Raw genomic sequence first — 72089 nt, forward strand, 5'->3', positions numbered from 1 at the left:
GAACTCTGGAACAAGATCAGGAGCACTAACATTCATATTGATAGGTGACTCAGAAGGAGAAGAGACAGACAAAGGGGCAGAGCATGTATCTGAAGAAATAAGAGCTGGAAACTTCCCTAATCTAAGGAAGAAAACAGACATCTAAGAACAGGAAGCACAGAAAGCATCACACAAGATAAACCGAAAGAGGCCCACACCAAGAAACAGTGTAATTAAAATGTCAAAAATTAAAGATGAAGAGTGAATCCTAAAACCCACAAGAGAAAGTCAATAAGTGACATACAAAGTAAATACCCTAAGGTTATCAGCTGACTTCTTAGCAGAAACCTTACAGGCTAGAAGGGAGTGACACAATATATTTGAATTGCTGAAAGGGAAAAAACACTACAGCCAAGAATACTCTACTTAGCAAGGTTATCATTGAGAATGGAAGGAGAGATAAAGAGCCTCCCAGACAAGCAAAAGTTAAAGGAGTTTATCACCTAGAAACCAGTTTTACAAGAAATGCTGAAGGGACTTATTTAAGTGGGAAAGAGAAGATCAGAAATACAAATAAGAAAATTATCAAAAAGAGGCAATAAAACCACCAGAAAAGGGAAATATACAGTACAGGTAGCAAATCAACCACATATGAAGATAATGTGAAGGTCAAAAGATAAAGTACTAAAATTACTTATTTCAAGTATAAGAGGGTAATGAATACACACACACAAAATAAGAGATCAGATATGATATCAAATACATAAAATGTGGTAGGAGAGGAATACATATTGATCAATAGCTACTTTAAATGTCAATGGACAAAATGCTCCAATCAAAAGACATAGGGTTTTTGTTTGGATAAAGAAAAAACAAGAGCCAAATATATGCTGCATACAAGAGACATGCTTCAGACCTAAAGACACCCAAAGCCTGAAAATAAAGGAATGGAAAAAGATACTCCATGCAAATGGCAAAGAAAAGAAAGCTGGAGTAGCAATCCTTATGTCAGACAAAATAGACTTTAAAACAAAAGCTGTAACAAGAGACAAAGAAGGGTATATATAATGATAAAGGGAACAATCCAACAGAAGAATATAATACATGTAACTATCAATGCATTCAACATAGGAGCACCTAAATATATAAAGTAAATGTTAACAGATACAAAAGGAGAAATGGTAACACAATCATAATAGGGGACTTTAACACTCCACTTATATCAATGCATAGATTATCCAAAGAGAAGATCAATAAGGAAACATTGGCTTTAAATGAGACATTAGACAAGATAGACTTAGTAGGTATACATAGAACTTTCCATCCAAAAACCGCAGACTACACATTCTTTTCAAATGCACATGGAATGTTCTCCAGGATTGATCACATATTAGGCCATAAAACAAGTCTCAATAAATTTAAGAAGATTGAAATAATACCAAGTATCTTTTCTGACCACAAAAGTATGAAACTAGAAATCAACTATAGGAAGAAAACCAGAAAAGACATAAAATGTGGAGATTAAACAAAATGCTACTGAACAACGATTGGGTCAATGAGGAAGTCAAAGGAGAAATAAAAAAAATACCTGGAGACAAATGAAAATGAAAATATGACATGCCAAAATTTATGGGATACAGCAAAAGCAGTTCTAAGAGGGAAGTTCACAGCAATACAGGCCTACCTCAACAAACAAGAAAAAATCTCAAATAAACCATCTAACAGCGTATGTAAAAGAAATGGAAAAAGAAAAATAAGAAAACCCCTATATCAATACAGGGAAGGGAATAATAAATATCAGAACAGAAATAAGTGAAATAGAGACTTAAAAGAACAGTAGGAAAAAAATCAATGAAACCAAGGGATGGTTCTCTGAAAAGATGAACAAAATTGACAAGCCTTTCTTAGACTCACCAAGAAAAAAAGAGACAAGGCTCAAATAAGTAAAATCAGAAATGAAAGAGGAGAAATTACAAGAGACACTTCAGGAATAAAAAAGATTATAAGAGAATACCACAAAAAGCTTTATGCTCACAAGCTGGATGATCTGGAAGAAATGGATAAATTCTTAGACTCATACAACTTTCCAAAACTGAATCGAGAACAAATAGAGAATTTGAATAGACCAATCACCAGTGAGAAGATTGAAAGAGTAATTAAAAACCTCCCAAAAAATAAAAGTCCAGGACCAGACAGCTTCCCTGGTGAATTCTACCAAACATTCAAAGAAGATTTAATACCTATACTACTCAACTCTTCCAAAAAATTGAACAAGAGGAGGGGAAGCTCCCTAACTCATTCTACAAAGCTGATATTATCCGGATACCAAAACCAGACAAAGACAACACAAAAAAATAAAATTAGAGGCCATATCACTGATGTATATCAACGCAAATAATCTCAAGAAAATACTATCAAATTGAATAAAACAATACATTAAAAATATCATAGACCATGATCAAGTGGGATTTATTACAGGGATGGACCAGCATGCACAAATTTATCAACGTGATAGACCATATCAAAAAATGAAGAATAAAAATCACATAATCACTTCAATTCATGCAGAGAAAACACTTGAGAAGATACAGCATCCATTTATGATAAAAATTGTGAACACAATGTGTATAGAAGGAAAATACTTGAACATAATAAAGGCCACATATGACTAACCCACAGCTAATATTATTCTCAATGGAGGAAAACTAAAAGCTCTCCCTCTAAGAACAGGAACCAGACAAGGATGTCCACTTTCACTACTCTTATTTAGCATCATATTTGAAGTCTTAACCAGAGCAATCTGGCAAGAAAAAGAAATAAAATGGATCCAAATTGGAAAATAAGAAGTGAAACTGTCACTAATTGCAGGTGATGTTATTTTATACATAGAAAATCCTAAAGAATCCACTAAAAATTTTTAGAAATAATAAATGAATACAGTCAAGTTGCAGGATTCAAAATCAACATACAAAAATCAGTTGCATTTCTATCCGCTAACAATGAAGTAGCAGAAAGGGAAATTAATACAGTCTCATTTATAATTGCAACAAAAAGAATAAAATATCTAGGAATAAACTTAACCAAAAAGGTGAAGGGTCTTTACATTGAAATCTATAAAACAGTGTTGAAAGAAATTTAAGAAGACACAAAGAAATGGAAAGATATTCTGTGCTCTTGGATTGGAAGAATTAACATGGTCAAAATGTCCATACTTCCTAAAGTAATCTATAGATTCAATGCAATTCCTATCAAAGTTACAACAACATTTTTCACAGAAATAGAACAAAGAACCATAAAATGTATATCGAACAAGGAAAGGCCCCGGATAGCCAAAGGAATCCTGACAAAAATGAACAAAACTGGAGATATCACACTCGCTGGTTTCAAAATTTACTACAAAGCTAGGGTAACCAAAACAGCATGGTATTGGCCCACAAACTGATATACAGCTAAATGGAACATAACTGAGAGCCCAGAAATAAACCCACACATCTATGGACAGCTAATTTTCGACAAGGGAGCCAAGAACATACAATGGAAAAAAGAAAGTCTCTTCAATAAATGGTGTTGGGAAAACTGGACAGCCACATGCAAAAGAATGAAAGTAGACCACTATCTCACACCATACATAAAAATTGACTCAAAATGGATTAAAGACTTGAATTTAAAACCAGGAACAATTAAACTTCTAGAAAGAAACATAGGTAGTTTCTCTTTGACATCAGTCTTAGCAGCATATTTTCAAGTACCATGTCTGACCAGGCAAGGGAAACAATAGAAAAAATAAACAAATGGGACTACATTGAACTAAAAACTTTCTGCACAGGAAAGCAAAATGGAACAAACTAACAATTGTTAGTTTGAAACAATGAAAAGACAAACTAACAATTGGGAAAAGATATTTGCAAACCAAATATCAAAGTACAGAAAGAGAAATCTTCTGATAAGTGGTTAATATCCAAAATACATGAGGAACTCATACATCTCAACAAGAAGAAAACTAACAACCCCATTAACAAATGGGCAAATGATTGGAACAGACATTTCTCCAAAGAAGATATACAGATGGCCAAGAGGCACATGAAAAGATGTTCAACATCATTAACTATCAGGGAAATGCAAATCAAAACTGCAATATCACCTCACTCCTGTCAGAATAGCTATAATTAACAATACAGGAAACAATAAGTGTTGGAGAGGATGTGGAGAGAAGGGAACCCTCATACACCACTGATGAGAGTGCAAACTGGTGCAGCCACTATGGAAAACAGCATGGAGATTCCTCAAAAAAGTAAAAATAGATCTACCATATGATCCAGCTATTCCACTGCTGGGTGTTTACACAAAGAACGTGAAAACAAGAATCCATAAAGATATACACACCTCTATGTTCACTGCAGTATTATTCACAATAGCCAAGACTTGGAAGCAACCTAGGTACCATCAAGGGAGAATGGATAAAGAAGATGTGGTGTATATACACAATAGAATACTTCTCAGCCATAAGAAACAATGAAATCCAGCCATTTGTGATGACATGCATGGACCTCAAGGTCCTTAAGCAAAGTGCAATAAATCAGAGGGAGAAAGTCAAATACCGTATGATCTCACTCATAAGTAGAAGATAAAAGCAACAACAAACAAACATATACAACAAGAAACTGGATTGATAGTTACCAGAGGGGAAGGGGGGAGGGAGGAGGGCAAAAGGGCTAATTAGGCACATGTGTGTGGTGATGGATTGTAATTAGTCTTTGGGAGGTGAACATGTAATCTACACAGAAATCGAAATATATAATGATGTACACCTGAAATATATATAATGTTATAAATCACTGTTACTGCAATAAGAAAGAATAAAAAATACATAAAAATGACAGACAACATTAACTACTGGTGAGGATGAGGAACAGCCAGAGGACTTACACACTATAGTGTGATGGCAGAAGTATGAATTGACATAGTGCTTTGCAAAACTGTATGATGATATTTACTAAATCTAAATTATATACACACATACCCACACACATGTTTCCAACTCCTGATTTTATGCAAAGGATAGGTGAATGCTTATCTCTACCAAAAGACATTATACAAGAATGTTCACATTATTGGTAATAGAAAAAGGGAAAACAGTTTCCTATCCACACAAAAGTAGATAAATGAATGATGATAGATTTGTACCAAAGAACAACGACAATGAACGTACTGAAACTGCATGCAACAACATGAATGGACTGCACAGCATGTTGTTGAATAAGACAGTGCATGCTATAGGCATCTACTTATGAATGGTTCAAAAAACTATGAAACTAATCTACCACGATAAAAATCAAGGAAGTAATTACTCATTGAGGGTAAGAAACTAGTGACTTAGGAGGCACCAAGCAGAAGGCTTCTGATAATGTTCTGTTTCTTGGTCTGGGTCCTGATTAAATGGGTATGTTTTTGAAAATTTATCTAGCTGTACACAGTCTATTCACCATTAGAGTGTAAGAAACTTCAGAATTTTATTATTATAATGTTTTATCTTTAGCAATTCCTTGTATACAGCAATATTCAGTATATTTTTGGTAAAATAAATGGTACAAATTTCATAGAATAGGTCAGTGAATAATTATCCCTTTTGTTAGTAAAACTTTCTGTATTTTTTATAAAGTAAAAATGTCTTGTTCAACCAATGAACACTTCTAATATTGTTTCCAGCAACAAGGAGATGTAATGAACCTGTTTTTCCTTGGTATCACTGTCATGCACTGAGCTAATTCATAATGGCCCATGACTCAGGGCCATACAACTGTTTTCTGAAGAATCAAGTTTATAAGCAGACAATTACCTACATTTTATTACAGTGGCACCAGGGAAGCCATTTAGATACAAATTTTTTTTCTCACTTACTTCTATCTGATGTCTTAAATTCCAACTAAGTCATTTTATTTCATAGTTTAAGAAAGCCATATTCAATTAAATATAAATCCCATTGAGAGGTTAGTTGGCCAATTTTTAATAATATTGTAGTTACTAAGGCTCAGGTTTTAGGGAAAAGATTGGAGGGAAGTTAGACTAAATACTCTGCAGGTGCAGTCAAGTTTAGGCAGTTAAATTTAGGTTCTGTCTAAACAGAGTGTAATCTGGAGAGACTTATAATCCTTGGAGGCAGAGAAGCACCTGATGAGAAAACGAGTTTGGAAAGGAATCAGAATAAAGTGATCAAGGTCGATTCCTACTTCTTCAAATAGGCTCCAAGAAGTGGATATGGTAGTAAAGACTTGGGTAACATAAATGCATCAGCATCTTCTGTTTAAGGGGTTGAAAATTATTGTAATTTCTTTATTTGAGCCTGACGTTAACAATACCTCCTAGAGAAGTAAATTTAGTCTATTTGTATCGGTATCATCCCACCAAAAATTAATAAAAATGAAAAAGCATTGAAATATATCGCTAAGGCGTATTTTCTTCAAACCAAAAATGCATTATTTATTTTAATAATTTTAACCTATGATGTGGTCTATATTTGTAAGATCTATGAGAAAAATGCTATATTCAAGTCTAGTTCCCAGAGAGAATTAAGAAAAAAAATCTGGAAAATTTGTGCTCATGCACTAGTTAATGCCTATCACTTCATACACTATATTTGTACACAAAATTTTTTCGTTGACTGGATTTATTTTAAAGTAATAAATTAACAACAATATGGCAGAAGGTACAGCAGGAAAACATAATTGTATGTTTCAATCAACCCTAGACTTTAATGAACACATAGAAATTTGTGCTTGTCTGTGTCCTGCAATGATTCACATATAAAATGTCACTCAAAACATGGTCAATGAAGAGAGTGTCCTTCAAGGTCCCCATGTTGCACAACTTCAGGGGCACCATATTACTTATTTTCAATGTGCTCCCTGGATTTTTGCAATACAGCAACCCATCAAACACCAAAGTTAATAATGATATGGTGTCAGCTAAGGAAAATAAAACATTATATTTCAACCTGGAAGCACTTTCTATTTTTCCCCTCTGCCTCCACCACTGGTAGAATCTTCCCTTGGTTTAGAAGTAGAGCTTGGATGACCTCTCAGTTCTCTTAGAACTCTAAGAATCTGTAGATCACTATTTTTGTAAATTTAGTATGAAAACACTATAACATTTCATGAGAGTAGGCAAGGGGTATTTTTTCCTAAAAGAGATTCTTTTTCATTACACTGTAGTCAGGAACCTATTAAGAGAAGGAGCTTTGGAGTCACACAAACATGTTGCTTATGAAACTCCAGAAGTTACTGATTACTTCAGTATCATACTTTTGGTATCTGTGTAATGAGGTTGTTAATGACAGCTGAGGAAACACAAGACAATATTTGAAATATACGACAATAAATATGCAGATGAGTTAAATTAAATAATACATGAAAAACACAAGGCATTTGTTAGGATTTCCACAATGAACTACATTAAATTGGTGTCTTTGCTCTCACCAATCCAGTGCTGAATGAAAAGGTGCTTAAAAAGTACATTTATAGAAGTGAGGGTAGAGACCTTTTTATGATCAGAAAATGGGAATGCAGGATTTATCTCTCTGTCCCAATGAATGAGTTCAATGAAGTCAAGGAACAACATGGTTGACCAAGATTCAGGGAGGGTGCAGCATTTCGTTGGTAGCTGTAGCAGAGGTATTTGTGTAGACACAAAATTCACACTTCCAGTAATTTCCAAATTACTACCAAGGATAGCACAAGTTATCTGTGGAAATAAACAGAACTTGGCTTTCTTTGGGAAAGCTACATCTCAACATGTTTTAAAAAATTCCTTGTACATATGAACTATATTAGTAAAATGATGCTCAAAGTTTGTTTATTTCTACTTTTTGTTGAACTCTCACCAGCCCTACAAAAGGGAAATATTTAACAACACACATGTACTGAATTATCACTCATGCAAACCCTTGTGCTAGGGATTGTGGGAATGTAGAAAGACACATAAATGAATAGATAAAAAACATATTAAATAAAGAGTTTACTAGGCATAGTGGATGTATCCAGTCATAAAATCATGGGGTGGTTGACGTGTCATTGGGGGAAAGGAATTAGACAATGACTAATGAAAAAAACAGTAAGGAAGATTACCATATTTCTAAATGGGAGGTGAAGAAGAATGTTTCAGAAATGGAAGAAACTGTATAAGCAATGAAAATGAGTTGAAAATCATTATGTAGAGGATCTATTTGAATGTCACTAAACATCAGGTTTCACCAGAGATACTAGCCATAAGCATAGCATTAAAATAAATTCTAGTAAATTTATGTCATTGGTCAATTTGGTGATGAGTGAAGAATTAAAAGTTCAGCCTTTGGTCAATTTGTTGAAACATTCACAGGGGAAAGTACAGAAACAGAAATCTATTTAATCACATTCAGATAACACAGAAGAGTGAAGGCAGAGGCTTTAGAGATTTACATCCTAGAAGTAGGTAGAAATAAAATGCAATATGCCTGTGGTTCATGACCAGAAATAAGGACACAAAGACTTTCTCATTTCACATAGTTTCTAAATGACTAAACTTAAAGAATATGAGGAGTAAAATTTAGTTATTTTGGAAAAACTTACCTTCCCTTGTGTATTCAGAATTTAATAGAGACTACAGAAATGGTTATACACTTTGTTATGTTGTGTTGAGGTATATAAAATTAAAACCTCAGTGCTGTTCCATGATTCACCTAAAGAGTAGCAAAAATGAATAAGATTCACAATATTAATATCAAGTACTTGTGTGAATGTGGATCAACTACAGATCTCACACCTTGTCAGTGGAAGTCAGATTGATGATCAAATTTGGAAAACTGTAAGGCAGTATCTATTGTAGCTGGCCCTAAAATTCCATTTCTACTTTTGCATTCAATAGCAATGAGTGAAGATGTACAGCCAAGTTTGTATAAAAATGACCACAGTCACATTACTTGGAATATGACAAATAATCTGTACTATGTTCATTAGGATACTACACAGCAATGAGAATGAACTATTGCCACAAGCAACTGCATGGAGGAATCTCACATACATAATATTGAGCAAAAGGGTCCAGATATAAAAGGATGAAAACTGAATTATTCCGCTACCATGTAGTTTTTAAAAAACATACAAAACTATCTATCATATTGAACATTGATTTTTGTTAGGGCCCATGGACAGTCTTAGAAATGTTCCTGAAATTCCATGTTTTGCTCTAGGTTCTGGGTGTAGGAATGTTTTCATTTCTGAAAATTCACTTGCTATTTTGTAATGATAAATAAATACATACACACACATAACTTAAAAGGATTTCAAAAACAAAGACTACTTACTGTCAGTTTGTACACAACTGCAGGATTTCATTAATTTTTAATCTCTGGTAGTTTATTAAACATAACATGTTTTGGGATATTCTTGTAAAATTAATAAATAATACAACTTTCATAGAATATTTCATAAATTATCTTTTATGTTACTAAAAATGTGCTGCTTGCTTATAGAATAAAGCAGCTGTTAGCAAACTACAGCCCGTGCTTTTTTTTTTTTTTTTGAGGAAGATTAGCCCTGAGCTAACATCTGCTGCCAATCCTCCTCTTTTTGCTGAGGGACACTGGCCCTGAGCTAACATTCATGCCTATCTTATTGTACTTTATATGTGGGACGCCTACTACAGCATGGCTTGCCAAGTGGTGCCATGTCCGCACCCAGGATCCAAACCAGCGAACCCCAGGCCGCCCATGCGGAACCTGCGCCCTCAACTCCTGCACCACCAGGTGGCCCAGCCCGTGCTTTTCTTTGTTGGGGAGGGAAAATTTCGCCCTACCTCTCTTGATTCTTTTGGCTGGTCTAATAATAAAATTGACACAGATTAACAGAAGAAAAAGAATTTAATTTTTTGTACAGACAAGAGCCCCAAGATATGAGACCCAAAGAAGTGACTGAAACAGGCAATTTTTACACCCTCTAGACAAAGAAAAAATAAATTTGTGAAGAATTGACAAGACAAAAACACTTAGGCTTGGGTGCTATTAGTGAAGAAACTAAACAGAGTTTGTTTACACAGTCTTCTTGGGCCTGAATTCCCTTCTCCGATGATAAGGATGCTGTCTATCTCCTGGTGTGGGGACAACCTTTCACAAGGGCAATTCTTTCCTGCTTTCAGGGAGACAAAGGAGGGTCAGAGTGGACTTCTTGCACCGGCTGTTTCTTAAATAACATTAATTCAAAATAATCAGTATGATAAAATGGCATATTTTGGCATAGAATGTCTTGAACACCATCATCTTGTTTCCTGCAACAGTGAGACTGAATAAACCTAATTTTTCTTGGTGGCGTAATCAAAATGTTCAATTTGATATAGGCCCATGCCTTAGGGGCAGACAAGAATTTTCCGAACAAATGAATTTATACATAGACAGTTGCCTGCATGGCATTATATTAAGGGATCAGTGATACCAGGAAAGCCACATGGATAGAGATATTTTTTCTCACTTAAGTGTCTCTCATGCCTTAAATTTTACCGTAAGTCTTTTGCCCCATGATTAAAAAGGCCATTCCCTATTAACACACAATTTCCTTTGGGAAGTAATTTAGATCATCCAATTTTCAGCAATATATTGCCACCCATTTAATGGGGATTTAATGTGGAGTGGGAGTTAGATTATATGGTCTGTAGGAGAAGCAATGTTTATGAGGATAAAGTTTGGATCATGACTAAACAGTGTAGCCTGAGGAATTTGACATCCAAGGAGATAGGGAATACCTTAGGGCAAATGAGTAAGGAAAAGAATCAGGGGAAGATCACCAAGGATGACTCCTTTTGTGCCTCCAAATATGCACGAGAAAAGCAGAGAGTGGTAGTAAAGCTCTTAGGTACCACAAATATATCATTTTATTCAGTTTACCTGGTGGAAAATTGTTAGCAATTACTTACGTGGTTTGAGATTTGCACCAATAAGATCTCCCACAGGAGACCATTTGTTATTTTAGCATTGGGATTATCACACAAATAGCAGACACATATTTTGAAAAAGGCATTAAAATTGGTCATCAAAACTACTTTTACAAAAATTAAAAATATATTAATTTCATTGAATATTGCCTGAAAAGTGTTCCTGCATAATAGAAAGCAGCAACAAACTCTACAAGAAAAGTAAGATAAACAAGTAAACAAAAAATGCAGATAAACTAAATTTCTTTTTACTGCATTTAGAGTGCAGAAGAAACATGAAACTACCTGAGGTATTGCAATGCATAAGCTGGAACATGCCTTGCACATCTTGCTTTTGATGTTGCTGTTTACACAAATTGTACATTTACAAATTTTCTGACAAATTAACTGCATTGAGACTCAAGATGTACAGCTACTGTACATGATTATTGTACGTTTTCTTGGAACACTAATCAATTGTAGGCATTTAAAGAACACATAACAACCTATACATGTAAGTGGACAGCAATGGCTCACATAGATGATAAAATATTAGTCAAAAAATGCACAATACAGAGATTATCCCCCAAAGCTTCAAGGTTGCACAACTTCAAACAACATCAATTTCTTTATTTTCTATTTACTTCCCAGAATTGTACGATGTAACTGCCATCCACATGACTTTCTCTTCACACCAATATTAATTATGTTGAAGTGCACAGCTGATAGAAATAAAACAGATTACCTCCCAGTGTGCTATTTGCTCCCTTTTTTTCCTCAATACTCTTCAGATCCTGCCTTGGTTTCCACGTGGAAATTGAATGATCTCTCAGTTGTTTCAGAAATCCAGGAGTCCATTGGTCACTAATTTTGTGAATTTCCAATGTCACTTTAACATAAACACACCATACCATTTTAAGAGTATTTAAGAGAGTTGTCTTTCAAGGTATATTTTTTTTATTGCACTGTATTTAGGACTCTATGGTGAGCAATTTCTATGAATTCAATGAAACAATGCCTATGAGACTCTAGAAGTTTACTTGTCACTACTTTGTTTCAGTTTGTATATCATGTAATGAGATTGTTAGAGACAATTCGGGACATTTGACAATATATAAATATATGATAATATATATTGATAATTAGATAATTTGGAACATCTATGTTTAAAAAGAGCCAAAATTGCCTTTATTTAAAGTAATATCTCTTTGCTCTTCAATTTCAGGTTTTTTATAATCTATTTTAAAGAAACACCTGGCTGTTATAAATTATGTATGTATAATTTTACTCACATCAGAGTATTCACAGATATGAAGAATTGTACATAAACCAAGTGGCAGTTAGCAGAGAGAGATTGAATAAACAATGCAGAAACAAATGCATTGCTTCTATTCGTAATACTTATTTACTTATAAAACATATGTTTATTCTGATATCATTTTTGTTTAAAAATTAAAAATCCAATCATATAGAAAACAAAATATAATTATTCCTACGTAGTATGATTGTGGTCAGTTTTTTTGCTGGTTTTGCAAAAATCTTTACTTTGTGAATATCTTTAATGGGAAAGTGTTTGTGTATGTGTTTCTATGTTACTATGTGAACATGAATGGGTGAGTTCTTATTTTGTAATAATGATATTAAAATGAAATGCCTGCATAGGAATTTTGGAAATGGAAATAAGAAATTCTTATTAACTGGATAAGCATAATATTTGATAAGTAAGTATCATATTGGCAAGTAATGTAGAGAGAAGCAAAAGATATTTTAATAATGTCCAGGGGCCGGCCTGGTGGTGCAGTGGTTAAGTTCGATGTGCTCCACTTCTGCAGCCCAGGGTTTGCCAGTTCAGATTACGGGTGCAGACATACACTACTCATCAATCCATGCTGTGGGGGCGACCCATATTCAAAACAGAGGAAGATTGGCACAGATGTTAGCTCAGGTCTAGTTTTCCTCAAGCAAAAAGAGGAGGATTGGCAACAGATGTTAACTAAGGGCCAATCTTCTTCACCAAAATAATGTCCATGTCTCTTTCAAAATGACCCTACCTGTATGAAATATCAGATGATAAACCATATTATTACATCGATCACTTATTCCTGAGAAACTATTCAATACCAAGGGGCCAGACACAGAGATGGCTATATAATCCAGGTCAGTCAGGAGACAATGCTGAACCCTCCTGCAGACAGAAATGCCTGCAAGAAAGGAGTCAGTAGTTCTGAGTTAGGCACTAATATTTTTTGCTGTTTTTCTGATTTATATTTTATATCTCTTTAGTGCTTTTATCCTTTTTCCACTGAAAGTATGTTATAAACTAAAGAAGTAAGTACAATATTCTACACAATTTTATTTTGATTAATTTTATCAATTTATTTAAAATACATAAGTACATAGTAGGGAATACAGTCAAATGCAAGTGTGGATTATGGAGGTGGTTGCACGTTTTTTATTGTTTTAAATCTCTTCCCTGTACTTTTGTATATTTTAAAAAATATGTTCATTTTTAAAGGAAAGGATTTTTTTTTAATGATATATCTACAGGAACAGAAATTTAAATAAATTCAGACCAACAGTTTGGAGACCTGCACACTGATCACTAGGAAATTATACATATATTATTTTTCTGTCCTTTGTCTACTTTCAAATCCACTTTTCTTAAATTCTCACAGAACAGAGGGGATTATATATGACACTGCATGTAATATAATTGGTTTGGGTAAAATATAACCGTGAGACATAGAATACAAATGGCCTCCCAAATATCACCAACCTTTTTCAACCAAAGAAATGGAGACTTCAGAGACACTCAAGAGAAACTGGGATCAAAGAAAACAATAAGCGATATTAAAATTTGTAGAGATCAATGATGATGCACAGTTCTCTCTTGGACATCAAGGGACAGTGTACGAATGTGGAATTTTATCATGTGTCTAAAACATCTGCTCTTCTGGTAGACAGATCATGTCAATTCTACTCAATTAGGGCAGAGGAACTCACACTGTAAACAATACTGCCTTTCTTGCCTCTCTGTTATTTGTGCTACCAACATCCCTACAATTACATCCCAAATGTTCTTTATAATCTCCCCTGCTGCACAGCAGCTGTCAGAGGGACCTTGTTAGCACTGGCATACTCCTGTCTGCGCACCCTAGTGATCACTCTTGGAGATCCTTCCACCCTCTTCTCCAGCAACCACCACGCTCCCTGCTCCAGAGGGTTCTGGATCACATCTATCTCTATCCTTTGCTTATGGAGGCTGGATGGGACCTGACAGATTAATGGAAAAGAGGGTAATGTTACATCCAGGAACTTGTCATAGATCTGTCAGCTCCACAATTGTGAATGGTGACAAAGAAATGTACTCATTACCCGTACCAGTCACTTAACTATGCTTCTCTATTACAGAATATAACATTTCTGCAAAATTGAAAAAAAAAAAGCCTGTCAGAATATTTGGATTCTCTGGACAAATTAACTGTAAGAAGTATTGTCTCAACTCTGAGACAGTCAATTTTTTAATGTATAAGATACAAGTAGCAAAAATCATCATAAATACTACATGGCTGGTGTGGAAATAGAATGATTTAATTTGAATGAAAATGTCTTGAAAAATCAGTACAGTACACTACAAATGTAGGCAATATTATTATCATTATAATTTTATTGATTTATATTAAATTGCGTGTTTTTCCAAGAGAGTCAGTTTACCTAAAGCTGTCCTAGTGGTGTTTGTCTGTTTTTCTAATTAGTAAAGATTAGAAAGGACCAGTAGTTTAAGTGTTAAGAAAATAAGATGATGTTACCCTCCATTTACATTTTCTTCTTTTACAAGCAAGGATTTCCATACCTGAGTGATGGCTACTGAGAACTGCACTACGTCTACTGACTTCTTTGTGCTCTTTCTGCTGGTCTATGGCATAACTGTGATTGCCAGTCTAGGCATGATCCTGCTGATCAAGATAGACTCCAGACTCCACACACCCATGTATTATTTCCTGAGCAATCTATCATTCTATGATGTCTGCTATTCCTCCACTGTCACTCCCAAGATGCTGGCTGATATTTTATCTGAACAAAGAGGATTCTATATAATTTATGTGCCACTTAGATGTATTTTTTAGGGCTTTTGGTAGTTTTGGAATGTCTTATGTTGGCTGTCATGGCATATGACCATTATGTAGCCATTTGCAATCCACTTGTTTCTACAATTGCCATATCCAGGAGGGTCTGTACCCACCTAGTATCCGTTGTCTACATTGTCAGCTTGGTAGATTCAGCAATCCACACCTGTTTCACATTTCAATTGTCATTCTGCAATTCCAATATCATCATCAATCACTTTTTCTGTAAGATCCCACCCTTTCTAGCCCTTTCCACATCAGATACAACCATCAGTGAAATAGTGTTGTTCACTTTCAGTATCTATGTCGTGGATGCAGCATCATCACTGTTGTCTCCTACAACTACATCATATCTACCATCCTTAGAATGAACCCAGGTGTTGGAGAAGCAAAACCCTCTCTACATATGCCTCCTACTTAACCACTGTGCCTATATTTCATGACACACTTCTGTTCATTTTTTTCTGACCCAAATCAAGTTACTCCATGGACATAGACAAAATGGTCTCTGTTTTCTACCCAGTTGTCATCCCTATATTAAACTGACTGATCTACAGCTTAAGGAATAAGGATGTGAAAGCTGCCTTGAAAAAAGTAATTGACACTAAATTATGTTCCAGGTGATGCTACATTTTCACCCAAAAGTATTTATTTAAAGATTCTGAGAACTGAAGTTCAGGTACTTTGACATAGATGCCTGTGGTCTCACCAATACACTTTCTAGATATTTTCTATCATTTATCTTTTTGTCTAAATTAAGTGTAGGGGGTAATCATTACTGATCTGAATCTTCTCTTCAAACTAAGGAAGAGTAGTAACAGGTTAACTCGCAAAGAAGATAATTTTATACCTCCCTTATCTGTTCATGGTTGTACCCCAGTGAGATAGCATTGGCAGAGAAACCCCTCTGTCCATGTTAATTCAAAACTCCCGAGGCTCCTATTATTTTTTTAAAAAATGAATTTATAAACTTGCTCAGGTGGAAGGGAGTGTCAGTGGATTAAATTAGGTTTGTTTGTATCCTACCTATGTACTAGTATTACCCTATAAATGTTCCATCATAATATTTAGAATTAAATAAGTAGTAAATGAATAAATATGAATAAATTAAAAATTCCTGCGCTAAATCAAAATTCCATAAATGCAAGATCCTTTTTTGTCTTGTTCACTAATGTTTCTACTATGCTATTTATGGCTCCAGGATGCCATTCAAAATATTGAATAAATGAATGAGTGTCCCTTACAAAATTGACGCAAAAAAACCCTTTGTGAATTTACCAAAAACAAATACCTTTATTTTACTTTGTTTTAGTCTAGCATGTTGATCTTACATGATGTCCATCTTTTCTTCTTGTCTTTTGGCCAGGTTGAATAAATATCAGTAACAGCGATCATTTAATGTAGAGAACTTCTCGGATCCTCTACTCCTTACCATTCCACCCCACTTATATCAGCAGACATCCCCAGGAACAGCCACTCTAGGTTTATATTGCATCTCATGGACTTCCCATGAGGTTGTGGATTTCCTTCTTGCTCTCACCACAGAGAACAGATATGGTGCAATTCACAACTGTACAGAAACTTCATGAATGGAAGTTAGAGGTAACGTATCTGGACTTTCTTTCTCAAAGGGCACTGGAGAAGAGGACTCCATCTCCCTTGGAGTGTTCATAGCATTATACTGGTTAAAATTTAAAAAGCAACTGTAATTCCCAATTGATACAATTTAAGTTGAAAGGAAGAGTTATTAACTTAAATTTGCATGTAATAAAAAACCACAAAGAACAAATTTACTTTAGTACTCTATCTGTAATGATTTATATTGTGTCTCTGTGTACCTGTGAAATTAACTGTAACCATGTTCAAAACATGATTTTAATAGTGGCCATTGCTGAGTAGCTGGATGTTACATTATCTTAATAATGTTCCAATAACTTAATTGCTTATGTTTTTCTCACTGTAATCAATTAATAATTAACGCATCTATGAAAAACATAACTTTTGTTTCAGATTGTCAAAATTAAACATTTTATTTTAGGTTATTGTCAAGAAAGGAACATGGAGACACTCTTTTTGGTTCCTGGAAGGAAAGAGTAATGGGTTGTACAGGTTTTTCATTTAGATCATCTTCTGTAATTTTATATATCCTTCTAGTGTATAAAATGGACTGTGTTATGTGCATCAAATATCTTGAGAATGAAACAACACAGTAATAACCTGCAGTTTTTAGTAATTTACTTGTATTCAATTACTAATTGAACAGAATTTTAGGACAAAAACATTACTCTTAGATATCTTCTTTTATAATCTCAAATGATTTATTTGTTGTTCATGGAATATTCCATATATTAGGACCTCTATATCATTGTCCAAATCCCGCCCAACTTAATCTAATTTATTAAGACATATTGAATATATTCATATGTATAAAATTAAACCTATTCATGTGATGTAACATTGGATCACTGGCCATATTTCCCATATATGTTTAAGGAAAAAGGATATCTCATTGTTTTTTCTTCACCTTTTCCTTTATTTATTTTTATTTTTATTTTTTGAGGAAGATTAGCCCTGAGCTAACATCTGCTGTCAGCCCTTCTCTTTTTGCTGAGGAAGACTGGCCCTGAGCTAACATCTTTTCCCATCTTCCTCTACTTTATATGTTGAATGCCTGCCACAGCATGGCTCGACAAGTGGTGCATAGATCCACACCCAGGATCCAAACTGACAAACCTCAGCCACCAAAGCAGAACATCAGACCTAACCACTCTGCCACCAGGCTGGCTCCTACCTTTTCCTTTAAAGACACTGATTTAATAGCCTTTAACATGGTCAGAAAAGCAGCATTTTGGTACTTATTTCTGTTTTATCTTCATTTAAGAAAATGAGCAAAAAGGGAGAGATTTAAAATAATAAATGGAGGGGCCCGCCCTGTGACCAAGTGGTTAACTTCACATGCTTTGCTTTAGTGGTCCAGAGTTTCACTGATTTGGATACTGAGTTGGGACATGACGCCACTCATCAAGCCATGCTGAGGTGGCATCCCACATAACACAACCAGAAGGACCTACAACTAGAATATACAACTATACATACTGGAGAGCTCTGGGGAGAAGGAGAAGAAAAAAAAGAAGGAGAAGGAGAAAAGATTGGCAACAGATGTTAGTTAGCTCAGGTGCCAATCTTAAAAAGTAAATAAATAAAATAAAATAATAAATGCAGTTTGAAATGAGACAAACGAATTCAAATCTGTATACACGTTAACCCTGCAATCTGAAGTAGAGCATTCCTATGAAACTTTCACAAGATGACATGGCACAAATAGAAGTGATTATCTGTAATTTATATGGGAAAAGTTTTGAGCATTCCTAGACCCGAAGAATAACCAAAATAAATCTGGAAAAAGCCCAGATGCTCAGACATATTTCAAAGCTATGGTGGCTTGATGCTAACATACTGAGTGCAGTTCCTGGGGGAGGAACTTGGTGGCACCACCCTCACTGCTGCCTGCATAAGGGAACCCTGCAAAAGAAACTCTGAAAGCTTTTTTCATTAAAACAAAAATCCTCTTTAAGTTTCTTTCAGTTAGCCTAAGCAGGTACTAATGTGGGTCTTCCATAAACGAAAAGTAGCCTAAAGTGAACTTTCAGATAGAAGGGCGAACCTGTACTATGATTTACTTGTTAGCTGTGTGGCCTTAGTTTAATTAATCTTCTTAAGCCTCACTTTCCTCATCTCTTTAACATGGGTTTAATATATATATATATATGTGTGTGTGTGTGTGTGTGTGTGTGTAGATATATGTATTGTTTATATATGTACATCAGATATATATATCTGAGATTGACCAAGAAATTTTTTAAGGTCATACAAAGCCTACTAATTCCCCATCAGGGACAAAACCCCTGGTGTTGAAAGAAAAGATGGTATTTTTCGTGGCATCATGTCACGAAAAGGAGTTTCCAGGATGTGTCTTTATTCACTTTAGAGCCTGCTCACCGAGTCTGTCACATTCCAGTTGTGGCTCCCAGCCTCAGGTCATGTTTGAGTTCTGTACCCAGGGACGTTATGTCTTATTTTTCCTGACTCTGCCTTCGCTTTTGGTTAGAGTTGAGTAGAGGTTTCTTCTCTGCTACCCCTGCTGTCCACACGATTTTCATGTCCAAACCAGATGCTTGAAACTGCTCTACTGATCTAAGTCCCAGACCACACATTGTGAAGAAATGAGTTTCGATAATTCATCCAGATTACCGCATTTTATGTTATTCTGTGTGGCTCTATCCTAGGGCCATGGCTGAAATTGCACACTTAGTTGCAAATCAGCCAATATCTATGTGTTGTGATGAACTCATGCACTTTGGAGTACATTTCCTGTTCAGTATTTGGGAAGAGGCATCTGGTTCTTATCACCCTCAGACTACCATTCCATTCTTCCCTGTTGTAAGCCCACATTGGCCATAGCACTACCTCACTACTGATCTGTATGGACAAAATTCTACTTTTAAAAAGATAGTTTTCATTGCAGTAAATGGAACAGTGATTTTTATTTATAACCCAGCATACAGTTTCACTTTCAGAAGACTTTCCTCACCAGTTTATTCTGTTTCACTACTCAACCTCACCTTTGGATTTAGCACTTTCTGTAGACTTTACAGCCATACTTTCTCTATATATCAAGCCAGACACTGACCAAACTATCATTACAAAATTTTTAGGCTCTCATATCCCATCTCTGGCTCCAAGATCATAGCCTCTTTCAGTAATTTGTGTAATAAGTCAGTGTTATAGGTCAATTTCTTTATTGTACTTCCTTATATCTTCCTGCATTGGTATCCCTAAAGATAAACACAACCAGTGATGACAATTAGGGTCTATGCATAATGATACAAGCAATTAGCTCCACGGTGGTGAAAAACTGGTTAGCAAAATTTTTTAAATAAAACAGTAATAATTCTCACTATTTCAGTGTGTGTGGCTCTTTCTAATGAAGCAGCAAGTTTAACCTAGCTTGAAATCTTCTGTAGAAACATGCTATGAACTGGAGAAGCAATGACAACAAAATTGGATGTGAAGCATTACCCTCAACTCTCTATAACTGTGACCTTCAACAAATCACTTTTCCTTTTTGGTCCTCACTTTCCACTCTGTCAAAAGAGGGGCTTAAAATGAATATTCTTTATTAAACATCCAGCCATCACATTCTATATCTATATTAATATAAATCTATCAGTGAATATACTCATTTCTATTTGGGGTGATTAAGAAATAGCAGATGAGTTGGAATATATTCATGACAATGGAGAATATTATATCTCTGAGCCATTTGACCCTAAATGGAGGTGGCAATGATGACAGGTAGATTGATAGCATGAGTTGCAGGACCCTCAAAACCATCAATCTGAACTCATTTCACTGGCTTTCTATTCTGCATTTTGATATTGAGACACCTCATAAAAGCGGATATCCAACTTTGTTAGTCATCAGAGAAATAAAATACTCTACATAATGGCTAAAATTAAAATGAAAGACACCATTACATATTGGTGAGGATGTTTAAAAGCCCAAAGCTCACACACTGAAAGTGTGACAGTGGAAGTGTGGATTGGCATACATCATAGAAAACTGTATGAAAATATTTATTAAATCTAAATTTTGTATATATTCACACTCACAAATAATTTCAACCCCTGATTTTATATGCACAATAAGTGAGTGTCTATCTCTATAAAAGATGTGTATAAGAATGTTCACATTAATATTATTGGTAATAGAAAATAGTAAAAACAACTGCCTATCAACATGAAAGTAGGTAAATAAATGATGATATATTTGTACAAAAGAATACTATACAACAATGAGATTGAATGTGTTGCAATTGCATCCATCCAACATGGATGCATTGCACAAGTTTGTTTTGGAATGAAACAATGCATACCCTAAGCATCCACTTCTGTGTGGTTAAAAAACAGAAACCTATCATGATAAAAGTCAAGAAGTTACTTACTCCTTCAGGGTAAGAGATTAGAGACAAGAGAGATCATGTAGAAGGCTTTTTTGATTCTGGCAATGTTCTGTTTCTTGGTCTAGGTCCTGGTTATAGGGGTATTTCTTCTTTTGGAAAATTTATCTAGCTGTATACTTATTTAAGTATTCTCTATATGTGCATTGCTGCTGAGACCAGCTGGGCAGCCAGCTGAAGGGGTGGACAGAAATTGACAGAACACAATCTATGTTATTCAATGGGACAGGGGGCCATCACCTTCAAGGACTGAGGTGAGGTCCCTTGGATCGCCACATATTTATTTGTGGGTAAAGAATATCAAGCAAGTACAGTAGCTGGAACTCTTGCCTGCAGGAAAATGCAAGCCAAAGTCCAAAGGTTCTATTCTTCATCCCCCGGAAGCACACCAGCCCATCCCAGGTCATTCTCTTGGGGAGTATCTTAAGGACAATCAGCAAGGTATGCAGATGGCATTCCATCCGTGCAAGGGCCAGGCATTCTTGGAATTTATTTTTCCTAGGCTTAAAGCCTAGCAAGAATGCTGCTATGATCTTGACAAATTGAAATGGCAAGCAACAGGATATACTGGAGTATATGAGGAAGCCATTTGGTATAAACCTAATTCCACCTGACTTTGTTTTTTCCAAAAGGGCCTGACTGTGGCTGTTGAGCACGCATTGCATATCTGCTTTAAAACATTTCCTATGGCAAGAACAAATGGCCTTAAGATAAAGGTGCAACTTCCCCCACATTGGCATTTCCTTAAGGATAAGCATCTTTCCTTAGGCTAGGAACTGATTGCTGTGCTCACCTTTGACCACCCAGCTCACCTGTGACCACTCAGCTCCAGACAGCAGACCTGCCACCCTGCTATTTTCACTGAGACAGCAGACCAACCTGCTGTGTTCATCAATCACTGTGCCAACAGAGCACTCTCGTGACTATTGTAAAAGGGACATTTCAATCCTATGTGAAACATCCTGTTTGGGGGTATATAAGCACTCTGTGAACCCGACTTCTTTGGTGCCCTTTCTTCCTTCGGGAAGAAAGGCCCCGGGCCATGGTCCCCAGATTTCAGCTCAGAATAAACTCTCCCAAATTTTCATTTATAGATTGGCTAAGGATTATTTTTGTCAACAATCTCCTGCAGCAGTGCATTATATATGAAAAAGTTTTTCCAAAAGCAATATTTATATAATATTAGTGTATAAGAAACTTCAGATCTTTATTATAAATTTTTATCTCTAGAAATGCCTCATATTAAAGTTCAGTATATTTTTGTAAAATAAATGGTACAACTTTCATTTAAAGATCAATCAACCAGAAGGCAATGTTTTCCAGACAATTATCACTATTATGAAATTATTTCTTAATTCTCTTTTTCGTGTTTCTCAGCCTCGGCACTACTGACATTTTGTGCTGGATTACTTTTTTGTTATGGGGAGTTGCCCTCTGCATTGTGCCATGTATAGCAGGATCTTTGGCTTCTATCCACTAGGTGGCAGTATAACCCTCATCCATAGTCCTTCCATTGTGACAATCAAAATTGTCTCCAGATATTGTCAAATGTCCCCTTAGGGGGAGAGGGAGATAAATAATCATCTGTTGTTGAGAGCTGTTGCCTTATTTCTCTTATTCTGGTAAAGTTTCACATTTCTTCTGTTTGAATTCAACTTAAAACTAATGTGCAAATTAAATACCCTGGTTCCTTATCTCCCAAGTAATGTTATTGTATGGATTAAACAATTTATATTATCTTTAAATCTGGGAAGTGTGGTTTTTTAAAACTTCTTCCTTATTATTTCTTCCTTTATTTTTTTCTTTTTCCCTTGTGAACCAGTATATTCTTTTTCAAAGCTCTAAAACCTTATTTAGAGTAGGTCTTGTTTGTTATGTTTTTCCAGAAGGTTCACTTTGGTCTTTTTAATTCCATTTTATTTAAATACCTGCCTATTCTCTCTTGCACAACTCTTCCCCAAAAAATCACAGAAACTCACAGATATAGACCTGAAAAGTTTCAAGGCCTTTCTATTCCCCTAGTCCCAGGAAACAGTTGTTCCAGATACTGCTATGGAAGAGATTGGCTAAGCCAGGCCCTCTATACAAAGCTCTGTAGAAAGAGGGTATTTTCTGTTCCAGATACTTAATGTTTGCAGTGGCTCAAGTTTCCCCAAATGATTTTTCCCATGAAGAACTAACTGAATCTAAGGCAATTTCTACATACCTTATATGAACAGTAATATCCATATTTTCTCTGAGCTACAAACCAACCTGGTAGTGGAAAAGGCAGCCCCCATCCCCACCTCTGGAGAGCTAGTCTTGGGGAGATGATAAGACACTTATATCTACTTCCACTCCCTGTGCCAGCAGGACCCTAGAGAAAATTGCTTGCCTTCTTCTCCAGAGGACTTAAAATAAGCAATTAAAATTAATGATTGATTTTTGATGTAATTCTATTTTCTTGGAAAACCTGAGGGAAAACAACAGCAGGTTTTGAAACATTCTATGTAAAAGTTAACTGAAAGTTTAAATTTCTTCTCCTCATGCTTCATAATCATTCTTATAGTCTCCCCCAATCTTTGTACAAGTCATAGCAGAAGTTATCTTTATTATTTACTCAACAAACATTTTTCTCTTTATTAGTACATTGTTTTATTCTTTTTAAATTTTTTCCTAAATTTATGGAGGTATAATTGAGAAATAAAAATCATATGTATTTAAGGAGTACAACCTGATGTTCTGACATACATATACATTATGAAATAATCACCACAATCAAGCTAATTAACATATTCATCACCTTGAATTACTATTTTCTTCCTTTTTTTGATGAGAATACCTAAATTCTACCCTCTTAGCAAGTTTCAAGTATACAATACAGTATTGTTAACTATAGTCACATTGCTGTACATTAGATCTTCAGAATTTATTCAGGCTGCATAACTGAAACTTTGTACCCCTTGACCAGGATCTCTCCTTTTCCCCTCCTCAGCCCCTGACAATAACCATTCTACTTTCTGCTTCTATGAGTTTGACTAGTTTAGATTGCACATATAGATGAGATTATGCATTATTCATCTTTTATGAAATATTTCTTATGTATGTACCATGTCTCTGTTCCCTGTAGGGTATAACTGCCCTCTGGTTACACTAACCATACTGAGAGAGTGAGAAGATCCTGCTCAGGTCCCTCAGGTACCCCCGTTATTATGACCCTGTTAATGGTATTAGGTATAGAGCAAATCTCTTATGAATACATTCAATAAGCATAAACTAAATTAAAACAAATAAGTGAAAGCTATAACGAGCAAATCATTCCCAAGACTGTAACTCTGAGTGACTCATAATCACTTACAGATGCATATGCAAGTTCCTGTTTGCCAGAGTTTTAATCAGTCTTGAAAACAAAACTATTAAGGAGAGTGAGACTATAAAAAAGCTTGGTTAGCTACCCTTACCAAAAGTGGAATATGAAGCAAAATATCTCTTTCAGAATTTCTCTATGTATTTTTTTATGCAAGATTCGCTAAATGTCTAAAATTTTAAAATATGATAACCATTTAAAATCTTTCTTTAAGTAAAACCAATACAATCATTGTTTTCTTTTTAGTTCCCAAGTGTAATTTTTAATATTTATAAATAAGAATATGAAATCAAGAGATTTCTGGTTACTTTAGTTTATTTTTTTAAATCTTTCTTTATATCCTTTTTTTTTTCTTTTGGTTAGGAAGATTGGCTCTGAGCTAACATCTGTTGCCAATCTTCCTCTTTTTTTTCCCCCCAAAGTCCCAGTACATAGTTGTACATCCTAGATGTAAGTCCTTCTAATTCTTTTATGTGGGATGCTGTCCCAGAATGGCCTGATGAGCAGTGTGTAGGTCCACGCCCAGGATCCAAACTGGTGAACCCCAGGCTGCTGAACTAGAACATGTGAACTTAACTAGGCCAGCCTTATGATAATTTTAAATCAAATCCTTCTGTCAACACTTTCAGCTTGCCTTGAACATTATAAGTTCATGAAATATAAGCCTATCATAATACAATTACTGATTACGTCAGCCCTATAATCAGTAACAAAAGTGAGAAATTTCTAAACAAATTGATTTTTGCATTGTGTATTCACTCTGTGACATTAAGAATGAACACCCCTAACACCTTACATTTGTGCTTTTATTGTTAATTCCATACAGCACTTATTCTTTGTTTTTCAGTCTGACCTAGTAAATTTGTTACCAAAATTAGTCTTGATTAATTCTTTTCAGAGCAGATGCTCCTCAGCTCAGGGAGTCTTAAATGTCAATCCTTCCTCATTGCTTGAAGAAGAATAAAGTTGGAACAGGTGGTAATCTAGTCCATGTCTTTATTCTATAGGTGAGAAAACAGAAGATGGAGAACCTTGGTTTTCCCAATGACATGCAAATAACAACCAATCTACACATCTGTGACTAGATCTCTGATCCCCAGACTCCTAGCCCTGGACCCATTTTATTACACCAGACTCTGACCCATGTTCTAGTCTAGGTACTAAATATTTCCTTGGTAAATCATCATACTTTTAATTGACAAACTAGAGACTCTAAAACTATGGGAAAGAGTCCAATAACAGTGCATATGCCCCCGAGTTATACTAGAAAGCAGCATCAACATGAGATGAGAATGGGATTTAGGGACATTTTCTCTCCCAGGAATAATTAACTATACTAAAGACTCTGACTTAAAAAATTCCCTTTCCTAGGTCTTTCTCTCTCTCTTTCTCTTTCTACTCTCCCCTCAAGATGTATAGGATACTCATTCTGTCCTATAGTACCTGTGAGGGAGAGAGATTGTAAATTGGAGGTAGTACTGCCCTATGAAGACATTTCATGAGAAAATAGTAATACAAAAGAATTGGATTTCGTTAAGTGTTTGCCAACACTTCTAACATCCTACCATTCCAGAAAAGTATCATTTCTGGTAAGATTATCTCTGGTCCCATAGAAATGGATTTAAGATGGCTCAGCAATAAAGATGTCACATCATATGCAAAACTGAGACATCAAGGGCCATATCTGTTCCTATGCCCATAAGTTTGAGTATTAAACACAACCTTGCAAGTATTAAAGACAATCCATCGCAAAACCAGATATTCAAATTATCAAAGTTTTTTCTTAATACAACATTTAATTTAGCTAAGGCATTTAAGAATTCATTTTAAACTTATGTTATATTTAATATAGTGGCTCTTGTGTCCCAAATGCTATATAGAAAATAGAACAGCTAAAATCTTCTTTCCTATAATTCTTTTCCTCATTTTGTTGTACTTTTTGCTGTTAGGGAACACATGTTTCCTGCTTTATAATCTTAAGTAATGCTGGTTCCTTTTACTTTTTTTTTTTACTGGAAAGTCTATTCAATTTCTGATTGTTTCATTTTATTTAAATATTTGTCTATTCTACCTTGACTCCCCTTCTAAAAATTTGTAGAATCAAGACAATGCACATTCCCTCAAATTCTTGGAGCTCTTCTCTCACCCATTCCAATACATGTTGTTCATGGGCTGTTAGTGAGGAACTCAGCTGAGCCAGGCTCTCTCCTAGAACACTCTGTAGAATAAGTGCTCATCCTCTTCCTTCCATGTTCAGATGCATAACTTCTGCAGTGGCAAAATATTTTTCGAGAACTATCTAGATCCAAAGGGTAAGTTCCCCTCCTCACATTGTTGTCTACACACCCCTCATTGAGATTAATATCAGTACATCTTTAGAATCTTAAAACATACCTGCTGATGGCAGACAGAGGACCTCTCCGGGTTGGGAGGGATGCATGTGTTCTTACAGCTATAGTCACTACCTTTCAGACACGAACCCTAGAGACCACCTATTGTCCCATTCTCTTGAGGTCATTAAATAAACAATTAAAATTAATCATCTTTCTCTGGTATAATTCTTTTTTATTTTAAAGATTGGCACCTGAACTAACATCTGTTGCCAATCCTCCTTTCTTCTTCTTCTTCTTCTGCTTCTGCTTCTTCTTCTTCTTCTTCTTCTTCTTCTTCTTCTTCTTCCTTCTTCTTCTCCTCTACAAAGCCCCCCAGTACATAGTTGTATATTCTAGTTCTAGGTCCTTCTGGTTGTGCTATGTGGGATGCCACCTCAGAATGGCTTGATGAGTGGCGCTAGGCCCATGCCCAGGGTCTGAACCAGTGAAAACCTGGGCTGCCAAGGCAGAGCACATGAACTCAACCACTCGGCCACAGGTCTAGCCCCTGGTGTAATTCTTGTGTACTAGAAAACCTGGAGCAGCATGAGGGGTGTTTCATATGAAAATTTATAAAGTCATTTCCCCCAGCCCCTGGTCACTGCAATACCTTCCTCAAATTATAAAAATAATGTAATTAGAAAAGTCATCATAATAAAATATTGAGTGACTACAATATGCTGAGCATAACCCTCTTCCCCCATACTATCTACTTTCATCATATTGGAGAAGTATGAATATCCATGTTTTAGGTCATCGTGATCCACTAAGAGTTAAATCAGAAATATTCACAAAGTTAAATATTAAGTTGGGAAAATTATCCAGTCCCTTTTAAGTCTCTGTACTGTTCTATTACTCTTTTTCCCCTCTGCTTTCTCCAGGTAGTCTGACTTGCTTTCCCTTCTTGCTTTTTATTTCTCAAAAAATGTTGCACACTCCTCCCTTAAGGTCTTATCTACTACTTTTTTCTCTACTCTGGAATGCTTTCTCTTAAGGTTTTGCTCAAATGTACTTTTCCAGTGAAAGCGTCCATGAACATACTATTATACTGCAGGGGCTAATCCACTACCCAACTTAGTGTTTAAAGTACTTAACATGGTTCAAATATATTTTAATAATTATTTATTGCATTCCTTCATATTGTTTGTTGTCCTCTGCTAGAATAAAAGTTTCAGGAAAGCAGAGAATATATTCACTGATATATTCTAAGCAAATACATCAGTGATGAGCATAAAGCAAGTATACCATGAATCTTTATTTAATGATAGATATGACCTTCCAAGGAACTTGAAATAGAGCCAACTTACTAGAACTATGAGGAATTTAAGTTCTGAGAGGAGATGATTGATAAAGAACATTAAGGATGTTTTAGAAGTGATTATTGAAACTAGGCAGTCAAAAGAAAGCAAAGCAAAAGCAGACCAAAACCAATGTCCACTCAACTGAATTCTCTCTCTCTAGTCAGAAAACAGGAAAAGAAGCCTGAGGACATAATGAGGATACATAATTACTCATTCTTTCATTTATTCAATACATATTTATTACAGGTTTACCCTGAGCTACGTACTGTCTTAGGTATCAGGGAAAAAGACAAAGAATGTCCCCTTGCCAACAAGTTTATATTTAATGGGGGATACAAAACAAACAAATAAATATGTAGTCATTTTCTAGTAATTATAAACACAAAAAACGTATACTTGAAGATGTCACTTTAAATAGGGAGGTCAGACAAGACCATAATGAGGTGGTACTTGAGCATGGACCATTAAGAAGTCGGAAAGCAAATTATGCAAATAACTGCAGGCAGAGTGTTGAGTTTGAGTTTGAGGCAAAGGAAACATCAAATACAACTGATTTTCAAATAGACAGCTTTTTTTTTGCATCTCAATAATTCTGCAGTTTGTGGTGATGTTCTATATTTTATAAACACCTTTTGCAAAAATATAACTTGGATATTTCCTGATGACTTTATTTATGGCAGAAAGAGAAAGAAGTCTGGGTCTACCTATGGGTGGTCCTTTAAAGCTGTATTTATGCCACTATGTTGGTATTTTTTAGAACAATAATGAAATATAAGATGCAATTATTTGAATACTTTTGCAGTATATTTTCATTAAGAAATTAAATAATTTCAGTTCTGCAGAAATAATCTGGGATGATAAAACTAAAAAAGGTTTATCAATGTAATTTTAAAACTTTAAGTTTTTTGAAGATATTCAAGGAAACAAAAAGTACTTCAGCCAGTGCTACAAGCATCAAAAAAAATAAACTACAAGAACTACTTGCTACACAGATTTTCCTCTGCCCCAAATGTGTTTTTCGGCAAAAGTCTCGTGTGCAGGCTGGAAAATAAGACTATGCGTGGTGTTCTTTGTCCTGAAGGGTCAACACGTTTTAGGGACAGTGAGTCCCTGACTTCCAATCCTTTAAATTTTAGTCATTTAAGATATAATTATATTCATAGGATATTATATTTCTTTATAAATCATTAATAAGAGTTAAAAAATGTAACTGTCAATAAACATTTGAATAAACACATACCAAAATTGCACGTAACAAAAATAATAACATATTCTTATACAATTAAATACCAAACCCATGTTTAAATTTCCCCAGTTGTCTCAAAGATATCTGTTTTTTTTCTTTGAGGAAGATTAGCCCTGAGCTAACATCTGCCACCAATCCTCCTCTTTTTGCTGAGGAAGACTGGCCCTAAGCTAAAATCCATGCCCATCTTCCTCTACTTTATATGTGGGCTGCCTGCCACAGCATGGCTTTTGGCAGGTGGTGCCATGTCTGCACCCAGGATCCAAATGGGCCAACCCCAGGCTGCCGAGATGCGGAACGGGTGAACTTAATTGCCGCGCCACTGGGCCGGCCCCAAAAATAAATTTTTAAAGTTAGTTTGAATCAAGAATCAAACAAATTTGGTTTTTATAACAAATTGTTTTTATTATGTAAAAGTTCCATGTGTTATGTAACATTACGTTCTGTATAGTATGTAATAGTCTCGTGTGTGTGTGTCTATGTAAATGTATGCGTATTCAGATAATTCTTTGCAACAAATGGACCATTTGTAGAATGCTATGTGTTCTGTGTTTGGCTTATTGCTTTATTTGTCATGACTTGTTCCTGCACCAGTCCTTTCACACTAATACTCACATCAAGAAGCTGTATTGGTTCAGCTTCACTCTTGTAGTTTCTTTTAGGCAAGAAGTCTTCGCAGGTGCTTCTGACTACCACCAGTTGCCTCAAATTGTGATGTACATGTTAACTAGTTGCCCAACTTTTAGTGCTGCTTAGCCTGATCTGTGGATTCAGGCGGTGTCAGTTTGATTACTTCCTTTAAATGTTCCCCACCAACTTTTCACATAATGACTTTAATAGCTACTGAAATCATCACTTTGATCTAATTTTTTACTAGGAGTTTTAAAATCATGATTTTCTGATTCTATCCTTTTTTCTGCTTTTATTTATTCTGAATTTCCCCTCATAAACTATTAGGTAACCCTGAAATTCACTTCTTAAAGGAAAGGTAGAATAAACATTTATCTCCTTTATTTACCAATTTTCAGAGTAATGACTTGATACTCCCAGCAACCATTAATAGTAACCAATGATTAATTATTTTTCTTTTTTGTATCTAGGTTTAAATATATTTGATGCTTTTAAATGAATTGCAGTCAATATTCATTTGTATGTTAACTATAAGTCAGAGCGAGCCATTTCAAATTACTTCCTATGTCTCTTTGAAATGATCCACCTAGCTGTTAATAGCATTTTAGCCTTCTGGGAATTAAGTTGCTCAAGGCTCATTACATTTTCTACCTCCAACTTCAAAACAGCTATTTCTCCAGAAAGCTCTGGTCTGCTTAGAGAGCAAAGATTTCCTTTCAGAGGAAATTTTGAGAATAGGAATGTTCATTGCTGCTGGGTTGTCATTATGAGTGGTACAATTTTTAAGAGAAAAAAATTCTTGAAAATCAATTTCTATTTCAAATTAAGATGAAAAGATTTTTACTTACCTTCTCTTACTGTAGAGCTGTAACTCTTATGCTTCCCATTTTAGTTTAAATGACATTTCAATAATTATTTATTTACTTTATACTAAGATAAGCATTGCATAATGAGGATGTACACTCAAAATGCTGTGTTTAAAGTCCTTCATAGAAAATGTTTTACTCTGTATGACCATGTGTCCACCATTATAGATAAATTCATTGTTTTTATTTTCAAATTTTAGAGATTTTCTGTTTACTTTATGACATAAATATGTCTTTTAAACTATGCAAAATATTATATTTCCCCTAAATCAGAGCTATATTAGAATGTACATTCCAAAAATTTCTTTCATCTCTTCTTTATTAGATTTTTTTTTACCTTTCCCTCTTCTCTCACACAATTTATCAAACTATAAAAAATTTCGGCATCTTGTATTTATTCACTTAAGAAAATCTCCTGTAGGGAACTCCATTGCAATATATAGAAACCATCCTCTCTCCATTTTCACAGCTGTATACTTCTTTATTGTGACCCATAGTTTAATCAACCACCTTCATACTCTATTTTATCCAGTCTGTTCTTATTATGAATAATGCTTGGGAATATGTTATTTATATGCATTTTTGCTACTCTATCTTTGGGATAGATTCCTAGAGCTTTGAATGCTCTGAAGGAGGATAAATACATATGCAATTTTTCTAGTACTTCGAATCACATGTAACATGTTACCTTCCTGCCTTCAATGTATCAAAATATCTGGCAAAATACCAGATTCACTTTCAAGGTATATCATTAAACTTTTGGAGTTCTGCCACCCTGAAAGGTGAGAAATTATAGCTTATGGCAGTTTTCATTTGTATTTCTATTATTATGCGTTAGATTGAACTCTTCGTATGTGTAAAGGCTATTTTTATTCTTTTATATAGACTGTGTAATTATATCTTGTGTCTTTTTATATAGGATATTCATTTTCTCTTTTACTATATGTAACATAAGTGGTGACTCTTTCTCAGCTTTTCATTTGTCAGTTTAATTTCTTATCTGTTATTTTTCCAGGAAGCTTTGAATATTCACGTAATCTAAGTTTTAAACTTGGTTTTAAAATTCTCTTTTGGTGTGTGAAATGAAGAAGAGGTCTAATTTTATCTTCTTTCTCATATAGATATCTTTTTATTCCAAAGACACTGTTTTAACAAAAAGGAGTTTAAATTTATTTTAAATTACATAGGGTTAGCCTTCCTACTATAATTTGATTTCATTTTTAAGGTGTTTGTTACCAAATATTTGTGCTTGTTTAGGCATTCATATAAACATTAGAACAGAAATGTTGTGATATGATTCCTCAATATTCCCAGATAAAATGTACGTTACATTCATCCTGGTCCTAATACATATGAACCAGACTACCTAAGCCTGTAGAGATTTCCAGACCTGGTAATACTGGAAATGCAGCCTTTTGAGTAATAATATCCAAACATAATCTAGGACTATTGAAGTGACTCCAGAGATTGTCCTTTCCAAAGGACAAAACTAATTCCTGTGACCTTTCACACTAATAGCCTCAGAGGTACAATAAAGAAAAAGCACTAGATTTAGAGTCAACAGAGTTGAGTTCCTGTATTAAATTAACCATCTTAGTCAATTCTAGGCTAGTTTCTTGAACCTCTGTGCCATCATCTACACAATAGATGTAACTATCCTTGTTCAATGTACTTCGCAGCATAAGCTGACTGTTAGAAAGCACAAGATAGTGCTTTCATAGAATTCACAGAACTCAAGGAATGAAAGTGTCAGAGAAGTATCTTCCCCCTTTTATGACACAGCATACCCATCTGTATCTCCCAACAAAGACATAATGCTCCAGTGACATCCAACACAAATAACTTCAAGGGATTTCAGTTTACCAATTCACAATATATTAACATCACAGTCACTGATGAAAACCTCATGCAAATGCAAATATATGCTATAGGTTTTAGAAGGCTCTGTTCTCATTGTTCTTAAGGTTAGAAACATCTTTTGAGATTGGTTCAGTAACATAGGGCTTTTGTGTCTGTTAATTTCTGGAAGGCATCCTTCACATCTTTATTCCTCAGGCTATAGATCAGAGGATTCAACAAGGGGTTGACCATTGTGTAAAACACAGAGGCCACTTTGACAGTTTGCCGAGAGTTTTTGGAGTTGGGCACACAGTAGAGGGAAAGGATGGTCGCGTGGAAGATGGTGATGGTGGTCAGGTGGGAGGCACAGGTGGAGAAGGCTTTGCGACGCCCACTGGCAGAATGAATGTTTAATACAGTCACAGAAATAAATACGTATGAAGCAAGAATGATGAGTAGTGTACTCACCTCATTGAAGGTGGCAAAACCAAGGAGCAGTAGGTGGGGAATGTATATATCAGAGCTCGAGACAGCAATGAGAGCAGTGTATTCACAGAAAAAGTGGTTGATTATGTTATGTCCAGAAAAGTTTAACTGAAAAGCATAACAAAGGAGTACCAAGGGGCCAACCATACCCCAGAGATATGACCCAGCCACCAGCAGGGCACAGAGCCTTTGTGACATGACCACTGTATAAAGCAGAGGATTACAGATGGCCACAAAGCGGTCATATGCCATCACTGCCAACATGAATGTTTCTGCCACTGCGAATATGCAAGTCAAGAAGAATTGCATGATGCATCCTATGAAAGAAATGGTTCTGTCTTCCACAACCAAGTTCTCCAAGAGTTTGGGTGTAACTGTAGTGGAATAACAGAAATCAACAAAGGACAAATGGCTGAGAAAAAAATACATGGGGATTTGGAGTTTAGGACTGATCCTGATGATCATGATCATGCTGAGGTTCCCCACCACGGTGACTGTATAGGTGGTCAAGAATGCCAGGAACAGGGGCACCTGAAGGTCTGGATATTCTGAGAAGCCCAAGAGGGTGAATATGGCTTCAGCACTCTGATTTCTCCCAGCTAGCAGCATGATTGTTGTTGAAGAAAATCTGAAATAATGATAATGAAAAGTATAATGATGATAGTAAATTCATATAACACTTACTATGTAACAGGAATCATGATAAAACATTAAAATATACTAATTTAGACCTTCAAATACCACTATGAATTGTAAAACAGGTAGCCCCATATTTTACATAAGTAAACTGAGGCACATGTAAGTTGAGGAACTCCTTAGAGTTTACACAGCTTGTTAATGATGAGTTGGGTTTTGAAGTTGACCTGAGTGCCAGAATTTGAATTAAGTTTAGGGTTAGACAGAAAAGTATTATACATTGCTGTAGAAAAACATCTGTCTTTCATACTTCCATCATTCTGAAGATCTGTGTCTTTTAAATAGCACTAATATAACAATGAATATAAATTAAGCACTAACATTTATAAAGGAAGGATCAGAAGAACTAAAGCATTAGAAGTGATGTTTACATCACTAGAAATTTGGAGGGTGATTATGTAACCATTGGTGTTTATTACGACATTATATAGCAAGAATATAGAAAATACATATTAGAGAATGTAGAAGGCTGTAGAAAATATAGAAGGCTTGAACAAAACACATTATAAGTTAGTCTCCAATTCAGACATCCTATGAGTATTTAATGTTATAATATGCCTAGAAAATACTTCTAGAGTTATGGTATTCAAATCGAGGATCATAGGAAAAGCAGCATTTATGAATCACAAAAAGAATTTTCAAGTTTTGAAAAAATATATGGACGCTGAAGGAAATATAGCCCTGTGTATCTTCAGGCTTTCCATTGATTTATGCTGATGCTACAGTAATTGCCCTAATGTTCTAAAAACACTGTAGCCACCTGGTGAAATGAGGAATCTGCATTTATGACAGGCTGTTCCCTCACTTCTGTGTTTTCTTTCCTACTAAAGTGTTTTCTCACTTAGTGTCACTGATGCTCTCAACATACTCATCTAGATTGCTTGATCGTTATCTTCTAATTTTCTATTATTACATTTTAATCTGTCAACTTTTCTAGGCATATTATAACATTAAATACTCATAGGATGTCTGAATTGGAGACTAACTTATAATGTGTTTTGTTCAAGCCTTCTATATTTTCTACAGCCTTCTACATTCTCTAATATGTATTTTCTATATTCTTGCTATATAATGTCGTAATAAACACCAATGGTTACATAATCACCCTCCAAATTTCTAGTGATGTAAACATCAGTTTTGACTGAAACTGCATATGTGATTATCTTGTTTTGATTCATGCAATCTTTATTATAATTGTATATGTTATTTTGAGAAAAAAAAGTATGTATAGTCTCAAGCAATTCATAACTACAGAAGTGTCTTTAATCATTTAACAATGTTGTTAAAAATAAGTTTGTAATAATAATATATGTCAATAACAAGCACCTGTCTGAAATGTTCCATTTAATAAAATACTATTAGAATCACTCTCATAGATGAAGACACCATTTTAGTTTTGTCTGACCAGCTCAAGGTAGAGAGAAATTGCTATTTCCTTCACAGCTAAATGCTATTTATGACACTCAAAAAAAATGTATTTCCTACATGTAGAAAAGACAATGAGCAGGAAAGTGCCAAAGGCTAATGACAGACCAGCATAATGAAAGAATCGTGGGCTTGGACACATAGATTTAAATTCAATTAGTGTGTTATATTTGCTGAATTAATTGAATTCTCTGAGCCTCAACTTTTTTATCAGTAATAATGACATGATAATACACATTTCACAGGTGTGTAAGTTTTGAAATAGGAAATTATGTTAATATACCTAGCACAGAGTCTGACAATTGTGGAGTCTGGGAGATGTAAGTTTCTCCACCCTCATCCTTTTTAATTCTTAGTGCTATGACTACTTGGCATTGTTTTTAAACCCTTGCATTATTTTTTTGTATTTTATTTTTATTTTTATTTATTTATTTATTTTGAGAAAGATTAGCCCTGAGCTAACATCTGCAGCCAATCCCCCTCTTTTTGCTGAGGAAGACTGGCCCTGAGCTGACATCCGTGCCCATCTTCCTTTACTTCCTATGTGGGACTCCTACCACAGCATGGCTTGCCAAGAGGTGCCATGTCCACACCCGGAATATGAACCAGTGAACCCTGGGCCGCTGAAGTGGAACGTGCACACTTAACTGCTGTGCCACCCAGCCAGTCCCACCCTTGTATTATTCTAAAAATCTAAGAAACAGATCATGGGTCAAAGTGGGCATTAATGAACAAGCGGGTACAACTTGGGAAGTTAAAGGGTATCTCAGCTCTTTCTTGGATCTCCTATTGGCCCTGTTTGTCTTAATTCACCACTTACCACCCTTCAATACATTGTCTGTTTTCCCCTTTGCTTTCTCATTACTATCTGACTCTCTTGTCCTCTCTTTCTAATCTCAGGTTGGTGCCTGTGGGAGACTTAGCAAGCTGCAATCATTATTCCAGTGGATTATGGTAGCTGAGGTACAAACAACTTCCCTGTAGTGCTGCTAGATTGCACTGTGAGGACATCAGCTTCTCTTTCCTTGATTACTATGTTTATTATGACAGTTTTTGGCTCTGAAAACTTTGATTTCTCCCTATTAACTAATTCTAAATGTTTCCACTCAGTTTTACCTAAAGCCTTAAGCTAGTTAGTCCCTAGCGTTCAACTTTCTTCAATCATGCCAACATTCTCAGCTTACAGTGAACAACACTTTCTCATTTATTACTTGGTGTATTTGATTTTTCTCTTCTTTTGTCTGGAGCATCCTTTTTTTCCTAGTGTACTGATACAGCACTTACAATATCTAAAGCTTTAAATGAAAATAGCTATCACAAACAACTTTCCCTTTCACTCCAGCAATATTTTCCACATTCATGGTATACCTACAGACGTTACTCAGGAAATCAACATTTCATTATATAATGTGCTCCTTATTACTTTACACATATCATTATTATCTCGTTTCTACAAGATTTTGAGTTATTGAGGACATTCTCGGATTTTATAATGTTCCTTTAAAAATTTTTGTTGTGACTACTATGCTAGGCAGACGGTGAATATCCTCAAAGCAAAAATCAGGATTGATACCACAGGGAAGGTGGAAGAGACCAAAGCTCAGAAATGTGAGACTTTGGGAAGGGGCACTCAGGAGACATCGTGGCATTTAGACTAAGAAAGAGTGTTCCCTGCCTCAAAGGTACAGGACTTCAGTGTCCCCCATGTAAGTGAAAGATAACACAATATAGACCAACCAACCTGAAATCAACTCACCTGAAGATCCTATTCCTAGTATTAATAGTCACCAAGGAGGTTCTCACTCAAAATTCAAACATTACTGAAAATACGAAGTTTGTAAATATAGCAGGAGTCCACAAGAAATTTTAATTAATGTAATGAGAATATACTGCTTAATATCCAGAAAATCTCAGAAAGAGACAGAAAGCAATGGAGAGAGAACGAGAGAGATTTGGAAGCTGAATCTGATTCCTAGGGCTTATGTATGACTCCATGACATCAGAGATTTAGACCCTAGAGAATCTTTGCTGAACTATTTCTTTTCGTATCGCGAACTCAGAAATTAGATTGAATGCTCTCCTGAGTTGGATTTTACAAGAATGTAATTTCTTCTAAATTATTGTAGACAACGCTTCATCAAGCCTACCACATGAATTTCTTTTCAAATATTAATTATAGACAATATAGAAATTGACTTAGAACATGTGATGAATACAACAAATGGCAAAGGGAAAGATAAATCAGTTAAAATGCAACCAGAGATAACTGCTGTTAATAATTGCTCTATTATTTTTCTATGCATACTATGTGTGTCTTGAAATGCATAAACGACGTAACTTGGATTCTGTCTTTTACATTTAACATAAAATACTCATTATTTTCCCTGGAAACATTGATTCACTTTATTGGAACTAATTTGCATTTCTTTTAAATATGAGCAATCTACTCTTCTATTAGCTTCTACTACTTCTAGCTAGCTTCTACTAGCTTCTATTAATACAATTAATCTATACCTTCTTAAAAGTGACAAATGAATTTTAGAAGCACGTTTCACTCTCTAAAACCACTGGGAATTAACCAATCTATTGGTTCCACCACACCCAAATATCACCCAATTACATCCACTTATGCTTTCTCTGGACCCCTGACAATTTGACTAACCCTTGCCAGACTCTACCAGAAACCCCTAACACAACAGTGGCTACTTATCACAAAGCATAAAATTGTTTATTATAGATGACATGGCTTTGCTTCAGGACCCGAGGGATCTGCATTGTTATTTTCCCATTGGGATTGGCACGAGTTCCACACTGCACCTGCTTCCAACCACTGACCTCTGCACCCTGGACCAAGCTTCAGGCCAACTTCTGTCCCAGAGTCAAAGCTAGTAGCCTTCTTTGCCATCTGTTATGTGAATTTTCTATGCTGCATAATAAATTATCACTTACCCAGTGGCTTAAACTAGTATACATTTTTATATCACAGTTTCTACAGGGGAGCAGTCCAGGCATCACTTAGCTGGGTTTTTTGGGCTCTTCAGTATGTCATCAGGCTGCAATTCAGGTATCACTCAGAGCTGTGGTTGGATAAGAGGCTCAACAAGGGAAAAATCCCCTTCCAAGCTCCTCAAGCTTTTGGCAGACTTAATCTCCCTGCAGATATTGGGCTAAGGTACCCATTTTCTTGCGCCATTGATCAGCAGCTATTCTCAGATCCTGAGAGCCACCTACAGTTCCTTGTTACGTGGTATTCTCTGTAGGCCCTCTCAGAACATGGTATCTCACATCTTCAAAGCCAGTAATGAAAGGAGTTTTTCTAACTTCAGGGAGGGCCTAGTAGTTCTTTAAATGGTTTTCACTAATTAAACCAAGGCCACCTAGGATAAACTCCCATTTAATTAAAAAGAAACAGATTTTGGACTTTAATTACACAGGCAGAATTCTTCATCTTGCTATACAAGATAACTTAACCAAGAGGATGACATCCCATTACCTTTGCCATATTGTATTGGTTAGAAGTAAGTCACAGGTCTCACCTGCACACAACGGGAGGAGATTATACAAAGTTATAAACACCAGGAAGTGGTATCAATTACCTTACGGGTTATCATACCTGGTAAAAGAGTCAGTCCTAGGTATGGAATGTGTTGCCTCTAAGATCTTAAAAGAGGTCTTCTAAGAGCTGTGCTTTCTCACTTCTGGTAGGGGACAGAAGATGCAATAATTTGTCTTTTATTTTGGGGAGGATATGCTGGAATATTTCAAATCACTTCACCCCTAACCAAATCATTGAAAATGCAGTTCTCTGAATCTCTTTTTCCCTTGTGTCTTAATAAGGCCTTCAGCACACCAGCTGCCTCTTGTTTATCTTGTTGGTTAGTATGATGTTCTCAATGTAATGGACAGGTGTGCTGTTGTGTGGCATGTTCAGGTGGCAGAGATTTCTTCAAATTATATCATGACAGAGAGCTGGAGAATTAACACAGCCCTAAGCAAAACTTTAAGGAAATACTTTTATCCATCCCATGGGAATGTGAATTGTTTTTGATTTTCTTTTAAAATTAAAAAGGAAAATAAATGCATTTGCCGAATCAATGATTGAATACTATATTCCATAAGCTACATTCATCTGCTCAAGTGCTACTATTTGGTTGAGTTTTCCATAGTCTACAGTCATTCTCCAAGATCCGTCTGGTTTCCTTCTGCTTGAAGAACTCTTTTTATGATTCCTTTTACTGTAGACCCACTGAAGGCATTCCTTTAGCTTTTTTGATCTGAGAAGACTTTATTCTATCTGTATTTTTAAAGAATGCTTCTTAGGCATAGGGTGATAGTTCTACAGTTATTTTCTTCACCAATTTAACAATGTCCTTCATTGTCTTCTACCTTTCATTGTTCATTGGATAGTCGGTCATGGTCTTCTAATTCAGGTAGGATAGAGAAGATGATTGCAAATCAACATTTCCCTTGAAATAACATTTTTTTAAAAAGCAAACTGCAGAAATTACTTTTAAAAATAAAAATAAAAGTCATTAGGACAAGATAATTAAAATTTCATAGAGGAAAGAGACCCTTCTTGGTGAGCTGGCAGTCATCAGCTCTTTCCTTCACTGCCCACATTTTCTGATTCTGAGAAAAGGCTGAATTTCAGGTTTGGCACTTGCAAAGGGTCACTACTGAGAAAACAGAGAATCCAGCAATGCTTTGTGGACACAGAAGAATTTACTGATAAATTGAAAGCTAAGGAAACCCCAAAAGTCACGACCAATTTTTCCCCAAAGGGCATGTGCTATATTCTAGGATGCACTGGGGGCTGGGATCTGAATCAGAAAGGCAGAGTAAAACGTCCTATGGAAATGTCATGGTGCCTAGAAGAAAGATATCTGACTAGAGAATTGAGAGTCTCCACAAAAGCTTGACCATCTCCCCCTCACAATATTTATGAGGCTATTAAGCTGCACTGGGTAGCGGGAGAAAGTGCTGAACTCAAATTTCAGAAGGTAGAACTCAACCATTATTAGCCTTTCAGATCTGAGAGAGCTACACATCTGTCAGGTCTCAGTCAAAACCCCAGCCAACTCAAAGAGCAGGGATGACCATAGGATGGCTGAGTCTTGAGAAAATGTTTTTTTCTCTCCAGTCTGCTGATTTTAATGGCTTCTTTACTTATCTCTGGAAGACCTCTCTTCCCTTTTCATTCCAGTGATCATTCTAGTACGTTTAAGACAAATCACTCTTCTAATTTCCCTCTCTTTAAAAACCAAGAATAGCTGCTTTATATCCTGACCAGACACTGACTCTTATAAGGAGAGTCTGCTTTTCCTGAGAATTAATAGCAATTTGAAAACCACTGCTTTATATACAAACTAAACTCTCAAGAATCTCAAAAGGACAATTACATGAGAGGACAATTATATCTCATCAGTACAATTCTCAAAGTCTTGGTAGCATAGATATTATTAGAAGGTCATCAATGTCACAATGCAGGAGGAAATTTACATACATTAACAAGTATATGTAGATTGTACCATAATATATTTAGGTATATATAAATTTATATAAATGTGTGTGCATATACATATATATATATATATAAATGTTTCTCTATGTTAAGAGGCAAGATCTTTCCATATCTATTCTGCCATTTCCTGTTGACTCTTGATAGGTATATGGAAACAGCTCTTCATGGACAAAAATCCACCTTTTCTAGGAAAATCATTTTTTAAAAGAACAAAGTCAAAAACCATTCATAAGAGAACAAAAATATCCACTAACATCACTCTCCTTACTCTTGTCCCTTCCCTGTATTATTGCATATACCATAGAGAACAATTTTATCCTAAGTTAAAATACTGGATTTCATTTCTTGTGGGTGAATACCCAGGAAAGGAATTGTTGAGTTGTGTGGGAAGTGTTTGCACAATTTCTTAAGATATTATAAACTGTTTTCAAAGTCATTTTACCTTTTACTCTCATCTGAAATGTATGAGCTTTCTACTTGCTCCACATTTTCATTTCAGTCTTTTTCATTTTAGCCATTCTAACTACTATGCAGTGGTGTCTCATTGAAGATTTAATTAGAATTTCTTTGATGACTAATGATGTTTAGTATCTTTTCATACATTTATATATGATTTGTATATCTTGTTTTGTCAAGTGCTAAAATATTTCACCCTTCTTTAAGTAGATTGCTTGTCTTCTCGTTTTGAGTATAAAGACTTCACTATATGTTCCACATACAAATCCTTTGTCAAACGTATATATTGCAAGTATTCACTCATAGTCTGAGGCATACATTTTCATTTTCTCAATGGTGTCTTTTGCCTATAGGAAACTTTTACCACAAGTTTTTAATGGTGATGAAGTTTCTTTTATCAAATATTTGATGATCCATCCTTTCTGCATTTTATCTAAAAAAAATTCACTCAGTCTACTGCTTTTCTGACATTTCCATAATACAAATAGCCAAATAGTCTAAAGATGATAAAAGACAAGTGGAGCGATCCATGCTCACAGAACTGTGGTGTGGAGCAAGGCACTCCTGGTCTCACAGCCTAGAGTAGAGCCACCTCATACGACCTCCTTTAAAATAAGTAATTGTACTTTTAAGCTGTTGATTGTTTGATGGGTTTTTTCAAGAGTTACTGTGGCAACGGCTGACAATTATACTGATAAACACACATATGGACGCTTCATTTATGACAAGATTTGTATTAAAGATCAACAAGGAGAGAATGGATTTTTTTTTCCAGTAAACAGCATGTGATGATATATATTCACCTAGTTAAAAATGAAGTAGTTCCATGAATGTTGGTGACTGAATACAGCTCTGCTCTGCTGTGTTTGGTTAAGTTTGGCTCAGTTCCCTTGTTTTCTCATTCCAGGACCAGGCTGAAGAACCTTACTCACCATTTGTGGTATGTGCGTCTCCAAGTTGAATACGTAAGCTCAAGGAAGAAAATCACTATGGATGATATGAGATTCATGCCCTATATAAAGTTAACAAATATGGAAGTATATTAATTTGGTACTAACTGCTAAAAACCACTCACTGACAGTGATGACTCAGAAAGAAGAGCCATGAAGGTATAGTGCCATTTTGGAGACAGAAACAAAATAACTGGCTGACAGATATTTGACAGAGGCTACAGAATAATAAATCAAAATAAATAATGCCTTCTCTTTTACTTGTTTAAGCAACTGATTAGCTGTGGAGGGCATTTACTAATATAAGGAAACTTGGTAGGTGGGAAAAATTTATTGTTGAGAATGGACGATCGAAATATTACATTGATATTCAAAACATGAGTGATGTCTATAGAGAGTGGTTAGTATTTTCAGCATCTGCTCACCCAATGTCAGATACTATTTCTCATAATGCAAACTCCCAGGTCGTCAGTTTACTTGGAATGAAGTAAAGTTTTAAGGGGAATAAAAAGTTCTGTTTTATAGAACTTCTGAGACAAAAGAATTGGTCATGAGAACCTCAGGGCAGATCCAGTAATGGCAGTTATCATCTGTGTTTTTGCAGCACTTTCATAAAGCAGAACTTAAACTATGACATATGTAATGAGTCTCTAAATATATATCCCTTCTTTGTCATTCTGACTTTGATAATGTCTAACTGGGAGATTTTGAAATATATTTCTTTCCTGAAACCAGCTAAGATGAATTGCATCAGAATGGATTACTTCTGTATTCATTCAGAGTGTCCTGAGCATCAAAAAACATGGAAAGTTCAATATTTAGTTGATTTAAAACATAATCATATATTTACTTAAAATAAAGGTAAACTGGCATCAGCAATATATATGAAAAATTATTGTATGTAAGTACAAGAAAAATACATATATTTATTTGAATTATATTGGTTGAGAAAGCAGTTTGGAGTTGATTACACTCCTGACAGCCTCTTTCACATCTTTGTTCCTAAGGCTGTAGATAATGGGGTTCAGCATGGGGATCACAACTGTAAAAAACGCAGTGGCCACTTTGATCAGGAGCCAGGAGCTTTTGGAGTTGGGCACACAGTAGAGAAGAAGGATGATCCCATGGAAAAAGGTGATGGCAATCAGGTGGGAAGCACAGGTGGAGAAGGCTTTTCGGAGTCCACCAGTAGAAGGCATCTGGATGATTGTGACAACTATGACAACGTAGGAGGAGAGCATAATCAGGAGGCTACAAGTCTCACTGAATATAGAAATAACTAAATATGTCATCTGACTGAAGTAGCGGTCAGAACAGGATAAAGAGAGGATGGCAGAATACTCACAGCCAAAGTGATTGATGATGTTAGAACCACAGAAGGATAGTTCCAAAAGAGAATATGTGATTGTCAAGGAACATATTCCACCACATGTGTAGGTTCCAGCAACCAGGAGGATACAGAGTTTATGGGACATAGCAACTGTGTAGAGAAGAGGATTAGTAACAGCCACAAACCGGTCATAGGCCATGACTGCTAACATGAACATTTCTGTAATCACAAATGCACAGCCAAAAAAGAACTGAACCATGCACCCTTTGAAGGAGATAGTTCTGTCTTCCACAACTAATATTTCTAGCAGTTTGGGTGTAAATACACTGGAACAACAAATATCCAAAAAGGACAAATGACTGAGAAAAAAGTGCATGGGTGTATGGAGTTTGGGATGGAAACTTATGACCACAATTATGCCCAGGTTCCCCACCAGAGTGACTGTGTAGATGGTCAAGAAAACCAGGAAGAGGGGTGCCTGAAGGTCTGGGTATTCTGAGAAGCCCAGGAAGATGAACGTGGTCACAGAGCTCTGATTTCCCTCATCCAGTATCATGGTTCTTAATTTAAAACATAAAACAACAAAAAAGAATAAATAAAGGAAAGAAAAGGGGCCGGCCCAGTGGTGCAGTGGTTAAGTTCACATGTTCCGCTTCTCCATAGCCCGGGGTTCACTAGTTTGGATCCCTGGTGTGGACATGGCACCACTTGGCAAAAAAGCCATGTTGTGGTAGGCGTCTCATATATAAAGTGGAGGAAGATGGGCACAGATGTTAGCTCAGGGCCAGTCTTCCTCAGCAAAAAGAGGAGGATTGGCAGTAGTTAGCTAAGGGCTAATCTTCCTCAAAAAAAAAAAAAAAGAATAATAAAACTGAGCAGCAGAACTTGAGAAAGAGGGGCAAGAGGAACTCAAGACAGCTCAATGTAAACTAGTGGAGGCCATGCGGTCAGAGTGCACCCTTGAGTGTTCTGCTCCACTTTGGAGTCTCACTTGAAAACTTACTGACTTTTTGATTTTGAACAATTACCTTTGTCCTTCAGTACTTTAGTTTCCTCATCTGGAAAACAAGAAAAATATAGTACTTATTAATATTATTTTATGTAAGTGATTTATAAATGTGTCTGATATTTAGAGCATTGAGCACCCCATGATAAAATAAAATTACATGAGGACAAAATAGACATAGAGTGAAATCAGAAAAACACTGAACAGATCATAGTAGTCATATGATCATGGCAGTAGTGGACTTGGGAAATTAAACACTTTTAATTCATTAAAAGAAGTAGTAACTGTCTTTGGGGAAAGACATTCACAATTCTGTATTGATATATTGAATGTTTATGTATTCCAGGTATATCCCATTATCAAGGAATCATAGAATATCTACTTAAAAAGATCTTTGAGTAGTCTGGTGAAAAATTCCACTGATGACTATGTTCTCTCAATTGCATACGACCATATGTTTATTTAAAGGCTTAAAATGCTCAACAATCTAGAACTGCCTTCTGAGGAAGTGTTTGGGAGATGTTCTTGAAAGTTTCACATTGACTTTTTTTTGATGATGATGCAGTTTATTCATAGTGCATAGTGTATTAAAAAGGGAAAAAATCTGCTGCTTTGTCAGTGATTATAAAACACACAAAAAATAGCACTAAAAAAGAAATCTCTCTTAGAACAATGACCAAAACCTGTCTTGTGAAGGCAAACTTAGGTGCTGTAGTCAATGAGGAATGAAAAAATGTGTAAGATTCAAAAAATAAATATTTTATTTTTGTAAACCAACAGGAGTTTGAATATCAGGAATTTCACATGATTAAACCTGAGAAAAAGTGACTATAGAAATGAATGCAAGAAGGAAGGATTAAGGCACCGCCATCTTGAACCCATCTGTGAACTGATGCCATTTTTGGATTCTTTGCACAAGCAACAGTGTGTCATCAGATATACCACTAATCTCAGGAAAAAACCATCAGCTGAGCAACCACGTTTTCCGTTATGTGGAAGATTGGGTTGACCTTTTGTGAACTGGATGTATTTAGTCACATATATTGATAAACGTGTCTTCTCTAAATTCAGTAACTTAGATTGCTTTCAGTGGATCACATACATGCAAGTTAAGAATTTTGAGATGCAATCTGCTATTAGAAAGTAGAAAAGAAAGAAAGCTAGATGAATGTATTATATTAATAAATCTTCTAGAACTTGGATTGAGAAATAATCCCTGCAATTGTTAGATCATGCTCTACCTAATGGCAACTAACTAGATCTTTGTGAAAGATTCTGAACCAAGATTAAGACAAGACTTGGCACAGTTAAAAAGCGGAACCTTCCTGAATATTCTCACGTACCTTGTGTTCAGTCTTCATTAGCAATACTTCTACTGTTCCTCCTTACAGCAAGGCTCCTCTCCTCACCAAAATCTGTCAGTTAAACTTACCAAAGCAGTAACCTCAATTCTATTTTTGAAAATTTCTGTTAACTAGTATTCTTCCTATTGTATTTTCTGGTACATTCCAGGTCCAAATGGATCTAAATAAATGTCTGGAGTTCACAGAAATTAAATCTAACACCCTTTTACATTATAAACCTTCAAATATTTGAAGACATTTAAAATGAATCTCTTGCTCTTTCTCTTTAGGTAAATATTTTTAGTGTTGGTTTCAAGTATTACTGTGTTTTCCATTTTCTTCCTCACACTAGTTTCTAAATATTCCAGAGGATCTACTCAATGTTCTGGGTATACCATTGACCCCTCTGAGCTGATACTGAAACCAGAACTAAACATTTCTGCTCAGGAATTTCCTGCCAAGCCAACTCAGTAATTTGTTCTTATTTACTACAATTCCAATAGCAATGCCTAACTGAGCACCCGCAGTCAAGTATTTGAAATGTGTTAGGTCAATTTACTGCCTTGCCAACTTTTGTCCATGATTTACCAGCAAGTAATGAATCCGATGCATATGCAACTGAAGTCTTCAGACAAAGTTCAGGATTGTGCATTTCTTATTAAGTTATTAAGAACTTATTAAGAACTAATGCACTAGTTCTTTTATTCTCCTCTTGATGCTCACATGATCTTCTATTCTAGTTGGCTTGACTGCTGACCACAATGTTTCTTGTTTTTATTCAGGCCATTCTGTCTACCTGAAATGCCTTTGCTGTTTCTTCAGGTTCCATTAGTATTACCAATTAGCAGTGCCCATTCCATTCTCCTTGCTGTTTGGGCTATTTGTTAAATTTTTGATAAATATTATTTCACCTTTACTTTTGAAAAGTGCAGGTGTTCTATTCAACATATTGTGCCCAATAAATACTTTAAGTAAAATACTCAAAGGCAGTCTTAACAATCTAGAAGAGTTAAAGATCACTGACAATGAATGTAACACTTCCTTACCCATCTGACAATCATTTGAGGGCCTGGCTCACATGGCATATTTATTAGTTTACAAATAAAACAGTTACTTAAAATGCGTTAAGAAGATAATCACTGTTAAGATAATGTTATGGTGATAATTTTATCTGAGTAGTTGGGGTATTGTATTTAAGTAACTTAGCTTGGTACCTGAGAGTATAACTGAGGTTGAATGAATAACTAGTTTGTCCACAGCAGAGAAAAAGGAAAATAAACATCTTATTTATTTTTTCTTATCAGAAACGTTTCTTATAAAACTCTAATGGCAAACACTTTTTTTTCTCATCATTCTGAGGTGAGATTTGAATGGAGGGAGAAAAGGCACTCATACATCATGCCATTTTATAAAGAACATGGACTTAAGCAGCAAATCCATTAGGTTAGATTCATCCTCTGTCATCTATTACATATGTAGCTTAGCAAATTGTTTAATTTTATAAGCTTCAATTTTATAATCTGTGAAATGTGGATAATAACCCTGGGTAATTTGATATTTAGTGTGAACATCTTTAGTAAGATTTGACTTTAAAATACCCCCCAAAAAATAATCCTACACTTAGCTAAATCCTCCACAAATATCAGCTCCCTTCCATCTTGATTCTTTAAAGCTGTTGATCTCCAAGAAGATAGCATCAGTTCCACGTCTTGAAAATGCAGAGCAAATTTGGGAAGGTATTTTAAAGAGTCTCATATCCTGGACTCCTTTTAATTTCAGATTTTTCACTCAGTCTGGGCCTCACAGTTGTATCCATTTCTAATCCACCTAAATATCTTCATTTTTATTTGCTTTCCTAACCCCATCTGGTTCTTTCTGACTCTCTTTTTGCCATCTCATATCTATAACTGTGGAAAAGATAATCAGGGAAAAATGAAAAAAGAGAAATAGTCAAAATGTTCTCCCCCTTTGTTTCCACTGTTGTCAACTCTCCACTCACCTGGATACACGATTCCAACCACGCTCCCAAACTACAGTCCAATCTGGAAGATTAACTCTTGGTTACTCTCACTCAGCCTGGAATGCAATAATGTCAGGGTTTGGGAAGACATTTTATACTAAATGCATCAAATTGGAACTCCTTAGCCTGGATTTCTATAATATCTCCAGGAACAATATAACCACATCCTTTTTTCACTACAATACTACTTCATTCACAAGAGTATATTAAAACTTTATTGTACAAAAACAAATCATATTTTCTAATCTTCTGCTGTTTATGCCTCTGAAATGGCACCTCTACCTTGTTCTTTTCACTGTGTCATCACTTCACGAGTTATTACATAACTCTTCCAAGAAACTATTGCTGGTTAATCTAAATGTCTTTTCTCTTACTCTATTTTCTTTTCACTTATATCATCACAATATTTATAATATCTGGCATATTTTGCTATTTTTGTGAGTGTGTGTGTTAACCTTTTCCCTGAAGAATATAATTTCTTTAGAATAAGACTTACATTTAACATTTCTTCTATGAACCCTAATGTGCTTAATATAGACATATTTTCAAGTTCAGGATCACGGTCCTGGGAAGAATGAAAGTAGAATTTAGCCCATTGATTATAACCAGGAATTAAGTAGATATTGCTGTTAGTCAGCTCACATATGTTTCTCCTGATAAAAATTTGTTAGATTCCAATATCCTTCACTTCAGAATGAAAAGATGATCCTAGGTAGAATCAACTCACCAAAAGCTGGATCTTCCTTTTGTGTTTTTTTATTCAAGGCTTCCTTGCTAGTCTTAATAAACTGCATACATATTCTGTCACAAAATTGAAATTTTTGTTTAATTCTTTCCAATCCTTTAGTCAGACAGTTGATGATTCTTGCTAAATATAACTTCATAAAGATACCAAGAGATGTCATTTTTGCAACTGTCAAGAAATTTTAGAGGAAGCATAGAGATGTCCTTGAGAAATAGACAGACCTGGAACCTATACTCTATGATCACATTGTTTGTCTTATGTCTAACTACCTGACCTTGGGGACACAGGCCTTGGAGAATCCTGACAGAGTTTGTTGTCATGAGCTACAAACAAAATAACTAGAAGAAATTTCCTCTTCTGTAACTTAAATATAATTTCTTCTAAACCATTAACATGGAACTTTATGTATCAAAAAATAATTTACCTCTGTTTAGAGGCTATAATTCTTAAAATCATGAAAAAATTATAGTCACATCTGTCCAATGACTCCAACATAATTATAGTTGTTATGATATGCTTTTTAGTCTCTTTATTTTGCTGGAGTGTTGGCACATGTATTTATATGGAAACACATTTAACATTATACTGTACTTATTTTTACATTCAATAATTTAGACTTATTGCTTTTATATTCTGAATATGCATTCCTTCAGCTGGCAGTTGGGAGATGGGTTATATGCTATTTATCCCCATCCTGGCTATAGATCCAGCTGTGTTCCTCAGTTCAGCCATAGGTGTCATAGTGCTGATGTTTTAAATCCCTCTATGTGATTCCTACACGTACTCCTCTAGGATGCAGATCAGGAAAGAAAGAAAATAGCATTAAATACTGATCTGTCCTGACACAGGCCTTCAAGGAAAATCAGTCACATTTATACCCCTACATCCAAAATTTTAAAAGAACAGTAACATATGAATTCATTGGTAGAAAAACAAAATTAACCTGTAATCATCACTTAACACAACCATTAGTGAATTAATATATTATCTAACATACATTTTTACATTACATTTGTGTAAATAAACTACTCATTCAAGAGTATTTGCCAAAATAAAACAACATCCTGTTCAAAAGGATTTTGCAACTATTCACTCTTCTTTGCTTTTGTTTTATTTTCCACTAAAAGACAGAAAACTAGAGTACCAAAACAATAAGTTACATAACTTGAAAATCAAAATTTAAGTATAACATATTCTAAATTTTAGCCTAGAAACCTTAATGAATATACCAAAAGTTCCATGATGCATGCTCAAACTTCCTAATTCTTTCTTATATTCTTAAAGATCTTTATTAAACCACACACACACACATTTTTACAGTACCTTATAGGAACAGTTACTTATGTCACCTGGTTGATAAGCAATTAAAAATTAAAGTCAATCCTTTGTTACTACTGTGATACACTATGAGTGTTGAGAATGGTGTTGTATATCCCCAAAGAGTAAGTTACATAAGACACATGATTTGATGTAAAGCATTCTGGTAAAGAGTATTCAATTTCCATATGGAAATAAAACTCTAAATCATGGAAAGAAACAAGTAATATTTAAAAGGTTAAATTAGAACCATAACACATGGATACACTCTATTACAAGCAGAATAAGTAAGCATGACTCTGTTTGTAAACTTTAATTATGATTAGTAAGACACAAGAAGAAAAAGCAAGTTTTTATATTTAATCTCAACCAATCATTTGCTTAAAGCACCCCAATGACCTATCAATTATTAGAAAACTTTGGTAAAACCTGTCCCAGTCATGAGTTATCTGTTATCTGCCATAGAATTATCTGGCATTATCAAGAAATAATGTGTTTCTTGAGGGAAATGTCTCCATCGATCTTTGGTAGAGTTTGAACCATGCTCTACATTTCTCCCTATACCCTTGAATATTGACTTGTAATTTTACAGTTCTGTAAAAAGTAGATAACTTTCTCATACTTTGACTTTGGGCTTAATTATGTGTTTTGCTTTGATTCACAAAATATTAGCAGGTGAGACCCAAACAGGGCCTTAAAGTATGCCTTGTTGGGCATACTTTATTGTGACTCAGTACTCAACAAAGACCAGCAGCTACATGGTCCAACAAAGATGGTATACAAACAGACCTGTAGATTGAAGGTTAGTTCATCTAGATAGCTCAGGCTTGGCACTCAAGTGACCCAGTTGGTATCAGTAGAGCTACCTCAGTCAAGTCACTGATTCTAAAGGGTTTTTATGGCTACATCCCACTGGAATTCATGATTATTTGCTTCTTCTCAATAAATCGCTGGTTCCTGAATAAGATCTATGCACTATGTTGTCAATGTTCTGGATGCTGTATTGTACTATCATGGGGGAAACTGGGTAAAACACATTGGGATCTCCTACACTATTTACTACAACTTAAAATGTCTAAAATTTGTCAATAAAATTTCCAATAAATAAATAAATAAATATACAACTACATTGACATAAATGGAAAAACCAGAATAATGGGCACATATTTCAAAAATGTGTATCATTTACTTGTGCTCTAGTATGTAGAAAGAAAATATTATATATTTGGTTATACTACTAATTATATTTTAACTACACCATATTCTGGACTTTTTAAAGGAGAGATATTTCTTATTTATTTTTGCTTGTCTGTGAATCTTCCAGTGTTAAGATGATTCTAATGGAACTAAATATAATATTTTTTAGATATTTAGGATTTTATGTTGAACAGCTCTTAATGTACTACTTTTATAGTAAGAAGTAAATTTCCTCATTGTAAGCAATGACCCTTCAGATCACCTCAAAAATCCCACATGACTTAAATTTAACTGAAATTTCTCCTGGGCTATCACACTGTCATGTATACTACACAGAAACATTTATATTACAATTTCTGAATCAAAACTTAGGTTAAGGAGTCAAAGCTTTTATTCCTAATATTATTTATAATGTTAAAATTATTTTGCTAAACCTTAGAGTGAATAGATATTGGACTGTCAGTTACAAGGTTACCATAGATTCACGTACTGCTTTGCTATTGAACAACTCTTATGAGTACCCTCAAGAAGAAATAATGAATATTTCTATCTTTACATTTTATCACAGAAAAATTTAGTATTGACTAACTTGTGGGCTGTATCTTTCACATCTTTGTTCCTGAGGCTGTAGATCAGCGGGTTCAGCATGGGGATGACCACTGTGTAAAAGACAGAGGCTACCTTGACCATGAGCCATGAACTTTTGGAGTTAGGAACACAGTAGAGAAAAAGGAGGCTCCCGTGGAAAATGGTAATGTCTGTCAGGTGGGAGGCACATGTGGAGAAGGTTTTGCAGCTCCCCTCAGTTGAAGGCATCTTTATGTCACTGATAAAAATGAAAGCATAGGAAGTAAGAATGATCATCAGGCTACTTATTTTATCGAATGTGCCAGAGACTAACATGGTCTTCTGGTTAATGTGTGGATCAGAGCAGGAAACAGCTACAATAACGTTCTGCTCACAGCGAAAGTTATTTATGAAGTTATTATCACAAAAGGATAAAGTCAACAAAAAAGTATGTGAAGAACAGGCTATACCCCAAGAATATGATGTACCCACCAAGAAGGAACAAAGCTTCTGGGACATTACAACTGTGCAGAGAAGAGGGTTACAAACTGCCACAAACTGGTCATATGCCATCCCTGCCAACATGAATGTTTCTGTCACTACAAATATGCATGCAAATAAGAATTGCATGATGCATCCTGTGAAGGAGATGGTTCTGTCTTCCACAACCAAGTTTTCTACTAGTTTGGGTGTAACTATGGTAGAGTAAAACAAGTCAGCAAAGGATAAGTGGCTGAGAAAAAATACATGGAGGAGTGAAGTTTGGGATTGATCTTGATAATCACAATCATGCCCAGATTCCCCAGCACAGTGACTGTGTAGATGGTTAAGAATAACAGGAACAGAGACACCTGGAGTCCTGGATATTCTGAGAAGCCCAAGAGAATGAAAGTGACTTCCACACTCTGGTTTTCTTGTTTCCCGTGGACAAAATAGGAAAGCTGATTCAGAGAAATGAGAAGCAAATTTTGGATAAAGCAGATTAAAATGAGGAAATGTTGAGAGACTTTGTAATACTGTAAACGATGTGGGAAACTCTCAGTTTCAATTCTCACATTATTTAAATGGCAAAATTTACTAGTATCACAATTTTAGAGTGAGTGTGAGATCTGTGCAAATGCAATAAAAAAGAAAGTGGTTGAGAGAGGAAGGACTAAAATAAAGTTGGCTCTGCTATATTTCAAATGATCAGACCCTGTATCCTCAGAGGCTGTTAGCATCATGACAAAGAAGAGTCTAGCTTTTTGCATGAATCTGAGTTTAGTCAAAAGGCTTGTCTTGGAAAAAAATACATATCATAAGTTTCAACAATTTCTTCCCTGACAGCTTGTTTAACTATGAGACCTGAGAAGTCAAGAGAAAATTAATGACCCAGGAAAATGGTCATATTACAAATTTGTTTTTTTGTTACTATTGTTGCTATAACTATTTATAAATTTCCCTTTCCAGTGACCTTCTTACACTCAGTCACACATTTTTTTCCAATTTTTTAAATAATTCCTTCAGAAGAATAATGCACTTGATCAATCACATTTACCTAATTATCACAAATTATAAAAATCTGTGACCCTTTTTTGGTGTGTTTTAATATCAAGTATTTAGATAGATTTGTGGTAGAAATAAAATTAAGTAGAAATAAAATTAAATTAAGTGTAATATGTCCAGACCATCTTTATTATGCTGGAGACCTTTCTACAATATCATTATCTGATGGTCATTTTAGTGTACCTCAAAACCTCCAAAGATGGGCCATTGCTCCCTGAGGTATTACAGTGAGGTTTTTATTTGGTTAAGGGTTTTATTTAATTGAATTGGTTTCAATAGACATAAAGATAATTCTGCCAATGCCCTGTTTTCTTAATTTCTTGATCTCTTCCAATAATTTTACCTACACATTATAATCATGATTATAAGACCTCAAAAATGCCAATTTCATCCACATTTGTAACATAATATGTTTTGTACTCATATTTTATCATTTACTTATATTTTATCACTTACTTTTTTAACATTTTGTGTTCCACAGTAAAATATTCATGAAAGCAAAGATGGGGCACTAGAACAGAGTAATTACTCAAAACACTTATCGAAAGCATGAATACATAAGCATATGAATGAGTGAAATCTAGGTATATAATATACATGAATTGGGTAAAAGCTTGTAATAACACTAAAGAAGTTAGACTTGCCTATAAAATCAGCACCACACTGTAAACTCACAATATAGTGAGACACATCTTGAGCCCTGCAAAACAAGTAGTCAGACTGAAAACCCATGGGACCTAAGTTTCCTGAATTAGCATAAAGTAAAGATAATTATGGGAGGGAAATGCACTGAATTCTTCTTAAAAAATGTCCTGTGTGTTCCTCCAAAATGGTTAATACTGCTTTCTTCTGCAATTATAATCAGTTTTTCTCAAAGCCATTTCCTGACTGCTTGCTGTAAACTGAAATGGCACTAGGCGTAAAGGGAAGGCCATTCTACAAAGAATTCTGTAAAAATTCTATGTCTTATTAGGAGCTGAAATTAAACATGCTATGGTTTTCACTCGGTTGTTATGACTTTACCTCCAAGACCATATACAGCACTTAAAGGTTTCCTGCAGAAATATAAAGATATCACATATCTCTCCTCTTTTTCTTCTTCAATTGCTCCTTAAATTCCTTTGATTTGATACCTGTGATTTAATATTTCACCACATTTGTTATTATTTCCTAAAAGTATTTTTCAGGGGCCAGCCCAGTAGCACAGCAGATAAGTTCTCACATTCTGTTTAAGCTTCCCAGGGTTCACTGGTTCGGATCCTGGGTGTGGACATGGCACCACTTGGCAAGCCATGCTGTGGTAGGCATCCCACTTATAAAGTAGAGGGAAACGGGCACGGATGTGAGCTCAGGGCCAGTCTTCCTCAGTAAAAAGAGGAGGATTGGCAACAGAAGTTAGCTCAGGGCTAATCTTCCTCCATATATATATATATAAAGTATTCTTCAATTTAACATAAAACTCATTCAGTGCAAATTCCATAACAGAATATATTCTTTCCAAAATCTGTATTCGTCTCCTATGGCTATTGTAACAAAGTCTGAGCAGCCTAGAATTGAATTGGAATACATAGTCATGAAAGAGAAATAAAATTTCGATACATATTCAGCTCATTCTCACCCACACATCTTTTCCACACATTTAGCTTTTCACTCCACCTCTTGCACTCTGTACTTGCAACGACAGACTTGGGGTTAAGTTCACAGTCTCCCATTTAGCCGCAGGAATTGTCAACCTTGTCAAGCTGACTGAGAGCAAAATGTGCTGTGTACACTCTTTCTCTCCTTTCTGGTGCCATCCATCATGACTATCTCACTGCATATCCACTGTGTAGCCAGCAGTATAATAGGCATTTTAGAAACTACAATATTGTAAAATATGGGCTTTATCCCCAATTTTTTTTCTTATTAGTATTATTCTGGGGAGTAATGTATATAATTGCAAATGATGCATTGCTGATGTGGATTAAGGCTGCCCCAGCTAGAGAAGCCCAAGGTGACCTGGCCTACTTGCCAAACAATATGACCCAGTGGACTTTTTTTATGGTATGAATTAGGGCCGCCCCAGGGAGAGAAGCCCAGGGCATCCTCACCTACATGCCGATCTATATGGCCAGTTTCGTATCTAAAGTTATATGACCGCACAATAACCAGACCCCATCTGCAGTGAAATCATTTAATGACTTTTTACATCATATTTTCTTTTCTCCAGTAAAAATAAGTCACGTACCCATGCCTTATAAAATTAGCCCTAACCCTCAACTCGGGGCAGCAACAGGAGCTCTGACCGCCCGTGGGTCCTGTCCCCATGCACCAGCTCTGCCTGCCCATGGGTCCTGTCCCCATGCCAGCGGGGGCAGCAGCAGCTGCTCTGACTGCCCATGGGCCCTGTATCCATGCCAGCGGGGGCAGCAGAAGCGGCGGCAGCAGAAGCTCTGACTGTCCATGGGTCCTGTCCCCATGCTATTCCACACTATTCTCTAAATAAAAGAGCACTACTGCCACATCTTAAGAGTCTAAGAAATCTTTCTTTTGACCCTCGGCTCACCGACCCCACATCATTTCTGGTGGCCCGTACAGGGACTTGCTTCATCGGCTTGTGAGCTCGAGTTCTGGTAAGTGCCCTTTTCTTCCTTGTGCCTTTCTCTTTTTCAAGGATGGATCTAAACTCACTTCTCCATCAGGAACTTTCTTGGATGGCTCTATGAATCCACGTTTGCTGCCCATGGCCACTCTATGGGGCAAACTGTGGCATTCAGCTTGAAGAGAATCAGTACCTTAAGCCTCAGGGTGATGAAGAATGAATTAATCCATTCCTTCCTGACTCTATCTCTAATAGACACATTTTACATGGGCACGGGTCGGCCACTTAAGTCATTAGGACGGTCGCCAATCTCCAAGACTCCTGTGGAGCGTTTCTTTTCCTAAGGCTGGATTGGGATCCCTCCCTCTGGCACCTGACCACGCTCTGAACTGCGAGGAAAGTCCCACTCGGGACTCCAGTTCAAGGAAAGTACCAAACTCTAACCTTCGGTGGAGTATGGGAACCCCTTCTTGGGAGAATGGCTCCAGGATGCAATTGGGTAGAATGTCCCCCAGACTGGCGGAAAATTCCTCACTGTTTTTCTCTATCCTTTATCCTGGGGACTATTCACCAGGCACCTATTACTGCCAGGCATAATAGGGAAGATGTTCAAGGGATGCCCCCATCATCCCTTGCTACAGGAACTCTATTGGGGGGATTTTCAAGGTAATGGCTCCCTTTCCCTGGGACCATTCACCAGGCACCTATTCCTGCCAGGCAGAATAGGGAAGATGTTCAAGGGATGCCCCCATCATCCCTTGCTACAAAAGCCCAATGGGGGGATTTTCAAGGTAATGGCTCCTTTTCTTTCTCCTTTTCTCTCGGGGACCATTCACCAGGCCTATGCTGCCAGGCAGAATAGGCACCAGGCACCTGTTACTGCCAGGCATAACAGGGAAGGTATACAAGGGATGCAATGCCGGGAGACACCCCCATCACCCCTTGCTATAGGAACCCCACAGTAGGAACAACGGGTAGGACGCTGCCCTCGGTTCAGGGGGGATTTTTCACGGTAATGGACCCGTTTCTTTTGTCTCTCTTGGAGTTACAATGGCCATTTTCATCTCCTTTTGAGCTTTGCGACTGGGAAACAAAGAAATCTTTAAAGAGTCAAAGGCTCCACCCCTGGGAGCCCCAACTTTGGGTTTCTGGGCCTGATCACCCCATCAACCCTAAGTGGGGGTGCCCTCTCTTGACAGTTGACTCATTGAGTATTTTAGTCACCTACTGAGTCAGTTATGAGGGTAGGAGACCTGTGATTTATTCTGTTAACTGTCATGCTAGCGTAGTGTGCCCCAGCATGGGAACTGTTGTGTGACTCTTATCTTGATAACCCTCTGGAAGAGGCCATGAGGGTGAGGTCTGATCTCTTCTTTTCCTTTCTTTGTCTGTTTTGCTCATCATCTTTTCTGTTGTCACCAAGTCGAGGTTAAGTTCAGGCTAGACCTGAGCAGAACCTTGACCTTCTGTAAAATTGGCAAAATAAGCCTTTTGCCAGGGATTTAACTCTCCAACCTGGCTCTGAGAGCCCCAGCCTCCAGCCAGTTCCAGGCCTTTGCCTCCTGCTTCCCTACCTCAACTTTGCTGGCTCAGAGACAAAGTGCCCAGGCTGAGCAGGACTTGACTAAATCTTATAACTATGTCAACACCCGCAATCGGCCTCTGCATACCCGCAATCGGCCTCTGCACCCTTTCTCCAGCTGCTGTCAGTCAGACACTGGCTTTACCGCCACGGGGAAGGCTCCTAGGCATCCCCAGAGACCCACCCTGTGGATGCGTTCTAACTCCATCTGGGAGAAAATTTGAGGGGTTTCTCTGTGCCTTTGTGATGCAGTTGGACAGGTAGATCAACCTGGAATGTAATTTGAGTTACAATCCAGTTTCTGGGAAATCAAGAGCAACTGTCTTTAGAAAATCCTTGCAAGACTGGAAATACAGCTCTAGAGGCAGTTCAGATTCCACCTAGTTCCTTTATCACAAAAAGGATTATCATCTCCCCTCTCCAGGAACTACTATCTAGCCCATCACTAATTCCTAAGACTGATGGAAAAAAAAAAAGAAAGAAAGAAAGAAAGAGGAGGGGAGAGGAAAAAAACAGCCATAAGCATGCGCTTGCCAAAAATCTAGCATCTTGAGTGTCTCCTCCACAAATATTGGTAAAAAAACCAATAGCTGTGCAGTCTCTGTGTACGTATGTCTTATGTATGTTATATGTGTGACATTTTTACCTCCGGATGGTATGGCCAAATTAAGAGCTCAGTTTAATTGGCTTAAAGTAAGCGCTTACATAAATTCTAAATGTAGTAGAAATTAATCCAATGTCTTTCAAGTTAACTTGATGTGAATTAACCTTTGGTAAATGAAAGCTTGTTTAAGTTTGTTGGTTTGATTGAAAATAGTCTTCTTGTCAGAGTTGTCAGTATTTGCATATGATGCAGGCATGCAGCCTGGGTTTACTAGTCAAATAAGTTCACATTGTCTGTTAAATTCGTCAGCAAAATAATAGCTTTAAATGATGACCAGTTTTGTCTAATGTCTCATGAAGTTTTTGTGGGTACAATAACTGTTTTATGGTCTGTATACTTGAAAAAAAAAAAACACCTTCCAGATTGTTTTGATAACAATCTTGAGTTTTGCCAAGTTAAGTTAAATGATAAAAATCTGAGCATCTGGGTCATTTTTGGATTGGATAGCACACAAGCATTACAGCTAAACTTATCTAAGTTATCTACTTTTGGCTTCTTATTGCAGAGAGGCTAAAAGTCTTTGGGTCTGTTATTGTAAAGCAGCGTGTTTCTAGAAATTATGAAGGGTTTAGAATGCTGGTATAAAAGACAATTCGTAATTGCTTACCTTTTTAGTGTTTACTATGGTCTATTAAGGATTAAAAGTTCTTATTAACCTATATAATTAAAGCTACTGGAAATTAATAAGGAAAACAGCTCTGTATTCAAGGAAAGTTAAAATGTATGCTTTCAGTAAAGAGGGTATAAAGAATGGAAGTATTTTTGTTTGATGGGTTAAAAAAGAAAAGTTTGTCCTAAAGTACTAGAAAGGAAAAAAGACAGACTTTGGGACAAATTCTGAAGGCAAAAAGAAAGTTGTAGAAGGTTTGTGAAGAAGTTCTGAAAGGAGTTTTATGCCTGGCCAAGTAGACTAAGATTAGAGTAAATCCAATTAAGTGAATGAGTTTTAATGTTAAAAATAAGCTGGTACAGAAATTAAAATTTGGTTTTCTCTCAAAGTATAATTTTTTTGAACTTTTGGCCTGCTCTAACTCTACCTAAAAGACAGAAAATCTATGTTTTGTTAAAATAATTTCCTATATTCAGAAAGAAAGAGGTCTCTTCTAAAATTTTTTGACGGTGTTGTTTGCTCTTGACTGTCTCTGTTGTCACTTTGAATGGATGCCTGAGCATCGTTTAACAGTGAGCGTTGTTTCCTATTTGAACAAGCATTTTAAAAACTTTTGATATTTTTGACAAGCTTCTCCCTCAAAAATATTCAAATCCTGAATGAAGGCTTTCTTTTGACCTGGTAGATGGAAGAGGAATTTCTCTGAGGATTTTCAGAGGGCCCTGAGACTTCTCAAAGAAATTTGCTCTCTTCCTATAAGGAGGAAAATACTAAATTAATTAGGTTTATTTGGTTTATTAAATTACCTGGGAAGCATTGTCAAATAAGCAATGATAAACTTTCTTATGTGGTATTACGTGGTTGAATGTTATTAATATACGTGTCTTAACATTATATAGCATTCCTAAAATTCTAATCTGTTCTGGTTATCAGTCATAATTCCAATTATTACGTTAAAGTGTTATATGTCACAGAAATAGCCAAGTTTCTTTGTCAATTGCCCTTTTGAGTCTTTTGTCCATTTGCAGATAGTTGCTGTTTTACCCTGATGCTTTTTGCTTTTGCAAATATGTTTCATCTCCAGAGAAATTCCTGGAAAGGATTCTGACACAAGGGTTCTAAACTACAGGTTTCTGATAAACTTTCAGATTGTAAAACTGAACTGGGTAAGAAATTACAGAATTCTAACAGAAACTAAGCTCCTAGATCTGCTAACAGAAGATTAAGCTCTTAGATTATACAGGACTGTGTGAACTGATGAGGATGATTATAATTTTTTATGACTTCTGTTTGAAATATTGCTGAGTTTTGATGTTTTGTTTTGTTTTCTCATGTTTAAGGAAATCATTCTTTCTTTTCTCTTATGCTAACTATGACTTACAGCAATTTAGTGAAATACATCTTTATGAGCAAAACTGAAACATTTGTCTTTTTCTCCCGACCTAATCCCTCCAGAATTTGGAAACTCTTTGTGAGTACGGTTATTTCGTGGCAATATAGTTATTTGCATAAGTTCAATAGGAACCTATTCTCCTTATAACAGGACACATTGGTTATCTTACCAAGGCTTTGACTGGAATGTCATATTTGAAACATACAGGCTCAGATACAGCAACACAGCTTTTCAGGAACAAAGATTGGACTTTCTGGAACTAAAGCCACTTGGAAATATGGGCCTGGTACCTTGTTTACAGAGATTCTGGCAATCTTATCTGGTAAGTAAGGAAGCTTGTTTGTCTGGCAGGTGCAAGGAACCTCAAAATGTTTTGGGGGACCTCGAGAAGAGAGGAGTCCACCCAAATCTGGAGGTACTGCAGGCAAAATCTGATGGCAAGTCCTTGGCTTGGCTTTTCTGGCCTCAAGAGGCCTTTACAGTTCAATCTGAGATTCCTCATAAAAAAAAAATTCCAGCAAAGCAGATTTAAAAAAGCCTGTATAATCAACTGGTATTCTTGCTGCACTTATGTAAATAATTGGCAGACCAGTTAATCTTAATTTGGCTATCTTTTATAAAAATGAGGGTGATTTTAGAGAGAAAAAATTATGTTTCAGTAGAAGGTATAGTACACATTCATGGATATTAGATTCTACCTCTTCTCTTCTGCAAGATTCATCTGTTACTAATCATAATGTTTCCTTGTGGCCATCCATCTCTGATACCTGGGAGTTCCCTGGCCACAAGCAAACCTTTTCCTTCAACACTACTGCCCAAATACTAACTAGATTTGCCTTGTCACAGGTGGATCATAAACGACAAGTTCCAAAGGTAAAGTCCCCAACTTATTGATACACACAGGATAGACTATATCAAATTTGGGACGAATATATTTGGCTCACTCCTGCTAGTGATCAACTCAGTAAAAGTCCACTCTATGTTGGGAGCAAACCAATCATACCTGTGATACATGGCCTAATAGCACCTGACCTATGGGAAAATTCCCTGTCATATGTGTTCTCATATCATAACCTTAAAAAATACTGATTGGTTTGAGACTGACTGGGATAGTCGGCCCAGCACGCGTTGGTTAGCCCCTAATGGCACTCAGTGGCTATGTGGCTCCAACTTATGGCCTTGGCTGCCACCTGGATGGATTGGATGATGCACTCTAGGCTTTGTCTGGATGCAAGGTAGAACTACATTTACTATATCTCCTCCTGCTAACCTACCCAACCTGCAACAGCACTGGACCTGCTCTGTCTTCCGCTGGTATGACCACGTTGCCTCAATTTTCCTTCCCCAGTTAGGAATCGAAAGTGTCATCTGGCCCGTGGAAGCTCTAAACAAATTTACTATGAAAGCATTAAAATGATACGCAACATAGCCTTTTGCTGCTTGATTTAGAAGTGTCCCAAATGCGTAAGGCAGTCCTCCAAAACCGAATGGCACTGGATGTCTTGACAGCAGCACAGGGGGGGACTCGTGCCATTATAAAAACTGAATGTTATGTTTATATTCCTGACTACCATCAAAATATCTCTGGCTTCCTATGTGATATGAACCACCAAATTAAGTTCATGTCTGACCCTACCCTATCTCTAAACGATTGGTTTAACTCCTGGTCAGGACCAGGTTTCTAGACTTCTACCCAAACCTTATTCATTGGGTTAATCATATTGCTAGTATTTCCTATTATAATTTGTTGTCTGTTTCATTGTTTGTCTTCCGCATGTCAACAAAGTTTCACCCCCTGGACAACCTCTCGTCAAATGATTCTCTCGTCTCCAGAGGATCTGTACACCTTGTCAGGCTTGGACTCCACGGGTGCAGTCTTCCGGTCCACTGAACTTCCTACCTATACCTATGGCCCCATTTAGGGACAGCTCTACGACCTTGTACAGCCAGAAGTAGTTACAGAAGACTGACCGTCGTCCATATCCCCAAAAGATTTTGGGGCCAAATGGGTTCAGGGGGGCGTTATGATGTGGATTAAGGCTGCCCCAGCTAGAGATGCGCAAGGTGACCTGGACTACGTGCCAAACTATACGACCCAGTGGACTTTTTTTATGGTATGAATTAGGACCGCCCCAGGGAGAGAAGCCCAGGGCATCCTCACCTACATGCCGATCTATATGGCCAGTTTCGTATCTAAAGTTATATGACCGCACAATAACCAGACCCCATCTGCAGTGAAATCATTTAATGACTTTTTACATCATATTTTCTTTTCTCCAGTAAAAATAAGTCACGTACCCATGCCTTATAAAATTAGCCCTAACCCTCAACTCGGGGCAGCAACAGGAGCTCTGACCGCCCGTGGGTCCTGTCCCCATGCACCAGCTCTGCCTGCCCATGGGCCCTGTCCCCATGCCAGCGGGGGCAGCAGAAGCGGCGGCAGCAGAAGCTCTGACTGCCCATGGGTCCTGTCCCCATGCTATTCCACACTATTCTCTAAATAAAAGAGCACTACTGCCAGATCTTAAGAGTCTAAGAAATCTTTCTTTTGACCCTCGGCTCACCGACCCCGCATCATTTCTACATATAATTCTTGTTTGTTATTAAAAATAAAGTTTGCATGTATCAAGAGAAGGGAAAGAATACTGCGATCAATAAAAATTGAAAATATTTCCTAGTGATATGTCAGTCAATAATAGTAAATGTGATGAAAGATAAGGAATCATATTTTCTAGTTAGTTGAACTAAATAGGTATCACAGCAGTTTGTTACACAGATATTTGCCTGCAGCAAAGATTATTGGATTATCTTCCTTTTAAAGTTAAATAAAATAAGGATTGAATCAACTCACCTGAGTGCAGAAGAACCTGACTTATTCATTTAGTGAAGCTTCCTTACTAAGATTAATAGACTCCAGGCAAGTTCCTGTTGAGAATTCAATTTTTATTATTTTTTAATATTATAACAAACTTGAAAAAGTAGTAATAGGAGTCTACCGTATATTGCAATCAATATTCCAGGGAAGTGACTTTTTCCTCTAATCTGTAAAAAATAAACTCAGAGATGACAGAGAGAAAAGGAGACCAAAAAACTGAATCATAACAGTAAACTATGTCACAGTGATATGCCACCAAGACCTTAAGGATGTTAACCTTGCAGAATATCACTGAAGTCTTGCCTTGGAGGCTACAAATAGAGCAATTAGATGAGGTGATGACCCATGTGATATTTTGTTTGTATATAATTCCTTCTAAAGCTTAGGGGATGATTTCATCATGAACTCTAACCCATTGATCTTTTAAAAATGTTGAACCAAACAATATATTTTGTTTCTAAATACCCATAAAGTACAGACATGTAGAAAAGAAAAATCAGCTCCTGGGCAACAATCCAGAAACAATTACTCTTAATCTTTGTTGTACTTCTGGTTTTCCTCTCTATATGGATATATAGTCATCCGTGTGTATCTGGATATAAACTTATATTCTAAGTATTGTAGTATAGATATAGTGTTTATTATCCTTTCTTTAATTTAGCTTTGTATTATAGCTTCATTTTCTGTGAAAATCCTGGGCCAACTGGGTGGCACAGTGGTTAAAGTGCTCACGCTCTGCTTCTCAGCGGCCCGGGGTTCGCCGGTTCAGATCCCGGGTGTGGAATGGCACCTCTTGGCAAAAGCCATGCTGTGGTAGGTGTCCCACATATAAAGTAGAGGAAGATGGGCACGGCTGTTAGCTCAGGGCTGGGCTTCCTCAGCAAAAAGAGGAGGACTGCCAGTAGTTAGCTCAGGGCTAATCTTCCTCCAAAAAAAAAAAGAAAGAAAGAAAGAAAGAAAATGTATGGTATTATTTTATTTCAAGTTGGATTTTCCAATAAAATAAAAGAAAGTACCATAGGCCTTCAGAAAATGCTCACTACAGTAGTCTCTAATTAGTGGAGTTAGAGAGAATCCACTACTGCAGCAGAAAGCTATGTTCTTTGTCTATTTGTGCTTCCTAATACAGGGACAGCACAGATTCATAAGTTAGAATTGCCAATAGAAGGTTGGTGCCCAGAGTCGGCAGAGCAGAGTAACACTTGCACCTTGGATGTCTGTGCCAGGGGTTATGTCATGGACTTTTAATATTCATTGATTTAAGTATATTAAAGTGTACCACATTCATAGTAACAGTTACAAGATTCCATTTCATTTTTAATTGGAAAATGTTACCAATACCAATATTATGCTCCTGTCAAAGACTATTTTAAAATAAATTCATTAAAATAAGGCAAGTTTTTAGTGTTCTCACTTCTTTTTGCTTTTTGAGATAGTATGAAGCTCAGTGTCTGCACTGGTGTTCCATACTTGTCATATCATGCATGATAAGGTTAGCATAATTAACACAGAGTAGAAATGTCATGATCCATCATAAATTTACCTAATCTACTCCATTATAATACCAGTACTTGTAAATACATACACATACCACACACACAGTACAGGTTTTCATGGTGATTTGCATTTCAGATAAATAATTGAAACTAGGAGGTAAGGAAGAAAAGAAGTAAGTTACAAAACAAATGGAAAAAATCAAGGCTGTAAAATTGAATTAGAAGAAGCTACACAGAGGAGGAAAAATTGGAAGGGTTTGTGTGGTTCGAAAGTACTTTTAGTCAAATTAAAACTGGAAAAATGAAGTAAGAGTTTTAAAATTTCTTGGCTATCATATCCTTCCAACGGATAATTTTGAAGTGACCACCAGCCCTCAAAAGCAATTCATCTAAAGGAGAAAGTTATTAATTCTAGTTATACTTTCACTTTAGAAACAAGTAGTATCTGATGTGTCCCAGGTTTTTCTGTCTCACAAAAATAGAACAAAGTTATATATTTCCATTGTAAACATACAGATAAAAAAATCTAAAGGTCAGGGAAATAAACAAATTCCTTGAGGTTGTTTTGCTAAGTACCAGAAGCAAGGTAAACCACTTCTGCATGTGTCCCAAATCTGTAGCAAATGCCTCTATCCTACATTATACCCTATTTCAAACATCTTTGTAAATGGCTAAAAGCACAGGAAACATTGAAAAGTTGATGCAGTAATCATAAAATGCACTTATTTTAGCTTCAAGGGAGGTGGGAGACTATAAAGAATAAGAATATGACCTTTAGAGTCAGACTTGATGAATACAAATGCTGGCTTTAACACTTTTTTTAACAGCTTTATTGAGATATTTTTTGACATACAAAAATTGTATATAGTATACACAACTTGATGTTTTGAGAGAGAGAGAGATATATATAATGTGAAAAGATCACCACAATTAAACTAACATATCCATTGTCTCCGTCACATAATTACCATTGTGTGTGTGTGTGTGTGATGAGATTAATTTAAGATCTATCCTCTTTGCAGTTTCAAGTGTACAATATGGTATTATTAATTATAGTCACTATGCTATATAGCAAATTTCTGGAACTTATTCATTCTACATAACTGAAACCTGATCCTTTGACCAACATCTTTCCATTTCCCACAACCTGGCCCCAGGTAACCTCCATTCTACTCTCTGCTTCTGTACATTGAAGTGATGGGGAGACAGAGAGAGAAAGAGAGACTGCACCTGGGATTCTGCTTTTATTGGAATGGAGGGTGGGAGTCTAGGGTTCTGTAGCTCACTCTTCATTGGCAAATTTAAAACATAAGAGCAGGAATTTAAAGCATGAAAAGAGAGAAAAAAGAAAAGACAGAATAACAAGAGGCCCAAATGGCCAGTTATCTAAATCAACCAGGGCTTCTAAAACAGAGGAGCTTCATGATGTAGGGTGTGGGCGTGCATCCTGGCTCTTTATTTGGTCCTGTAGCTGGCAATGTGTTTATTGGAGGTAGCTTTCATTGAAGTGGATGCCTCTTTGAAATGGATGCCTGGGCAATCAAAGCTTAAGTCAAGCACCTCCACAACAAAAAGGAAAGCCAGCTGTCAGGGCTTACTAGACACACACACACACCATATTTCTTTATCCATTCATCTTTTGACAGAGAATTACGTTGTTTCATATCTTGGCTAATTTGACAAATGCTGCAAAGAAGATGGAACTGCAGAAATCTCTTCAAGATCCTGTTTTAATTTCTGTTGGGTATGTACCCAGAAGTGGGATTACTACATCACGTGGTAGTTCAGTATTTAATTTTTTGAGGAACCTCCATACTATTTTCTATAGTGATTGTATCAATTTACATCCCTATCAACAATGCACCAGGGTTCCCTTTTCTCCAAAGTCTTGTTAGCACTTCTTATCTCTTGTCTTTTTGATGATAGTTATACTAACAGGTATGTGGAGATATCCCATTATTTGTTTATTTTTTTTAAGATTGGCCCTGAGATAATATCTATTGCCAATCATTTTTTCTTCTTCTTCTTCTCCCCAAAGCCCCCAGTGCATAGTTGTATATTCTAGGTCCTTCTAGTTCTCCTATGTTTGAGGCCACGTCAGCATGGCTTGATGAGCTGTGCTAGGACTGCACCCAGGATCCAAAATGGCAAAACCCTGGGCCACCAAAGCAGGACATGCAAACTTAACCACTCAGTCACAGAGCCAGCCCCCTCTGATTATGTTTTTGTTTTGCATTTTCTTGATCATTAACGACTTTGAGCACCTTTTTGTATACCTATTGGCTACTTGTATGTCTTTGGAGAAAATGTATACTCAGTTCTGCCTATTTTTAATTAGATTTTTTTTTGATATTGACTCATATGAATTCTTTATATATTTTGGATATGAAACTGTTATCAGATAGATGGTTTGCAAATATATCCTCCCATTTCATAGGTTTAATTTTCATTTTGTTGACTGTTTCTTTTGTTGTCCAAAAGCTCTTTAGTTTAATATAGTCCCACTTGTTGATTTCTGCTTTTGTTGCTTGTGTTTTGGATGTCATATCCAAAAACTTTTTGCCAAGACTAATGCCAAGGAGTTTTCCCTAGGTTTTCTTCTAGGAGTTTTATGGTTTCAGGTCTTACATTTAAGTCTTTAATACATTTTGAGTTAATTTTTTGGAGTGGTGTAAGATATGTGCCCAATTTCAGTCTTCTGTTTGTGGTTATCCAGTTTCCCTACAAAATTTATTGCGGAACCTATCCATTCTCCATTGAGTTTTGTTGGCTCCTTTGTCAAATATTGGTTGACCATATACTTCAGGGTTTATTTCTGGGCTCTTACTCTGGTCCATTGATGTATGTCTATGTTTATGCTGGGTCTCATACTGTTTAGATTATACTGTAGAGTGTAGTTTGAAATGAGGAAGTGTGATGCCTCCAGCTTTGTTCTAATTTCTCTGAATTGATTTGGCTTTTTACAGTCTTGTGTTTCCATATTTCTTTAGGATTATTTTTGTGAAAAAATGTTATTGGAATTTTGATGGGTACTATATCAAATCTCTTTAGGCAGTATTGATATTTTAACAATTTTTTATTCTTCTGATCCAGGAATACAGAATATCTTTCCATTGTTGGTTTCTTCTTCAATTTCTTCCATCAGAGTCTTTTACTTTACATTGTTCAGATCTTTCCCCTCTTTGGTTAAATTGATACCTAAGTATTTTATTGTTTTTTGTGCTGTTGTGAATGGGAATTTTTTAAAATTTTTTTGTATATTTTGTTTAGTGTACAGAAATTCAACCGAATTTATGTACATTGATTTTTTAATTAGGATTATTATAGTTTACAACCTTGTGAAAGTTCAGTTGTACATTATGGTTAGTCATGTTGTAGGTGCACCACTTCACCCTTTGTGCCTTACCCCATCCCCCCCTTTCCCCTGGTAACCACCAATCAGTTCTCTTTGTCTATATGTTAACTTCCACATATGAGTGGAGTCATACAGAGTTGGTCTTTCTCTATCTGGCTTATTTCACTTTACATAATACTCTCAAGGTCCATCCATGTTGTTGTGAATGGGACGATTTTGTCTTTTTTATGGTTGAGTAGTTTTCCATTGTATATATATACCATATCTTCTTTATCCAATCATCAGTTGCTGGGCACTTAGGTTGCTTCCACGTCTTGGCTGTTGTAAATAATGCTGCAATGAACATTGGGGTTCATGGGACTTTTGGTATTGCTGATTTCAGGTTCTTAGGATAGATGCCCAGTAGTGGGATGGCTGGGTCATAAGGTATTTCTATTTTTAACTTTTTGAGAAATCTCCATATGTTTTCCATAGTGGCTGCACCAGTTTGCATTCCCACCAAAAGTGTATGAGGGCTCCTTTTTCTCCACAACCTCTCCAACATTTGTCACTTTTGGTTTTGGATACTTCCGCCATTCTAACAGGTGTAAGGTGATATGTTAGTGTAGTTTTGATTTGCATTTCCCTGATGATTAGTGATGAGAGCATCTTTTCATGTGTCTATTGGCTATCCTTATATCTTCTTTGGAGAAATGTCTGTTCATGTCCCCTGCCCATTTTTTGATCGGATTGTTTGATTTTTTGTTGGTGAGCTGTGTGTGTTCTTTATATATTATGGAGATTAACCCTTTGTCAGATAAATAACTTGTAAATATTTTTTCCCAATTAGTGGGGTTTTTTTGTTGTTTCAATCCTGTTTTCCCTTGCCTTGAAGAAGCTCTTTAGTCTGATGAAGTCCCATTTGCTTATTCTTTCTATTGTTTCCCTCGTCTGAGGAGTTATGGTGTCTGAAAAGATTCTTTTGAAACTGATGTCAAAGAGTGTACTGCCTATATTCTCTTCTAGAAGACTTATTGTTTCAGGCCTAATCTTTAGGTCTTTGATCCATTTTGAGTTTATTTTTGTGAATGGTGAAAAAGAATGGGCAATTTTCATTCTTTTACATGTGGCTGTCCAGTTTTCCCAGCACCATTTGTTGAAGAGACTTTCTTTTCTCCATTGTAGGCCCTCAGTTCCTTTGTTGAAGACTAGCTGTCCATAGATGTGTGGTTTTATTTCTGGGCTTTCAATTCTGTTCCATTGATCTGTGCACCTGTTTTTGTACCAGTACCATGCTGTTTTGATTACTGTAGCTTTGTAGTATACTTTGAAGTCAGGGATGGTGATCCCTCCAGCTTTGTTCTTCTTTCTCAGGATTGCTTTAGCAATTTGGGGTCTTTTGTTGCCCCATATGAATTTTAGGATTCTTTGTTCAATTTCTGTAAAGAATGTCATTGGGATTCTGATTGGGATAGCATTGACTCTGTAGATTGCTTTAGGTAATATGGACATTTTAACTGTGTTTATTCTTCCAATCCATGTGCATGCAATGTCTTTCCATCTCTTTATGTCGTCATCAATTTCTTTCAATAAAGTCTTGTACTTTTCGTTGTATAGATCCTTCACTTCCTTGGTTAAATTTATCCCAAGGTATTTTTTTTCTTTTTGTTGTGATCCTGAATGGATTGAGTTCTTGAGATCTTTTTCTGTTAGTTCATTGTTAGCGTATAGCAATGCTACTAATTTAGGTATGTTGATTTTATATCCTGCAACTTTGCTGTAGCTGTTGATTATTTCTAATAGTTTTCCCATGGATTCTTTGGGGTTTTCTATATATAAGATCATGTCGTCTGCAAACAGTGAGAGGTTTACTTCTTCGTTGACTAATTGGATTCCTTTTATTTCTTTTTCCTGCCGAATTGCCCTGGCCAACACTTCCAGTAATATGTTGAATAAGAGTGGTGAAAGTGGGCACCCTTGTCTTCTTCCTGTTCTCAGACAGAAGGCTTTCAGTTTTTGTGTGTTGAGTATGTTGTTGGCTGTGGGTTTGTCATATATGGCCTTTATTATGTTGGGGTACTTTCCTTCTATACCCATTTTATTGAGGGTTTTTATCATAAATGGATGTTGGATCTTGTCAAATGCTTTCTCTGCATCTATTGAGATGATCATGTGGTTTTTGCTTCTCATTTTGTTAATGTAGTGTATCACAATGATTGACTTGCAGATGTTGAACCATCCCTGTGTCCCTGGTATAAATCCCATTTGATCATGGTCTATAATCTTTTTGATGTATTGCTGTATTTGGTTTGCCAAAATTTTGTTGAGGATTTTTGCATCTATGTTCATCAGTGATATTGGCCTGTAGTTCTCCTTCTTTGTGTTGCTCTTGTCAGGTTTGGGGATCAGGGTGATGTTGGCTTCATAAAATGTGTTAGGGAGTGCTCCATCTTCCTCAGTTTTCTGGAATAGGTTGAGAAGGGTAGGTATTAAATCTTCTTTGAATGTTTGCTGGAATTCTCCAGAGAAGCCGTCTGGTCCTGGACTTTTATTTTTGGGGAAGTTTTTGATTACTGTTTCTATTTCTTTACTTGTGATTGGTCTATTCAGATTCTCTATTTCTTCCTGCTTCAGTTTGGGGAGGTTGTAAGAGTTTAGGAATGTATCCATTTCTTCTAGGTTGTTCAGTTTGTTGGCATATAGTTTTTCATAGTATTCTCTTATGATCCCTTGTATTTCTTTGGTATCTGTTGTGATTTCTCCTCTCTCATTTCTAATTTTATTAATTTGAGTCTTCTGTCTTTTTTTCTTAGTGAGTCAGGCTAAGGGTTTGTCGATTTTGTTAATTTTTTTGAAGAACCAACTCTCTGTTTCGTTGATCCTTTCTAGTGTCTTTTTTGTTTCAATATCATTTATTTCTGCTCTAATTTTTATTATTTCCCTCCTACTCATTTTGGGCTTTGTTTCTTCTTCTTTTTCTAATTCTGTTAGTGTCCTTTGAGGTTGCTTATCTGAGATTTTTCTTGTTTTTTGTGGTGAGCTGGTATTGCAATGAATTTCCCTCTTAGGACTGCCTTTGCTGCATCCCAAATGAGTTGGTGTGGCATGTTTTCATTTTCATTTGTCTCCAGATAATCTTTTATTTCTTCTTTAATTTCTTCAATAATCCATTGTTTGTTCTGTAGCATGTTTTTAGTCTCCACGTTTTGCCCCTTTCCCAGCTTTATTCTTGTAGTTGATTTCTAGTTTCATAGCATTGTGATCAGAAAAGATGCTCGATATTATTTCAACCCTCTTGAATTTATTGATGCTTGCTTTGTTTCCCAAGATATGGTCTATCCTTGAGAAGGTTCCATGCCCCCTTGAGAAGGATGTGTAATCTGCTGTTTTTGGATGAAGTGTTCTATATATAGCTATTAAGTCCATCTGGCCTAATTTTTCATTTAATTCTATAATTTCCTTGTTGATTTTCTGTTTGGATGATCTGTCCATTGGTGTCAATGGGGTGGTGAGGTCGCCTACTATTATTATATTGTTGTTGATGTTTTCTTTTAGTTTTGTTCAGTTGCTTTACAAATTTTGGTGCTCTTGTGTTGCATGCGCATATATTTATAAGCATTATGTCATCTTGGTGGAGTGTCCTTTTTATCATTGTAAGCTGGGCCTCTTTGTCTTTCTTTATCTGTTTTGCTCTGAAGTCTACTTTGTCTGATATAAATATGGCAACGCTTGCTTTCTTTTGTTCATTATTAGCTTGTAATATTGTCTTCCATCCCTTCACTCAGAGTCTGTGTTTGTCTTTGGGGCTAATTTGTGTTTCCTGGAGGCAGCATATTGTTGGGTCTCGTTCTTTGATCCATCCTGCCACTCTGTGTCTTTTGATTGGAGAGTTCAATCCCTTTACATTTAGAGTGATTATTGAAATGTGGGGGCCTACCGCTGCCATTTTATCACTTTTTTTCCAGTTCTCTTGCATTTCCTTTGTTTCTCGTCCCCTGATCTTTGGACTGCTAATTCTGGTAGGTAAATTTCTGTATTGGCTTTCTTCTTGTTTGTAATCTGTGTCTTTATTCTTGTTATTTGTTTAGTGGTTACCAGGTGTTTTGTATAAAACATCTCACAGATGAGATAGTCCATTTTCTGATAGCTTCTTATTTCCTTAAATTAAAACGTTCCATCCCTTTTCTCTTCCCCTTCTAGGTTGTTATTGTCAGATTTTTTTCTCTTCCTTCTTGTGTTGTGAGTTTGTGGTTAAAATGACAGGATTATATTTATTCTTGGTGTTTACCTTCC

At 36.1% G+C, this 72089-nt stretch overlaps 2 protein-coding genes and 2 pseudogenes across 2 annotated transcripts; 1 reads left to right on the forward strand and 3 right to left on the reverse strand.

Annotated features, from left to right (window-relative positions):
- The first annotated feature begins 14771 nt into the window (after positions 1-14771).
- On the forward strand, positions 14772-15662 carry LOC124229121 (olfactory receptor 1020-like; annotated as a pseudogene).
- Positions 15663-32807: 17145 nt separating this feature from the next.
- LOC124229355 (olfactory receptor 5D14-like) lies at positions 32808-33752 on the reverse strand. Its single transcript, XM_046644526.1, has one exon. The coding sequence runs from the start codon at positions 33750-33752 to the stop codon at positions 32808-32810; it is 945 nt and encodes a 314-aa protein (XP_046500482.1).
- Positions 33753-43126: 9374 nt separating this feature from the next.
- On the reverse strand, positions 43127-44077 carry LOC124229511 (olfactory receptor 5D18-like). Its single transcript, XM_046644749.1, has one exon. The coding sequence runs from the start codon at positions 44075-44077 to the stop codon at positions 43127-43129; it is 951 nt and encodes a 316-aa protein (XP_046500705.1).
- Positions 44078-51701: 7624 nt separating this feature from the next.
- LOC124229122 (olfactory receptor 5D13-like) lies at positions 51702-54973 on the reverse strand (annotated as a pseudogene).
- Between the last annotated feature and the right edge of the window lie 17116 nt (positions 54974-72089).

This window comes from Equus quagga, chromosome 17 (assembly GCF_021613505.1).
Source record: "Equus quagga isolate Etosha38 chromosome 17, UCLA_HA_Equagga_1.0, whole genome shotgun sequence".
Classification (NCBI taxonomy): Eukaryota; Metazoa; Chordata; class Mammalia; order Perissodactyla; family Equidae; genus Equus; species Equus quagga.

What these genes read in the sequence shown, in the direction of transcription:
- LOC124229511 (XM_046644749.1), bottom strand. Translation starts at nt 44,077, where the DNA reads ATGATACTGGATGAGGGAAATCAGAGCTCTGTGACCACGTTCATCTTC.
- LOC124229355 (XM_046644526.1), bottom strand. Translation starts at nt 33,752, where the DNA reads ATGCTGCTAGCTGGGAGAAATCAGAGTGCTGAAGCCATATTCACCCTC.